The sequence below is a fragment of the Homo sapiens genome, chromosome 4, assembly GCF_000001405.40.
Source record: "Homo sapiens chromosome 4, GRCh38.p14 Primary Assembly".
Taxonomy (NCBI): Eukaryota; Metazoa; Chordata; class Mammalia; order Primates; family Hominidae; genus Homo; species Homo sapiens.
This window is the reverse complement of record NC_000004.12, coordinates 63677351-63749439: the sequence shown is the minus strand read 5'-3', so window position 1 is coordinate 63749439 and position 72089 is coordinate 63677351.

Below are 72089 nucleotides of genomic sequence, written 5' to 3'. Positions count from 1 at the left end.
ATAGCCGTGAACCCTTTTAAAAAAATATTTACTGTTATCCCAGCACTTTGGGAGGCCGAGGGGTGTGGATCATGAGGTCAGGAGATCGAGACCATCCTGGCTAACACGGTGAAACCCCGTCTCTACTAAAAATAGTGGCAGTTGCCTGTAGTCCCAGCTACTGGGGAGGCTGAGGCAGGAGAATGGCGTGAACCCGGGAGGCAGAGCTTGCAGTGAGCCGAGATCCGGCCACTGCACTCCAGCCTGGGCGACAGTGAGACTCCGTATCAAAAAAAAAAAAAAAAAAAAAAAATCTTTAGCATTTACTTACTGACTGGTACATGGTCAATGAATAAACTTTGAATTTAAGGTCATGAGGCACAGCTTATTGGAGAACAGAAATTAGAAATTAGAAATACAGTAATTTTCTATCTGTATGTTTAAAACCAGGAAGCACTTAAAACCTAAACAGCTTCTTCTGAAAACTATGTTCCTTGTACATACTTTTTTTTTTTTAACAAAATACTTCAATATGAGAGAATGGGGCTATTATGAAGCACTATGTAAAGAACTAGGCTTCTTTGGAAAGAAATACTCTTGGTGTCTGTATCTCATTTTATTCCAAAAATAATGAGTAAAATTTGGTGTGTGGGGAGACGAGTGGTTTTTTTTTAGTTGCTTTGACATTTTCCAACTTTATGATAAAAGAGTAACTTAAGTTGAGACATTATATCATTTTCTCAAATGACTATATATCTTTTAATGCCAAAATATTTAGAGTATAGAACTGTTTGACAATTAACATCAAAACAAATATTGTATCCATATCTCTCTTCAAATTATTATACTTTGCTAGATTTAAAATTAGATTTTTAGGCTAAACTAAAAGCCACAAAAAATTAGTTATTTAATTTTAATATGTACATTATCAAATTTTTAAGAAGCCTCCTCATAGTCTTTTTCAAATGTTATATATTCTAGAATTAGTTTCAAAAATTATTGTCTCTATTTAAGTAACAAACCATATTATATCATATTACATAGATATATCGAATCATATATATATATTTATATATAACTTTTTGTAAATGCTACTTTAACAAAATGCCTCTCACATCTAGACATGTAAGTAATTATTGATTTCATTGGAGAATGGTAAAAAACAATAATTCATTGACCTCTAACAAGCCCTTCATTTTTAAATCTGAGCGTATTGGGATGTGGAACTTTTCGGCCGGGTGTGGTGGCTCATGCCTGTAATCCCAGCACTTTACGAGGCCGAGGCGGATGGATCACCTGAGGTCAGGAGTTTGAGACCATCCTGGCCAACCTGGTGAAACCCGGTCTCTACTAAAAATATGAAAATTATCTGGGCATGGTGGTGGGCACCTGTAATCCCAGCTACTCGGGAGGATGAGGCAGGGAGAATCACTTGAACCCGGAAGGCAGAGGTCGCAGTGAGCCCAGATCGCGCCACTGCACTCCAGCCTGGGCGACAGAGAGAGCGAGACTCTGTCTCAAAACAGAAAACAAAACAAAACACAAAAACAACAACAACAAATAACTTTTCAATGGCTTTTCAAAACATTTTATAGCAGCTGCTGTCTGAGACTATCTTTTAAAATATATTTTATATAGCAAATAGCCATGGAAAATAAAGATTAAGATAGTACAGAGGCAAATTAGTTTTCTAACCAGGATGATAAAGTTAATGTCTCCCTGAGGGACAAGGTTTTGGCAGGTATGTTAGCAGATTCTTTATATGATCAGGGTTGCCTAAGCTTGGAGTTCCTCAGCTGTGACCCAAACTGTGTGTACAAATCCCCATGGACAAATCTGCATTTCCAACATGGAACTTAACGGGAGAAGGGGAACAACACAATCCTTTAACTCATGCTACTGCTGTATAATATGTAATAGAATCCTTAGTCTTTGACAGAAGTGTCCTGTGTATTCTTCCAGCACCTATAAAACTGTAGTAGGCTACCTTGCAAGTAGAATAAAGTTGCATATTCTTCAAATTTCTTGATACAGTATTGTTGTATTTTATGTAGAAATAATATTCACTATCTAATTTATGAGGCTGTTTTGTGATTTGATATTATGGTGGAATTAGAACAACTTTGTAAAGTACTCTATAAAACAGATTTATCATTTATAAAATGTTATAAAATGTAAATGATTAAATTTATTGAAATAATAAATTATGTTTATAATTTACATAAAAGATGATAATGGTATAATTTATTTATTATTTCTAGTTATTAAAGAGAGTATTCCCTAACTTTGGTATCAGATTAAAGTCATTTTTCTAATGTCTTCTCTTTTACAAAATTATTAGAACAGACTTTTGAAGGACACACATGTAACTTAGATCAAGGCAATAGTCTTATGTAACAATATAAATTTTGTTGCTACTGCTGCTCAAAGTTATCTAGCTTTACATTGTCACTTAGTCACAAAATTCAAACTGAAAGGATAGATATTACAATTTTTAGCCACAAACGAAAATGTTGAATATTTTAAAACATCCTTTAAAACAGAAAACAATATGTTCTAAAATTTATAATGTTTCTCTGTTGCACAAGATCTGCTATTTTGGAATAAAAATGTTTTCTACTTCCTCTATAGAAACATAGTATTTATCATATCCACAATTCTAGGAAAGATATTTAAATTGGTAATTGTATCTATCTCTTTTTTTCCTGCTCCCTAATCATATTATACAAACTGGAGCATAATTTCATTGTTTACAATATTTTTTATAAGAGGGCATTAAATATCATTTCCATAATATAAACAAGAGATATCACCAAAACTCTCATCTCTGAATGACATTATTTAAAATGTCATTTATGACAAACCATTTTACATATGAATAAAATACTTGTATATGAGTGTTGGTTATAATGCATGAAGACTACCATTATTTGAAATTCATACAATTATGAACTATCTGAGGTTTACAATTTATCTAACAATGTAAACAATTAAATGTGAATTAGTAACTTGCTGCTTGATAAATATAAGTCAATTTGACCTGCTAAAGGCTATAAACCTGGAGAGTAGTAGCGAAACAAGAACATTGGAGCTATTTGATTTAAATGCAATAAAGTCTTCTTTCTTTTAAACCTGCATTTATTCATAATAAGTTTTTATATGAAGAGAATAAAGAACATCAATGAAGTATTATTCTATTATTAAATGATTTTTTTGTTCCTTTGTCTTAACATCATGGAGACAGAGTGAAATAATGAGATGGTCTACATACAAAATTGTCTAGAAAAAGCCTATTATGTTTAGGTTTTTTTTTTTTTTTTTTTAGTCCTTTTTTATCTTTTTTTGTTTTTTAGAGATGGAGCCTGGCTCTGTTGCCCAGGCTGGAGTGCAGTGACGCAATCTCGGCTTACTGCAACCTTCACCTCCTGGGTTCAAGTGATTCTCATGCCTCAGCTTCCCGAGTAGCTGGGATTACAGGTGCATGCCACCACGCACAGCTAATTTTTGTATTTTTAGTAGAGACAGAGTTTCACCGTGTTGGCCAGGCTGGTCTCAAACTCCTGACCACAAATGATCAGCCTGCCATGGCCTCCCAAAGTGCTGGGATTACAGGCATGAGCCACCGCACCCAACCTTTTTTGTTCTTAATAGAATATGGCAGAATGCTGACATTGTCACATCAGTCTCAGGACCTTAGTCACAGAAAGATGGTCTTTGTTTTGAGTATTCTTTTGTAATTGTGTATTTTGCTGCTGATTTTATATATTTGTTTGAGATATGAGCTAGCCAAAGGACCATAATTTCTCTCATTTGGATCTTAAATAATTTTTACAGTATATATTTAAATTATACAATTAAATGACATTTTGTTTGTCTATCATTTGCTGTGGTGTTTGAGATTGTATATTTCCCACATTTTTCTCACTACCTTATTTTGGCACTTTAAATTGACTCTGTGAAAGTAAATCAAGTGGATTCTTACATTTTATAATATCTGTGAAGGGCAAAATATTGCTGTGTGATATTTAGATGTCAAATAATAATGATAATTGGCACTGTGTGTTTTTTGGAAATTATGAACTGTTTTAGTGAAAAGCAAAATTACTTCAGTATTACATCTCTTAAGTATTTAAGAAAATTTAGAATTTCTTTGTATCTCAACTTTCTTATTTAATTTGGGGGGATATAAGTTAGTTAAAATTGAGTAAATAAAAAAGTTTAAAAATTAAAACAACACTTTAATCTTTTATGATTTATAAATATACCAAGAAAACTTGACATGTAAGTAAATAAAATTAATCTAACACAGCAGACATTTGACCTAATGAAAACCTACATTCATCATACTCTATAGACAGAAACATATAGATACATAAATATAGATATTTAAATATATAATGTGTTTGCATGTGTGTGTGTGTATTACACACTATGTTCAACTGGGTGTGTTATAATGTGCAGGAAATTTGGTGCAGGTGCTAGTGCTTCAAATTGTTATTCCTTCAGTTTTTTTTAAATTAAATTAAATTTAATTTAATTTTACTTTAAGTTCTGGGATACATGTGCAGAATATGCACGTTTGTTACACAGGTGTACATGTACTATGGTGGTTTGTGCACCCATCAACTTGTCATCTAGGTTGTATGCCCACATGCATTAGGTATTTGTCCTAATGCTCTTCCTCCCCTTGCCTCCCACCCGCCCCTCCGCCAGCAGGCCCCAGTGTGTGTTGTTCCCTTCCCTGTGTCCATGTGTTCTTTTTGTTCAACTCCCACTTACGAGTGAGAACATGCAGGGTTTGGTTTTCTGTTCCTGTGTTAGTTTGCTGAGAATGCTGGGTCAAGAGGTATTCGTGGTTCTAGATCCTTGAGGAATGGCTGCACTGTCTTCCACAATGGTTGAACTAATTTACACCCCCCACCAACAGTGTAAACGCTTTCCTATTTCTCTACATCTTCGCCAGCATCTGTTGTTTCCTGACATTTTAATGATTGCCATTCTAACTGGCATGAGAGGGTATCTCATTTTGGTTTTGATTTGCATTCTCTATTGACCAATGAAGATGAGGTTTTTTTCATATGCTTGTTGGATGCATAAATGTCTTCTTTTGATAAGTGCCTTTTCATATCCTTTGCCCACTTTTTGATGGGGTTGTTTGTTTTTTTCTTGTAAATTTGATTAAGTTCTTTAGATTCTGGATATTAGACCTTTGTCAGATGGACAGATTGCAAAAATTTTCTCCCATTCCATAGGTTGCCTGTTCAGTCTGATGATAGTTTCTAATCCAGTGCAGAAGCCCTTTAGTTTAGTTAGATCTCATTGGTCAATTTTGGCTCTTATTGCAAATGCTTTTGGTGTTTTAGCCATGAAGTTTTGCCCGTGCCCATGTCCTGAATGGCATTGCCTAAGTTTTCTTGCAGTGTTTTTATGGTTTTAGGTTTTATGTTTAAGTCTTTAATACATCTTGAGTTAATTTTTATATAACATATAAGAAAGGGGTCCATTTTCAGTTTTCTGCTTATGGCTAGCCAGTTTTCTATAATATACTGTATAAATGTGTGTGGGGTGTTATAAATATGAAACAACAGGTAGGCAAATGAATGCAATATAGTGATGGAAATTATCTTATTATTCTAGATCGACAGGATGAAATATAAGGAATTATCTAAAGAAATGCTGTTCATTCCATGTTATTACATGAACTGGAAATGTAGATAAGAAAGCAGTCATGTTGGCCTTTAGATGCCTGCTAGAAAGTCAGGAAATTGTCTTCTAGGAGATAGGAATTTAGTGATTCATTTTATGTGTGAGCATAAAATGCTAGATTTTATATTTTAAAAAGATTAATATATTTGAAACAACATTTGAAGCAGAGAAACCAGTTTGAAGGCAACTGACAAGGTTTGAGTGAGAGATGGTATAGGCTAAGATAATAATGAGTATGGAGGTATCCTAAGGTATATGTAATTGAAACTGACAGACAAAAATAATGCAATTTCTCCAGCAACTAACTAGACAATGTTTTAGCTACAGAAAAGTTTCATATTTGTAACATTGCAAATGCATAACACTTTACGATACATTTGTAAGATTTTAAGTTCACAACACTTCAAAACCCAGATTTTAAGATTAGTATGCAATTACAATACAAAAATAAAGTATATATTTTTATATAACAGATAGGTTACAAACCTTATGCTTCAGATGTGCAAAATATATTTTTAAATGCATAACTTACAGAATTAATACTAGCATGTAATATCTGAGAGGAAATACAGGAATGATATGAAGCTCACTTATTTTTACCCAGAACAAGCATAAACTGCACTTGCCCTTTTATTGATGCAGACACTGATAAAGGCAAATCATATTAGCAGGACTAGTGATTTGGAGTGTCTGAAACTAACAGATGCAGAATGTACTGAGCAATTCTCCATGTGATGATTAAAAATTCAATAAAGTAATGTGTCTGTCACATTTAATGGAAGGCAGCATTTAAGATAAACAGATTTATATGCCTATCTGTAATATTTTTCTTCTCTTAAAGAAGGACTGGAGCCACAGAATCTTCACATTAAAGTAAATATGATTCAATGAAAGTTCACACTATGACCGTAAACCAAACTTTTGACCTACATGCCAATTTGCATAGCTTTTGGAAAGTCTATGATGCTTAAATTGGCAAAATATAGTTAGAATGCTGAAAAATATCCAATTTAATTAGTCAAAAATTTTGGAACTGCTAACTTCAATTTGGTTTTTCAATATATTTTTATCTGATATGAAAAGTTCTGGGAATCACACTTTAACCGGAATATAAAACAAAGTTTAAGTTTATCTAAACTGATGAAAATGCAGAATGTGGTCATATAATAAAGCTGAGAAAAACTTCACTATATTTTTTGCAAAGAAGAGATTTTGTAGTTGTTTTCAAATATACAAATATTTGCCACTTGGCTAAGATATTCAATTTGCTCTCTATCAACTTAAAGTACTGGTATTAACAAATGGAAACTTTCAGGATGACTTTTGTTAAAAATAGGCAAAAAGTTTCAAAATTTCAGTGAAATCCAAGTATGGAGATATTATCAGCAAGAGACTGAATTTCAACCACGTAATGATTATGACTATTAAAAGAATCAGTCTACTCTTTTTTAATCACTTCATTCAAATAAGTGGAAGCCCATGTGCCTGAAAACATAAGCTTGAATTTTTAATTACCCCTGGATAATACAGTTGTGAAAAATATGGGATATTTTTATCAGGTAAAAGGCTGAGTCTAGAAATTTCCTTGCTTTCAGGAATAATTATTTTGCTTTGGGTGTCTAGAAATCAATTTGTATTTGGGAATAGAACTACTAATCACTTCCCAGATTTCATGCAATATATTTCAAATAAAGGGCATAGAGGTACTTCTGGTTACCAAAGTTTTGACAATGAATGTAATGTTTATAAAAAGTATTAGAGAGATTATTCTCAAATAGAGGTAATCTAATTAGGAATCTAAAAATAAAATATGTTTTCCCTCTCTTAAGCACTTTTCATTGTTTAGAGGACTGAAGCTTATTTGTGAATGAGTTGAGGGCAGGGCTGGGCTAAAACTCCTCAATTATACTTTTCTTTATTTCATTTATACTGGCCAGAGGTTCTTAACATTAACTCTAATCGTGAACTTTTTTATGTCTTTGCATTTTAAGTAATATTATATTTCTTTTCTAGATAGAAAAACAAAACAAATATGTATACAAAGGCACACAGACATATATATATATATATTTTGCTGTAATTTGATACACTGAAATTTGTAAAATAAACTTTTTTGTTAACTGCATTCAATATTCCTGTTACAGGATGTGTGCCTAACAGACAATTATGGAATATATAAGTATTGTATAGTGCTCATTGTCTCATGGTAGTTTTTGTGAAAATTGTTGAATTTAATTTAAAAGTGTTAAAAAACTTACTGGAACCAATTCAATGTAGTCAAAAAATTATTAAACTCATAAAACATTTAAAAGCTTTAAAGATTAATAAAAATGAAATTCTATGATGTTAGATATTACTAAAAATGACTGTTTGAAAGATCATCAAATCTTTTCAAATTGTATTATTTTAATGTAATTATTATAAATGATAATATAAAATAAATCATAATATACAACCAAACTATGGTTTGGTTTCAGCTTTATAAATGTAGAAATTGGATTTTGTTTTTATAAAAGTCGACTCATTTGAACAGTTCACATAAATAAACATGTATTTATGCATGTGTATGTATATATAGTATTTGAACTGACCAAATGTGGGTACAACTAACACATTTATCAGCAACATATTTTAACAAACGAAATTTTGGGTCAAAGATTCACTGACATCACTTTGTGAAGGAAAATATTTCACTAATGAAAGATATTACTTACTGTAATCCTATTTAAGGGTCTTTTGAATCTCTTCACTATTAGGCAAAGAATAGTGAGAAAATACACACACATGAAATGCTTAAAGCAAAGCATGTCATGAGGTAGCCATCTACAAAATAAAGTCAATGTTTTTAAACATTTGCCTTTGTGTAATTTTAATAACATCATTTTTTCCTTGATTAAAAATATATTTTTAAATAGATTTTAATTTTTAGAGCAGTTTTAAGTTCATGTAAAAATTGAGTAGCTGACATCAAAGCCTGGCAGAGACACAACAAAAAAAGAGAATTTTAGACCAATATCCCTGATGAACATCGATGCAAAAATCTTCAATAAAATACTGGCAAACCAAATCCAGCAGCACATCAAAAAGAATATTCACCATGATCAAGTGGGCTTCATCCCTGGGATGCAAGGCTGGTTCAACGTATGCAAATCAATAAATGTAATCCAGCATATAAACAGAACCAAAGACAAAAACCACATGATTATCTCAATAGATGCAGAAAAGGCCTTCGACAAAATTCAACAGCCCTTCATGCTAAAAACTCTCTATAAATTAGGTATTGATGGGACGTATCTCAAAATAATAAGAGCTACTTATGACAAACCCACAGCCAATATCATACTGAATGCGTAAAAACTGGAAGCATTCCCTTTGAAAACTGGCACAAGATAGGGATGCCTTTATCACCACTCCTATTCAACATAGTGTTGGAAGTTCTGGCCAGGGCAATCAGGCAGGAGAAAGAAATAAAGGGTATTCAATTAAGAAAAGAGGAAGTCAAATTGTCCCTGTTTGCAGATGACATGATTGTATATTTAGGAAACACCATCATCTCAGCCCAAAATCTCCTTAAGCTAATAAGCAACTTCAGCAAAGTCTCAGGATACAAAATCAATGGGCAAAAATCACAAGCATTCTTATACATCAGTAACAGACAAACAGAGAGCCAAATCATTAGTGTACTCCCATTCACAATTGCTTCAAAGATAATAAAATACCTAGGAATCCAACATACAAGGAATGTGAAGGACCTCTTCAAAGAGAACTACAAACCACTGCTCAAGGAAATAAAAGAGGACACAAACAAATGGGAGAACATTTCATGCTCATGGATAGGAAGAATCAATATCGTGAAAATGGCCGTACTGCCCAAGGTAATTTATAGATTCAATGCCATCCCCATTAAGCTACCAATGACTTTCTTCACAGAATTGCAAGAAACTACTTTAAAGTTCATATGGAATGGAAAAAGAGCCCACATTGCCAAGACAATCCTAAGCCAAAAGAACAAAGCTGGAGGCATCATGCTACCTGACTTCAAACTATACTACAAGGCTACAGTAACCAAAACAGCATGGTGCTGGTACCAAAACAGAGATATAGACCAATGGAACAGAACAGAACCCTCAGAAATAATATCACACATCTACAACCATCTGCTCTTTGACAAACCTGACAAAAACAAGCAATGGGGAAAGGATTCCCTATTTAATAAATGGTGCTAGGAAAACTGGCTAGCCATATGTAGAAAGCTGAAACTGGATCCCTTCCTTACACCTTATACAAAAATTAATTCAAGATGGATTAAAGACTTAAATGTTAGAGCTAAAACCATAAAAACCCTAGAAGAAAACCTAGGCAATACCATTCAGGACATAGGCATGGGCAAGGACTTCTTGTCTAAAACACCAAAAGCAATGGTAACAAAAGCCAAAATTGACAAATGGGATCTAATTAAACTAAAGTTCTTCTGCACAGCAAAAGAAACTACCGTGAGAGTGAGCAGGCAACCTACAGAATGGGAGAAAATTTTTGCAATCTACTCATCTGTCAAAGGGCTAATATCCAGACTCTACAAAGAACTCAAACAAACTTTCAAGAAAAAAACAAACAACCCCATCAAAAAGTGGGCGAACAATATGAAAAGACCCTTCTCAAAAGAAGACATTTATGCAGCCAAAAGACACATGAAAAAATGCTCATCATCACTGGCCATCAGAGAAATGCAAATCTAAACCACAATGAGATACCATCTCACACCAGTTAGAATGGCAATCATTAAAAAGTCAGGAAACAACAGGTGCTGGAGAGGATGTGGAGAAATAGAAAAACTTTTACACTGTTGGTGGGATGGCAAACTAGTTCAACCATTGTGGAAGACAGTGTGGCGATTCCTCAAGGATACAGAACTAGAAATACCATTTGACCCAGCCATCCCATTACTGGGTATATACCCAAAGGATTATAAATCATGCTGCTATAAAGACACATGCACATGTATGTTTATTGCGGCACTATTCACAATAGCAAAGACATGGAACCAACCCAAATGTCCAACAACGATAGACTGGATTAAGAAAATGTGGCACATATACACCATGGAATACTATGCAGCCATAAAAAAGGATGAGTTCAAGTCCTTTGCGGGGACATGGATGAAGCTGGAAACCATCATTCTCAGCAAACTATCTGAAGGACAAAAAACCAAACACCGCATGTTCTTACTCATAGGTGGGAATTGAACAATGAGAACACTTGGACATGGGAAGGGGAACATCACACACTGGGGCCTGTCGTGGGGTGGGGGAAGTGGGGAGGGATAGTAGTAGGAGATATCCCTAATGTAAATGAGGAGTTAATGGGTGCAGCACACCAACATGGCACATGTATACATATGTAACAAACCTGCACGTTGTGCACATGTACCCTAGAACTTAAACTATAATTAAAAAAAATTGAGTAGAAGAAAGTATGGAATTCTCACATACCGCCTTCCTGCACATATGCACAGCTTTCTAATATCTTTCACCAAAATGATATTTGTTACAGTCAATGAGCCTACACTGACATGCCATTATCACTCAAATTACACTGTACACTAGGGTTCACTCATGGTGGAAAATATGCTGTGAGTTTTAAGAAAAATAGAAGGGAATATATCCACCATTATACTTTCATATGTAATAGATTAACTGCCCTAAAAATCCATTGTAATCTGCGTATTCATCTCTTCCTCCCTTCAATCCCTGGAAATCACTGATCTTTTTTATTGTCTCCATGATTTTACCTTATGCAAAGTATCATATAGTTGGAATCGTAGGTTACGTAGAGTTTCAAGATTGGCTTTTTTTCACTTAGTAATATGCACTTAAATTTCTTCTATGTATTTTCATTAATCTATAGCTAATATATTGTTATTGCTGAATAATATTCTGTTTTATGGTTATATATCAATTTGAACATTCACCTATTGAAAGACATTTTATTACTTTAAAGTTTTGGCAATTATGAATAAAGTTGCTATAAACATCTTTGTGTAGGTTTGTTGTGGCCATCAGTTTTAAATACCTTTGAGTAACTTCCAAGGTTCACAATTGGGGGATCATATGCTAAGAGTATGTTTAGATTGATAAGAAACTGCCAGTCTTTCTTTCAAACTGGCTGTATAGTTTTGCACTCTCACCAGCAGTGAATGAGAGTTCTTGTTACTCCATCTCTTTGCCAACATTTTTCCTTGTTATTATTACAGATTTTGGCCATTCTAATGTGTGTAGCGGTACCTCGTCATTGTTTTAATTTTCATTTCCCTGAGACTCTGATGTGGGACATCTTTTCATATGCTTATTTGGAATCTAAATGTTTTCTATGGTGAGATATCAATTAAGTTCATAGGCCCATTTTTTGAAAAAAAATCTGGCTCTTAAATTTTCCTATTATTTGGTTGTAAGAAATCTTTGCATATTTTAAATAATAGACTTTTATCAGATATGTGTTTTGCAAATATTTTCTTTCAGTCTGGCTTGTCTTCTCATACTTTTTATAGACTTAAGTTCTAAATCTTCTCTTTCTTAACTTGGAGAATTAATATGATTCAGTAATAATGTGTTACCCAGTGCACTGATTAATGTTTTTTTTTTTTTTCTTAGAAAGAGTTGAGGAAGACTAAATAAAAACAGGTAACAAACTAAGGGTCAAGATGTCTGTGTACTATACAGTTCAAAGGATAATATTTACATAACCTCTTATTTTAGAGGCCTGTGGTATACAACACAGGTCCCTGAACCTACCACATCAGTTTCACATAAATCAATCTTCCACCTGTTTCGTGAATTCTACTATAAAATATCTTGCCTAAATAATGTGACAGATTAAGTTTTCAATATAATAGCTACTGTAGTATATATGTGAACATATTTGATCTTAAATTTTAAAAGGAATTATGGAGGAAGTTAAAATTTAAACATTGTGGTAAATTCCATAATTAAATAAAAAAGCAGACAAATAGAGGAAAAAAATGTCTAGAATACCAAAAAAGTAAATAAAAATCCCGGGAGAAGCATACAAAGATGACATAAATAATGTACATATCACAAAGTACAGTACTGACGTGCAAAACATATTGATATATGAAGCCTGGAAAATGATTGTGAGCTTAAAACTTTGAAGACAATTATTTAGAATTTATAGCCCAGGCTTTAACAGTGATAGTGTCAAAATAAAACTTTGAAGTATCTTTTACGCTTGGTGAATATGATTAAAAAATGCCAATTTTGAAATAAATTTATGACTGCAGCATTTCTGATATATCTTCTCATTTAATGTTTCTTTGGATGCAATGTTATTTTGAAAACTCTCAACTAAAGGCCTATAAATTGATAAAAATGTCAAATAATGTTTCTCTGAACAAACATTTCTAAGAAGAAAATTTATATTTTAGATACAGTCATTTACTTTTCAAAGTTATATTTTTTTTACATAGTGTAAATCTCAATCCTATTGAGTATCTGTTGCCTTCCATGCTTATTTTGCTTTTAGTTATGCCTATTTCTAAAGTATATTATTATAAAATCAAGTTTATTGCTTGATTTTATAATAATCTAAATATTAAAATCTTTAGATTGACTTAATACAATGTATTTTTATTAGTACTTAACAAAGTGAAAATATTTTAAAATGAATTAAGCTGTTATTTAATAACTGTAAACCAAAAAAGAAAGTGGATTACTTAAATATATATTTTGTTCTTTTCCCAAAATCAGATCTACTTGTTGGAGTATTGTGATATGAGGACAATTTAGTTATCAAGGCAATATTGAAATTTGTTTCCTTTTTAATAATGTAAATTTTATGCAATTCTAAGTGAAACATTTCATCAAAACCTGGCTGATGATTTTTGGTAGAAGGTCTAAGAACAGGAATTAAGTTTCCTAAAGCAATGTGCATTTTAAAAGTTCTATGACCTTAAGCTATTATTCACAATATATTAAGAAACGCAAATTCTATGATATCATGTAATCTATTGAAATTATTTTTTATGTTTGACCAAGCTATCAAATTTTGAGTAGAATATAGGTACTAAGTGATCTATATATATATATATATTTTTTTTTTTATTTTTTTTTTTGAGGCGGAGTTTCGCTCTTGTTGCCTAGGCTGAATGGAGTGCAGTGGCACAATCTCGGCTCATTGCAACCTCCGCCCCCCGGGTTCAAATGATTCTCCTACCTCAGCCTCCTGAGTTGCTGAGATTACAGGCACCTGCCACCATGCATGGTTAATTTTTTGATTAGTAGAGATGGGGTTTCATCAGGTTGACCAGGCTGGTCTTGGACTCCTGACCTCAGGTTATCCCCCACCTCGGCCTCCCAAAGTGCTGGGATTACAGGCTTGAGCCGCCACACCTGGTCAGTGGTGAATTTTTAATTTGCTCTGTTATGTACTTCTTTCTAAGTAAAGTTTATGCCGGTATACTTAGAACGTGGGCAGTCAACTGGCATACACAGATATTAAAAAGTTAAACCTTACTGATAAAACAGTTTTGCTTCATTAAATATGAATGATAAAACTATTTTATTAATCATTTTATGGTTATAAGGTCTTAATGTCAGTGATAAGGTAGAGGTTTTTTACAAGGCTTCCTACTATTTCTCCAATATATTTATTTAATTTTCGCCTGCTAGGTGAAAAGAAAAAAAATTTGACTACAATGGATGTGTAGTAGAGGAAGATTCAAGGAAAGGGGGATTTCTTGTATAATGATATGGCTGTTCTTTCTTCATTTATTTGATTCTGAAGTAATAAGCTTTCCTTTATTGGTAATTCTTACATCTGTCTAAATACTGTGCCATTGTACTTTCCCCCTGCCCTTTGCTTGGTGGAACATTGTTAGATAATGGGCAAAATAACTTAGTGGTTTAGACTGAAATATGGACTCTAGATCCAGTGTCCTGAGTACACATACCAGCTCTGTGACTTGTGACTGTTCACTTTTGGGCAATGAACCACTTTGTGCCTCAGTTTCATCAGAATGATACATTTTTCATAAGACTCTTGTAAGGATTAAATGTGCCCATCCCAGCCAGAGTAGGTGTGATATTTTGTTTGCAATCATCATCACACCATCATCATGTCATCATCATCACCTTTATCATCATCACATTAATTTCATGTACCCTAAGATATTAAAAAAATGAAAAAAAATACTTGACAACAATCATACATACTGGGACGTAATTTGAGCAATGGTACTATGCCATGATTAGAATACATATGCTTAATAAAAGTTATGCAATCTTTCAAAACTTTTGTGAGGTAAATTTTATATGCCATAATGTCACACATCTTGAGTGATCAGTTTGATAAAGTTTGATGATGCATAAAGTTTTAAAACTACCATCACAATCGAGTTGCAGAACATCCCATTACGTTGAAGTGTTCCTTCATTTCCTTTGTGTCATTCTTCAACCAGCACAAGCAACAATTTTCGAGAAATAATTTCATATAAATTTGATTATAGTGTGTGTAATATTGTGTCATTCTTATTTTTCCTAGTATAATAATTTACAGATTCATATTTTTTGTTCAACAGCATATTCATTACGAGTACTAAAAAGTTTCCAATCATATGCATAAACCACTTTTTATTTACCATTCTTGAGTTGATCAACATTAGGCTTTCCAGTTTGGAGCTATTCTTTTCCTAGTATCTGTAAGGACATGTATTTATTTAATTGGGTGGATATATAGAAGTAAAATGTCCAGACTATATGGTAGGCTGTGTTTAACCTTGTAAATTTTTGACGAACTGTTTTCCACTGTGTCTCCAAAATTGTGCATTTATCCAGCAATGAATAATAGTGTTCAGTTGATTAAATCCTCACCAATCCTTTGAAATAGCAGTTCCATTTGAATTCTGATATATGTGTTTCAATGTATCATTGTGGATATACATAAATTCCATTTTCTATTGACCAGTAAGATCCAAATTTCAAGTACTTCTTTTCCTCTAGATATTCTCTTTAGTGAGGTTTTTGTTTAAATATTTTACTTGTTTTGTTTGCAGTTTGTGCTCTCTATCATTTTATACTTTCAATAATAATAATATTCTCAGTATGATAGCTTACAAAAGGTCTTAAGAACAGTAATGTCCTCCAATTTGTTCTTCAACATTTTCTTGTGTATTCTTTTCTCCTTATATTTCCATACAAATGTTAAAAATAGCTTGTTTATAACAAAAAACGCTGAGATTTTATTGCAGTGCATTGAATCTATTATCTTTTAAGAAAAAATTATCTGCTGTATAATACTGAGTGTTTCATAACATAAGCATATCAATACTTCCATTTGTTTTGTTCTATGTTGATTTAAATTAATAATGTATCTTTAGTTGTATAATAAAGCACACCAAAATGTACTGTCTTAAAAATGCCACAATTTATTTAGCCTATGTGTCAGAGATGTGTAGTCTTGACTGGATTTACTCAGGCATTTGGGGTCAGCTAGTAAAAGATTTATGGACCTGTTGGCCTAGAATGGCCTCACCCAGGATGTCATGTCTTTGATATACCTTTTCTTATATTCCAGCAGACTAACTCAAGCTTCTTCACGTGGCATTTTCAGTCCAAGAGATACAGCAGAGGTGTGCAAATTTATTGATCACTATCTTTAGAAGAAACACTGTCCTGGATGGTGCATTGAATTACCAAAATAAGGTCATTCCTGGTTGAAGAAGGAAGGAAGTAGATGCTACCTCTTGATGAAAGAAGATGTAAATTACATTGCAAAGGACATGGATTTAGAGAAGGAAATAGTTATGACTACTTTTCCAACTATATACTACACTTCATAATGTTAGAATTTTTAGCACTTTAAGTCCATCTTTCCTCTTTTCATCTTTCAGGTAATTGTCATCTATTTTATTTCTACATTTGCTTAACCCTAAAAGACTTTACAATAATTGTTTAGAATCATCAACATTCATGCAGTTCATAAAAGTTTTATTTTAGTTGCTCTGTATTTATTTCTATACTCTCTTTTGTTTTGTTTGCTTTCCATTATGTTTACAAATTTATTTTAGAATATTTTAGTGCAAATTTAAAATGAAAACCTCTCTCACTTACGTTAAGCCTAAGAAATATTTTATTTGTCTTCATTTTTAATGTTAGTTTAACAGGATAAAAGTTGCAATTATTTTCCCTTATAATTTAAAATTCTCAATATGTTTTTAAAAATTAATTTACTTCTGTCAACAAGTCAAATGCAATTATTTTTTTAAAAAATAATTTTTAAATAAAAACACAGTAATGTGTTGCTTAACAATGGGGACTTGTACTGAGAAACGTGTCCTTCAGTGATTGTGTGTTGTGGGAACATCATAGAGTGCACAAACCTAGATGGTAGAGCCTACTATACACCTAGGTTACATGGGATAGCCTCTTGTTCCTAGGCTACAAATCTGTACTACATGTTACTGCACTCAATACTGTAGGCAAATGTAACACAGCAGTAAATACTTAAATATCTAAACATAGAAAAGGCACCGTAAACATACAGTATTCTAATCTTATGGGACCACAGTTGTATATGTTGTCTGTTGCTAACTGAACATCCAGTGGTTCATGACTGTATTAAAAATTTGGATTAAATGGGATGTGGATAATTACAGTATTAAGAAATCAATCATTTATAAAGTCACTTATTCTGAGTTACCGTCAACGGAGAAATTTGTGTATTGACTATTTAATAATAAAAAATTATAACTATAAAAAATTCAAGTCAATTTTATTGAGGTATAATTTACATATTAGGGTGCACCATTTTACATGTACATTTGAAAACTTTTGACTTATTTACATCTTTATGCAATAGAATTGTGAGATTATCAATATAGGGAATATTTACATCATTCTAAAATGTTTCCTGTGTCCTTACTCTGAATTAATTTTCCATTCATCCCTGGTCCTAGACATCCATTGATGTGCTTTCTGTCACAATATATTTGTCTTTTACATATTTTAATATAAATGAAGTAATATATTGTGTACTCTTTTATGTCTAGTTTATTTCACACAACATAAGAATGCTGAGCTACATTTATGTGCTACCTGTTTCATAGGTTATTTATTATTGCTGAGTAGTATTCAATTTTATGGGTATACTACGATTTGTTTATTCATTCCCCTGCTAATGGTCATTTGAATTATTTTCAGATTTTGGTTAGTGTAAACAAAGCTACAGCACTAGGACCTTTTGCATACAAGTTTTTGTGTAGAAATATATTTTTATTTCTCTTACGTAATATTTAAGAGGGGCAGTGATGAGTCTTGCAGTACAGGTGTGTTTAACTTTATAAGACATTTGTGTTAAGTTGTGTCTTGTGTCAAATTATTTGTCTGCCTTTATGGAGAAAAACCATATGGGTTCTCTTCATAAGTCTGTTAATATAGTGAAATACAATAATTGAATATCAAATGATAAATATTCAACCACTTGGCCCATGGATGTATTGTCCTTTTAATACATTGCTGGGAAGGAGAGAAACTCTCTCCAATTGGTTAGAGGGTGGGGCAAAGAGGGAAATAAGTGTGAGTTTTTCCTGGGAACACAGGGAATTCTCCCTGATCACCCTCAAGTACATCAGGTCTGAGTATCTAAGAGTATTCAAAAGGGTCAGAGCATAATTGGATGTTAGGTGCCCTTAAGTGCTAAACTGGCTGTAATGATCACAGACAGGGAATGCAACAGTCAATTCCCTTTGAATTTTTTGAAAGCCCTTTGGAAAGGCTGGGTACAAACAAAGAGAGGCTGTGAAGATCAGAAAAAATAACTAATTCTTTATTTAGCAGACTTGTCAACAAACATCCATAATCATCAAGAACATTCAGGAAAATATGACCTCACCAAATAAGGACTAAATAAGGCACTAGTGAGTGACACTGGAGTGATGTAGATGTGTGACCTCTCCAGAAATCGAAAAAAAGAAATCTTGAAGGTAAAACATATAATTTATGAACTGAAAAATGCATCACAGTGTCTCAACTGCGTAATCAATCAAGAGAAAGAAAGAGTCAGTGAGCTTTAAGACAGGTTATTTTAAAATACACACTCAGAGGTGAGGGAAAAAAAAGAAAAGAATAGAAAATGAACAATGTTTGGGAGATTTAGAAAATAGAAGCAGATGGGCAAATATAAGTCATTGTTCTTAAAATGGGGGCAGAGAGATAGGAATAGAAAGTTTATTCAAAGAAACAATAACACTGACCTTTTTAATACTAGAGAAATCATTAATATCCAGGTACAGATAGTTCAAAAATCACCAAGCAAATTCAACTCAAATAAGACTACTCAAAGGCATATAATATATTAAACTTGCAAAGGCTGATGACAAAAAGAGTATTCTAAAAGCAGCATAGAAAAGAAGAAAAGAACATTTAAAGGAGCTCTGATACATCTGACAACAGACTTTGCAACAGAAACTTTACAGGCCAGAAGGGAATGGGATAACACATGCAAAGTGCTGATGAAAAAAAAAAAAAAAAAGAACAAGAAAAATAAAAACTTCCAAAAGCTTTACTGTATCAAGAAAAGCTATCTTTCAACATAAATAAAGACTTTCCCAAACAAACAAAAGCTGAGCAAATTTATCACCACCAGACTTCTCTTATAAGAAATGCTAAAGGGAGTTCTTCAGTCTGAAAAGATAAAAGATTCTTACATAAAGCAAGATATTATCATCATCATCATCTGTAAAACTCACTGGTAAGAGTAAGTACGCAAATTTAGAATACTCTGATACCGTAATGATAAACTACCATTACTTCAGTATGGTACTTTAGTATCTTTAGTATGAAGACTAAACGACAACACTATAAAAATTATAACTATAGCAATTTCTTAAGAGATAGATATAAAAAGATATAAATTGATACGCAAAAATTCAAAATACAAAGGAGATGGAATTAAAGTATAAAGTTTTATATTTTAATTCGTTCTTTCTTTGTTTCTCTTATTTGTGATCAAAATTAACTTGTCAGCAGTTTCCAATAACTTGTTATAACTACAAGATTTTAAACCTGATGGTAACCACAAAGCAAAAACTTAGACAACTCTTCTAATAAAATAATGAAAAGTATGCGATGTCAGCAGGGTGGCTGACTAAAGGGGTCTAGCACTTATCCCCCTCTTAAAAAGACCAAGGCAATGAGCAAACAACTAAAATTCAACTGAAATATGTGAGGCACAGCACTAGAGTGAAGCAGCAAAGTGACAAGTTTCTTGCAGAGCATGAAGACCCAGGATAACAATATAGAGATGAGAGCTAGGCATCCGGTCTCTGCTGCCTTGTCTCTCCCAATCTAATTATCTCAGAACCAAGATAATCTTCCTATTATAGGTAGAATATAAGCAGAAGACCCCATCAGTCACCACTGCAAATGCAGACATCTACAGTCCTTACTACAGGAAAGTACCACAGTATTCACAAAGTCCTGGCCTAGTTTAGGAAACTGTCTGGACTTCATGTGGCTGCATTGCCACATGATTAGGAGCAAAAGTTGTGCACTATCCACCCCCTTCATGATCCAAAATGCTGAAACATGATACCATCTTAAAACCAGAGCCACTGCTGGAATGTGCTCTGCTCGGGGGAAAAGTAGCTACTTTGCATCTTACCTTTGGGGCTCTTTCATTATTCCACTAAGCCAACACAAAGCCCTGCTGCTCAAAGCCTCAGCCCTGGGCCCTGGGTTATAACTTCAGCCTCATACATCAGGGAAGCAAATTACGGGCCAGCTAAACCAATGTGTACTCCTGACAAGAGAAGCCCTGAGCAAACCTGCCCCTTGAGCCAGGCAAGCAGCTGCATACTACTGCCACTGGTGAGAAACAACCCAGCACACCAGCCTCTGGTGGTCATTTCTTAGGGCCAGTCAAGCAGCTGTACTCCTGTGCCCCCACCAACACAGTCTGATGGATTTGCTCTGAAGAAAATTGCCTGTGATCCAGCCAAGCAGCAGAGGGTCCATATCTGGCCTGAGAATCAGCTCAGTGAATCTGCCTTCAGTAAACACCCCCAGAGATGTCTCAAGCAGCTGCTAGCCCAGCTTCCAGTCCGAGAAACAACCCAGCAGACACAGGAAACAAGAAAAAGAAAGGAAACATGATACCTCCAAAGGAACAAAGTAATTATCTGATAACAGGCCACCAAAAAAGAAAATATACAAAATGGCAGAAAATAAGTTTAGAATGATTTAGGAAAATACAGACAGGCAATTCAACTAAATCAGTAAAACAATTCATTATATGAATGACAAATTTAACAAAGAGATAGATATCCAAAAAAGAACCACATAGAAATCTTGGAGTTTAATAACTTAATGAATGAAGTTAAAAAAAATATCATTAAGAGTTTCAGCAACTACCTAGAGAAAGCAGAATAAATAATTTTTGAATTTGAAGACAGGTCTTTTGAAATAGTGCAGTCAGATAAAGAAAGCAAAACCAAAACAAAAGAATAAAAAAGAATGAAGGGCCGGGCGCGGTGGCTCACGCTTGTAATCCCAGCACTTTGGGAGGCCGAGGTGGGGGGATCACGAGGTCAGGAGATCGAGACCATCCTGGCTAACACGGTGAAACCCCGTCTCTACTAAAAATACAAAAAAAATTAGCCGGGCGTGATGGTGGGCGCCTGTAGTCCCAGCTACTCGGGAGGCTGAGGCAGGAGAATGGCGTGAACCCTGGAGGCGGAGCTTGCAGTGAGCCGAGATTGCGCCACTGCACTCCCGCCTGGGCCACAGAGCGAGACTCCGTCTCAAAAAAAAAAAAAAAAAAAAAAAGAATGAAGAAAGACTACAGAACTATGGAACACCACTAAGTAAAAAATGTTTGTATTTTGAGAGTTTCAGAAGGAAAACAGAACAAAACAAAAGAGTCAAATCACATGTGAGGAAATCCTTATTAGACTGATAGCAGATTTCTCAGCAGAAACCTTACAATTCAGGCGAGAATGGGACAATATATTCCAGTACTGAAAATAGAAAAAACAAAAAAGACAAACCAAAAAAAAAAAAAAAAAATTCTGCCCACAAAGAAGAGTATGCACAGAAAAGCTATTCAGAAATAAATGAATAAAACAAATTCTTTCCCAAAAAAACAAAGACTAAAATAATTCACCTGTAGACGGGCCTTAGAAGAAATGCCTAAGGGAGTCATACATCTGGAAGCAATAGATGATAACCACCACCATGAAAATATGATAAATTATAAAAATTCACTGGCAGAGCAGTTAGAAAGAGAAAGGAATCAAACTTTATCACTACAGAAAACCACAAAACAGCTAAAAGAAACAGTAAAAGAGGAAAAGAACAAAGGATGTAGAAAGCAGCCAAAAAGCAACTAATACAATGACAGGAGTAAGTCCTTACCTATCAATATTACTTTGAATATAAATAAGTAAAATTCCCCAGTTAAAATATATAAATCGACCAAATTGATAAAAATGCAGGACCCAACTTTATTTTGTCAGTGAGAAACTCACTTCACATAGAAAGGCACACATAAACTGAAAGTGAAGGGATGAAAATAAATATTCCATGCAAATGGAAACAAAAATGAGCAGGAATAACTATACTTACGTCAGATAAAACAAACTATATGATCATCTCAATATATTCAGAAACAACACTTGACAAAATTTAACATCACTTCACGATAAACAGTTTCAACAAATTAGATATAGCAGAAACACACCACAACACAATAATGGCCATATTTGACAAACCCACAGTTAACATCATACTGAACAGGAAAAAAAATAGAAAGTTTTACTATATGAACTGAAACAGGATAATAATACTCAGTTTCACCATTCCTACTCAACATAGTACTTGGAGTTCTAGCTAGAACAATTAGACAAGAGGAAGAAAAGAGCATTCAAGTAGAAACTAAGGAGGTCTATTTGTCTCTATTTGCAGACAACATGGTCGGATATGTAGAAAAACCTAAAGATGTCACCAAAAAACACTTAGAACTGATAAACAAATTCAATAAAGTTGCAGAATACAAACTAAAGATTTAAAAAATTGGTAGCATTTTTATACATTTACAATGAACTAGCTAAAACTGCTTCTAAAGATTGAGCACTATTGGTGGTAATATCAATTAATACAATCATTATGGAAAAAAGTATGAAATTTCCTCAAACAACTACAAAAAAATCCTACCATATGATCCAAAAATTCTACTACTGGGCATAAAATCAAAAAACAAAATGGAAATGAGTACAGTGAAAAAACACCTGCACCGCCATGCTTAATGTAGCAATATTGAAAATAGCCAATGTAAGGCTAAGTGTCCATCAACAGCTAAATGTATAAAGAAAATATGCCATATATAAAAACTGGAATATTATTTATCCATAAAAGTGAATGAAATCCTGTTATTCATGGCAACATGGACAAGCCTAGAGGACATTATGTTAAGCAAAATAAGTCAGAAACAAGACAAATAAATACCATATATTCTCACGAATATGGAAGCTGAAAACGTTGATCTCATAGAAGTAGAGAGTAAAATAGTCATTACTAGAGGTTTGGAAGGGTAGTAGTAAGGAGAGTTAGGGAGAAGTTGGTTAAAGAATACAATATTACAGGAGGAATCAATAATAGGAGGAATCACTTTTGGTGTTCTACAGTAATATAGGATGACTATAGTTAACAATAATTTATTACGTATTTTCAAATAGAACAGAAGATTGTAAATGTCCCCAAGACAAAGAAATAATAAATGCTTGAACATGTTAATTACTTAAATTTGACTACTTCACATTATATGTATAGAAATATTACTATGTACCTCACAAATATTTATAATTTTTCTATGCCAATTAAAATAATAATAATATTTTCTAAAAGATCTGCAAGACTATATAAGTCCTCAAGAAAAGGATAGAAACTGAGAAGGGGGCCAAGTACAATGTCTTGGTAGTTGAATGAAGAAAGTATTTCAAGAAGGAGGAAAATATCAACTGATCAAATATTACTGAAAGTTTAAATAGAGAAAAAGTTGACCATGGGATTTGGCAAAATAAAGACTGAGAGCAAACTCAAAGAAAAAGGAAAAATGAGAAATAGAAACACCTTTAACCAGCTACATTATTAAAATCTATTAAAATTGGCCATGGATTATGTACTTGTTTTAATGCATATATGATGCCTATGTTTAAAATTAGTTTTTCATATTGAAGTTTAATATACTCCTAATGATAAAAATAAATTTAATTAAACATAAGCCATAAGTAATTTGAAGGGCATAAGCTTTTCATATTTAAAACAAATCTGGAGTGGGTAATTAAATGTATCTGATAAAATGTTCGATTTGATTAAATCACCCATTCTCAATTTTACACATTTCTTTATAAAAGTTGATAGTTATTAGCGACTCTTGACATGCTGAGAAGATGTAGACTTTATTACAGTGGCAATCTTTCTAAGTTTCATGATCAAAGACTTTCTCCATTTTTTCTTTACTTTTTAAGAAGATAGACATAAGTTTTCATTCAAGTTGAAGTAATATGAATAAATCTTAAGATGCCATGTGGAACATTGTCTTAATCAAAGCAATAAAATGTTGCAAGTTATATTTATTTAAGATGCTTCCAATCTCTCAAAGACTAAAAAATATATATATACAAATCAACTGGAATGTATCAAGTGTTTAAATACTCTTTCCTCTACTAATTTCTCAAAATAATTTTTGGTACACATTCTCATTTCTTAACGTCTTCCCTTTTAAAGGACCATCCTTCAATTTTCTTGGAGAACTCATCCAATTTAAGAGTTTACATTTTCCCTTTCCATATATCAAAACATACGGCTTTTTGCTTCCCCTGGAGAAATTCTTCCTATCTGTACCCCAAAATTGGGAAAAAGTGAATGTATTTTGCAAGTGGGGTTGAAATAAATCTTGGAAGCCCAAGGAAGGAATGTGGTAGACAGAAGAATGCATTGTTAAAATGTTTATATCCTAGTCCTTGGAACCTGTGAAAATGTTAACTTACATGGCAAAGGAGATTTTGCACATGTGATCAAGTTAAACATCATGAAATATAAAATTTTCATGGATTATTTGGATGATACAATGTAATCATATGGGTCCTTATAAGAGGGAGCCTGGAGAATCAGAATCAAAAAAGGAGATATGGTGACAGAAGCAGAGATCAGACAGAAACTGAAATATGAAGATGTTATGTGCTGGTTTTGAAAATGTAAGAGGCCATAAGCCATGGAATACAGATTGCCTTTAGAAACTGAAAAAGGCAAAGAAATGGATTCTCTCTGCAACCTATTATCTTCGATTATCTCCAGAAGACTGTAACCCTGACAAAAAATTGACTTCAGGATTTGACCTCCAGAACTATAATATAATAATACTTTTGTATTGTCATAGCCATTAAGTTTGTGGTAATTTGTTATAGCAACATTATGAGACTATTACAGTGATATAAAATATGTAAGTTTATCATCATGTAATTATAAATTTCTTATTAAATAATTAAGTAAACCACTATTTAATTTGCTACTGCAACATATGCACATACTAACATCTTCCAAAAGCAAGTTAACTCTTTATCCATTAATTTATATAGTCATATATTAGTAAAAATTATTTAACAACAGACAATTTGCTTCAGTCTAATACACAATGGGAGATTAGCTTTTAACTGAATGTTGACTCTAGTAAAGCAGAAAAATCTTGCGTTAAACACATAACTTCCTTGGTTCACATGTAAACAAAAACACATTTTAGGAATCACTTGATGATAATTATATTTTTGTGCATTTAAAATTCTGTAGCACATATTGGTGAAATTTAATTTATTTGTATTAGGATATAAAAGTTATACCACAAATGTGACATTTTAATTGCGTATTTTTAAATAGCAGCTTTAGTATAAAACAAAAATTATATTTTAAACAAAGCAATATAAACATTTAGAAACAAAGAAAACCAAAGGTCAAGATGTATTCAAAAATTTTTTATTAACTTCTAAAATAAAATACCAACATTCACATCAGTTGACAAATTGACCAGAGTGTTTTAATAGCAATATCTAATGTTGAAAATGTTTGAGGAACATAGTTTCATTCCTTTACTCATATTTCTGTTTAAAATAGTTGATAAAGTTTTTCTAGAAAGCAATTTAAATATATTTTTAAGGACCTCTTAGTTTTTATTTTCAGTTTTAGTAAGTTATCTTAGCTGAATTATTTAAAATATCCAAAAATATTGACGTAAAACATGCTAATTATAATTTTATTAAAACAGAAATTGGAAGATAGTCAAAATAGCATTAGTTAAACTTGACGTGAAATATTCATAACGAGATATTTTTTACTTTTAAAAACTAAGTTCTTGAAAAATAAGTAATGATAGGGAAATAATATGTCATATAAATTTATAAAGTTTAAAATATGACTAATATGAAATATACTTTGAACTATTTAACATTTAATATCAATTAACATTAAACTAATATTAATAGCCAACTTTTATTATAATATTAAATTAACATTAATTATAGCTCACATTTAATATGAGGGGATTTCAAAAAGTCCATGGAAAATAAAATTAAAAGATAAAAATAAAAAATATAACCTTTATTTCTCAACATATGCTCCATCAAGTTTAAGACACTTTCATACCATAATGATAGCAGCCATTTAGTCTATCCCTAAATAATTGAGGTCTCAGGAATTTAAATGTGTCAATGCAATATTTTTTTACCTTATTAATTAAAGAAAAAGTGTTGCCTTTTACTGATATTTTTAAGATTATGAAAAAAAGAAGTTAGAAGGAGTCAAATTAGGACTGTAAGGTGTATGCATAATGGTCTCTCACCAAAACTCTCACAAAATTGCTCTCATTTGAAGAGAGGGATAAGCAGATGCACAGCTGTGGTGGAAAAGAACTCTCTAGTGAAGCTTTCCTGGGCAATTTTCTGTTAAAGCTTAGACTAACGCCTCAAAACACTCTCATAATAAGTAGCTGTTATTGTTATTTGGCCCTACAGAAAGTCAGCACGCAAAGAGCCTTAAACAATTCAAAAAACTGTTGTCATGATCTTACCTATTGACTTGTCATCTTTTGCTTTGACCTGATCACATCCACCCTGTTGATAGCCATTGCTTTCATTGGGCTTTGCCTTAACAATCATATTGGCAAAGCTATGTTCCAACTCTTGTTAAAATTATTCAAATGAATACTTCCGGATCTTGACCACATTTGTTTAAAATTTCCATTGAAAGTTCTTTTATCTGTGGCTGATCTGAGAACAGTTTTGGTACCCTTCAGCTGGAAGGTTTGGTCAACTTTAATTCTTCAGTCAGAATTCCGTAAGCTGGACAAATTGAGATGTTTACAGTTTTTGGCTATTGTTTCTGCTATTTATTATCAGTCCTCTCAAATTAGGGCACAAACAAGATACATTTATTTCCTTGCAAATTGATGCAGATGGTCTGCCACTGTGGGCTTCATCTTCAGCATCATCTTGTCCCTTCTTAAAATGAGTTATCCATTTGTAAACTAATAATTTCTTTGGGAGATTTCACTAATAAACTTTTTATAAAACATCAGTGGTTTTACTGTTATTCTACTCAATCTTCGTATAAATTTCATATTTGTTCTTGCTTTAATTTTAGCAGAATTCATGTTGACCTGACAGGAGTTTTTTTTCAAGCTGCTGTCTTATCATTCTTAGTGCTTCAATCTGGATTCAGTTCAGACATGTTTTAATAAATTAGTATGAGTTTGTTACAAGAAAATTTTGAAATCCATCGACAGATTTTTTTTCATAATAAGCATCTTACATGCACTTTTTGAATTTTCTTTGTATTATAAATTATTATTTAATTTACATAGATAAAATTAATGTAATAACTATACTGAACTAGAGCTGTAGTCTTAGACCTTAGGCCAACCTAATAATCACTTTTTAATACTCGCCAAGGGACCTTCTTGGAAACTCTATTTTAGTTTATTTTCAGTCAATGTCAATATACTCTCTCTTTTTTGAGACGAGTTTTAACAAGTTACCAAAAAGGAGCAACCTGTAGGACCATACAAGAAAGATGAACTCAAATGAGATTTATTATTCTTACTTAAGTGTTTAATTGCCATAGATCAAGAAATTTTTTTTTTCCACAGAAAGTTATGATGTAGTTTGGATGTTTGTCCCTACCAAATCTCATGTTAAAATATAATCCTCAATGTTGAAAGTGGTGCCTGGTGGAAGGTGATTAGTTCAGAGGGGCACATCCTTCACTAATGGCTTAGCACCATCCCCTTGGTGATAAGTGAGTTCTAACTCAATTAGTTCACAATAAATCTGGTTGTTTAAATGAGTCTGAGACATCCCCTTTCTCTCTCTTGCTCTCTCACTCACCGTCTGAGGTACTTGTTCACGCTTCACCTTCTGTCATGAGTAAAATTTCCCTGAGGTCTCAGCAGAAGCTGAGCAGATGCTGGCACTATGCTTCCTATATAGCCTGCAGAACCATAAGCCAATTAAACCTCTTTTCTTATAAATTATCCAGCCACAGGTATTTCTTTATCATAATGCAAAAATAGAGTAAGATATGCTTACTCTGTTGCCTTGCACTTTCTGATTGCATCACACAAAGTATATGTGATCACTCAGGAAACCAGATACATTCCTTCTCCATGTGGCATTTTTATCTCTGTGAAAGTGTGCATCCATGACAAAGAAGGCATATTGAAGATTTCTGTTTCTCTCATATTATATATTTAGCAATGATATGTGTATACATGTTTGAATTTATTAGCATCTATCTGCCCTTAAAAAACCTAAAGTTTCTCAATAGTTAGCATAACTCTTCTCACACAACAGTCATTGAATACACAATTTAGACATTCTTCTGAGTTTTGGACAGGAATTTTAAATTTAATATTTTTAGTATTGAATCTTCTTACCCGCAGCCTTGATACTGATCTAGAATTGTTTTTCTATGTTGAAAGCTCCAGTCTCCCAATTGATACAGATTCAAAAACAGAAGTCATTCTAGTAGCCTTTTCTCTTACTTCTATATCCACCTACTCATCGAGTCTTATTGATTTAATATTGTATAATCCATCTCTTTACTCCTACTACCAATACATTAAAATTTCATAACATTATATAAACCCTACTGGAAGTCTTTTAATTGGTATCAATCTCCAGACTTGTCTCCCTCAGGCCAACCTCAATACTGCTAATGTGTATTATTTATAAAAATGTAAGCATTTACTTATTTTAGTAATCTGTTTTATTAGTCCTTTCTCACACTTATATAAAGACACCAAAAAAATCATCCAAGAGTGGGTAATTTATAAAGAAATTAGGTTTAGCTGACACAGTTCCACAGGACTGGGAAGGCCTCAGGAAACTTGCAATCATGGTGAAAGGTGAAGAGGAACCAAAGACCTTTTTCACATGGCAGCAAGAGAGAGACGTGCAAGCAGGGAAAATACCAGACACTTATAAAACCATCAGATTTTGTGAGAATTCACTATCACGAGAACAGCATGGGGAAAACTGCTCCCATGATCTAATCACCTCACTCCCTGGACATGTGGGTGTTACAGGTCCCTCCCTTGACACCTGGGGATTACAATTTGAGATAAGATTTGGGTGGGGACACAGAGCCAAACCAGATTATCTGTGCTATCATCAGCATGTAAACCACTTCTCTTCATGGAATATGTAACGCTTTTTCTTAATTGTTTATCAGGTTCATCCTTTGTCCCTGGTGTTTTATCCTAAATTTATCAGTCCTGCCAAAATACCTGTAATTTCTTAAGTGAGCTATGGTGTCTTGTTCATAGCCTTTGTAAATGTTGTTATTGTACCAGCAATTCATTCTTCCACCAATTATTAAGAACTATTAGGTGTCTTGTATTTTGGTAGGCAATGAGAAGACTAACTCTTATCTATGTCAATAAAACTTTTTTATTCTTTCGAAATGTAGCTTGATTATTAACTCTACCAGAAAAATAATTTCTTCTACTACTATTCTTACCAATTTGTTTGTTTTGTTTCTCTGAACTCCCACATATCCATATCCTGGGAATATCTCTACCACAATAGTTATCATATTGTTTTGTAAATTTTTATTGTTTGTTCTTCTTCAATTTAAATAAATTATTACCATTGAATCTATTTCTCCACCCAGGTCTAATTCTTGAGCTTATTAAATAAAATGAATCTTGAGACGCATTCACACTATTAAGCAATCATAAAATCAAGGCATTAAAAACAAATAATGTAAATGCAGCATTTTGGAAGTGCATATTGATTACTTTTTTATGATCTTTTTACATTTTCAAAAAAATGTATCTCTACTTTTTTTGAATTAAATCACTACATATTACTCATGTACCCAGTCCTTTCATATAGGTACTCCCCCAGATTGAGGATGTAACTTGATAATTTGTTTTAAATTAAGATCTCAACTTCGCTTGCATGTTTGTTTGTTTTTGTGCCCATATATGGTATATTTAATTATTTCTGGCATGTCAATGTCACGGTCATGACTTTGGCCATGGAATTTCTCTATCATTAATTTAAAGCCATAATAAAATATTATAAATGAATTTTAGATAACTAATTTTAAAACCCTAATAATGTCATTTTTTTAAAATGTCATATGTATAATGCATGGTTTAATAGCTCTGTAGTGGACAAGGATATGGGAAAAAAATCTGTCTAGGGCTGTGCTGTTATCTATATTATATTATAAAAAGATCCTTTCCTGACTAATAAATGGAAAATTACATTTTAGTAGCAGTACATGCCAATCTAATGTACTTTCAAAGTATCCCTTCATGGGCACAAAACTGAGGAAAACAGCATATTTTAAAACTTGGCTCATGATGGCAGCTCTTCACTAAAAGCTAATTATTCTGGAATATTCTGGTACTAAAATGAATCACAACTGCTCCTCATCCACTGGAGTCTCATGAAACACTTTCGAGGCAGAAATGCAGTTTAGTTGAAATAACCAAAGGAATAAATGCTCCCCCTGAACCTAGTTTAACAAATATTGTGGTTGCCATAATGCTTATGATGTTGATTTGCTCTGCAAAGTTTCTCTTAAAATTTGCAGAGTGTTTGGAATCAAACATGGCTGGTTTTATTAAACTAGAAATGCAGAATTAAAGATTTCAAATGAATTTATACCAAAGCATTGGTTTTCAATTGTGCTCAAAAAAAAATTATCACGAATTATCAGGTCAACATTTATCATTTTTTATTTTTTATGTTTCATTTTTATCTTTTGTACTGCTTGAGAGTCATACTGAAGTGCCCATGTTGATTATACCATTGTTTAATTGTAATTAGACTTTGTTGCTTCCTAGAAGCTTTACAAATATTGTTTTTTCAGAATTATCAATTGGTAGGTATTACTTTTTATACAATTATATTTTTGATTTTAACATATTAAAAAATATTTAAGAGACAATAATGTCCCAAGTTTTCTTTCTTTTTTTAAAACATCATGTTTTGTGACACATTTTTTAGGGAAATTACGTGTTAGGAATATATACTGATGTATATCGACATCCTGTTTAGGTGCTCTATATGCATTATTCCAATCTACCCTTAAAATCGGTAAAGCAGATATTAGGTTGTAAGTTTGTATGAAAGACATGAGATTTAAAATCTTGACAACATTACACTATGATAGAAGAAAAAACAAGTAAAGATCTAAATCCAACTTTGGGTACTTGATCATCTCAATAAATGCATTTTGGAACATTTAGAATTGTTATTAGTGACTTTATTTTGAAAGTCTCCTTCTTAAGAATAGAAAGCAAAAGTTGTGTTCCCTAGACTGAATTTGACATTCATATTCTTTTTTTTTTTCCAGTAACTTCAAGTAGATGCCTTCATCGAAATAAGATGTCTCATTATGTTTTACATTTCAAGCTTCTCTTGAAAAGGTAATGTGCAGCAATACAAGGCAACAACAAACAGAGTCATTACCTCTGACAATATATATGGTTTGCAATTTCCCCATTCCAGCATGCACTTGTTCACCTTACTTATTTCCCTCCATGTTTCTGATAAGCATCTCCTTGTGTAAACATCCATTGCTTCTTCCAGAAATCATTCACCTTACATCCACCAGATGGCAGGTTATGCTTACTTCGCTGTGTAGAAAAAGGGAGAGAAATTGGATAAAGTTTATGACTTTAAAATTTAAATACAAAAAAACTGACTAACCCAATTTGGCAGCATTTTGGCATTATTCCCATATTCCGTGGTTTGGTATACAGTGTTGGAAGACAATTAATTCTAATTTTGTTTCCACTGTGGTCATAAACTTAAACTATTTGGAAAAAACAGAAATTAAAAAAAAAAGAAGAAAATAAAAGCATAAAAGAAACAGAGACAGAAGAGAAGCAAGAGAGAGAGAGAAAGAGACAGATATAGAGAGAAGATAGTATGCAAAGCCTTTTAAATTTATAGTTCTCTCAAAGGCTACAACACTACTTTTTCTGTTGCTTGATGATTTCGGACAATGAACCGCAAGTTAGGTTTTTTTTTTTATTATTAACAAATAAAAACATTGACAAGTATAGGAAAATATGGGGCTGGCATTCGTAGTGATTAGGGGTTCAAAGTTGAAGACTGTTTAAACTATAATGACCTAACCATTGCATCAGTATCGTGAGTTCAGTTAATCAATTTTATTTTATACACTAATACTATATTCAGTAACTGAAATGAAGTAGAGAATCATTGTCAACTATGAAGTAAAAGTCTGATTACTAAATAATACATTAATGAGCATAATGGTTAATTCTGATTACTATTTGTAAGGAACTTTTCTTGGTATGTTCTATATTTTGATTAATTGACTCTTTATAAAATTATGCATGATTAATTCTATTATTTTCTCCATTTTTCAGTTGAGAAAATTAAATACAAAGATGTTAAATAGAAACCAGGGTTAAGTCCACAGATTTCTAAGGTAGAAAGTAGAAGAGCTGGCTTAATACTGTGTAGCTCAAGAGCTCCTGATTCTAATTACAATTTTGCTACTTATCATGAATCACTTCATCTTCAAAATGAACTATATTTCTTAATGGAGAGAAATAAAGACTGAAATTAGTATCCACCAAAATCCTAATGTTGATACTCTGTGGTGTGTGGGACTATAAATTACTTTATTTGTGCCTGTGGGTGCCTGTTTCTGTGTATGTGTCTGCTTGAGATTTTCAAAATTTGTAGAATAAATTGTTATTTTGGGAATTAAAACATTGAGGCATAAGTTTTCAAAACATGTTTACTGAAAATGTTATTATAGTTATAACAGCTTATTATATCATGATATCTGTTAAATATAGACATGACTAAAAGAAATTATCAAATCTTTAAAATAGTCTTGTAGTATTCTGTATTTGGAAAGGAGGTAAGATTTTTGTTAATATTTACATGTCTCATAAATGTTTATTCAATATGTAAATAAGCAAATAATGATTAAATAATTAAAGGCAATTTAGTGTTTCATTATTATTTGTAAACACAAAGAGAAAAGAAACAGAAAGAAAACTTTGACATCACTAACAATTTAATTAATAATATAATATGTAGCACATACAATATAATTTGTATTTCCTATAATTTTAGATATTTTTTAAAAGCATAACTCTAGTTTTGATGACTGATAACATCAGATGTTGAGATAAACAAAAATAGCCTCTGCTCTTACTTATTTATCTGAAAGCCAGTATGTTTGATATAGATTGCATATTGTCCCTCCCCTAATCTTATGTCAAAATGTAATCTCCAGTGCTGCAGATGGGGCCTGGATGGGAGGTCATTGGATCATGGGGGAAGAGTTCTCATGAATGGTTTAGTATCATCCCCTTGGTACTGTCCTCATGATTGTGAGTTCTCTGAAATCCGGTCATTTTAAAGTGTGTCCCCACTCCCTATCACTCTCTTGCTTCTACTTTGGCCATGTGAAATGCCTGCTTTCCCTTCAGTCTTCTGTCATGATTGTAAGTTTCCCAAAGGCTTCTCCAAAAGCTAAGGAGACACAAGCATGATGCTCCCTTTACAGCCTGCAGAACTAGGAGCCAATTAAACCTCCTTTGTTTTTAATTACCCAGTCTCAGGTATGCCTTTTTAGCAATGCAAGAACAGCCTAACACAGAAAATTGGTACCATGGAGTGGGTCATTGCTATAAAGATACCTGAAAATGCGGAAGCAGCTTTGAAAGTCAGTAACAGGAACAGATTGGAAGAGTGTGAAGGGTGCAGATAAGACAAGAAGATGAGGTAAAGTTTGAAACTTCTTAGAGACTGGTTAAATGATTGCGACCAAAATGGTGATAATGATATGAACAGTAAAATCTAGTCCGATGAGGTCTCAGATGAAAATGAGGAATGTATTGGGAACTGGAACAAATGTCACATGTATAATGCCTTAGCCAAGAGCTTGGATGGACTGTGTCCATGCCGTAGGGCTATGTGGAAATTTGCACTTGAGAGTGATAATTTAGGGTATCTGGTAGAAGAAATTTCTAAGCCGCAAAACGTTCAAGACGTGGCCTGGCAGTTTCTGACAACCTACACATATAAAAGAGAAAATAACTTACTTAAAGCTGGAGTTTATATTTAAAAGGGAAGCAGAACATAAAAGTTTGAAAAATTTGCTGGCTGGTTATGTGGTTAAATAAAAAAAAGAATTCAACAAGGCTGCTGAACAACTTGCTAAAGAAATTCACATAAAAATAAGAAGACAAGTGCTAATAGCTGAGACAATGGGAAAACTGCCTTAAAGGTTGTTTTCAGAGATTTAAGAGGCAGCCCCTCTCTTCACAGGCCTTGAGGCCTATGAGGACACAATGGTCTCCTGGGCTAGGCCCAAGGTCCTGCTGCTCAGTGCAGTCTGGGATCATGGCTCCCTGCATCCCTATCTTCCAGCTTCAGCTGTGGCTCAAAGGGCCCAGGCACAGCTTGAGCCACAGCTCCAGAGGGTGCAAGCCGTAAGCCTTGGCAGCTTCTACAAGGTATGGTGTTAAGTCTGCATGTGCACAGAATGCAAGAGTGAATGAAGCTGGGAAGCCTATGTGTAGATTTGAGAGGATGCATCAAAAAGCCTGGGTGTCCAGGCAGAAACCTGTTTCAGGGGTAGAGTCCTCACAGAAAACCTCTGCTAGTGCAGTGTATAAAGAAAATATGGGGTTAGAGCCCCCATACAGAGTCTTCACTGGTGCACTGCCTAATGGAGCTGTGAGAAGAGGGCCACTGTCCTCCAGATTGGAAGTTTTTCTTTTCTCTTTTTTCTCTTTTTTTTTTTAACAGGCTCATAGGTGGAAGAGACATGTGATTTGGGAGGGGCCAGGGATGCAATGATATACTTAGGATATCATCCCTGCCCAAATCTCATGTCAAAATGTAATTCCCAACGTTAGAGTTAGGGTCTGGTGAGACATAATTAAATTATGAGGGCAGATTTCTCATGAATGGTTTAGTATCATCCTCTTGGTGCTGTCCTCATGATAGTGAATGTGTTCTCTGAGATTTGGTCAGTTTAATGTGTGTAGCACCTGTTACACCACTCTGTTGCTCCTGCTCTGACCATGTAAAGTGCCTGCTTCCCCTTTGCCCTTTGCAATGATTGTAAGTTTTCTGAGGCTTTTTCACTAGCCAAGCCCATGCCAGCATCACACTTCCTGTACAGCCTGCACAACCATGAGCCAATTAGCTTCTTTCCTTTTAAATTATCCAATCTCAGGTATTTCTTTATAGCAATGCAAGAATGGCCTAACATAATGTTGGAAAGAATATTGAACCAATAGTCTAAGGTCTATATTGATATTCAATTGTTCTGAAAATTTACTCTGATACTTCTAAATCTCGGTTTAATTATCTTCATTGTATTGCATTAAATGTGATACTGCTTGAAAGTCAAATCCCTCTCAAAGCTGTAGATTACAATTAAAGTATAAAATTACATTACTACTAGAATAAAACTGTGTTCATAAAAAGTTAAGTTGACTAGTCTTTCTTGCTCTTAAAGAGAGATGGAGATTAGGCATTATTGTGTCTTATACTGTTCTAGGCTAATTACATTTACTATTTTTCAAAGAGCAGATACTGTTCAACTGCTATTTTAGCTAAGTTTAATTTTTGCAATAAAATATATACATGTAAATGAAGGGACTAATTTTCTTCCTCCTACCTTGCTTGTCATTAAATCAGATTTATTACATTCAAATCTATAGTTTGCATAATTGATCCTCTTGTACTCCTACATTTAACAAAGAAAATATATCTTTCAGAGTTTTACAACTGTTAAAATGTTTATGAATACACTGCATTGTCTTAATTATACTTGATTATTTCAATCAGGCACATAATAGATTATGAAAATGTCTACTAAACAATCAAAGTAATTTAAATAAAACACTATTTTTACTCTAAAATATTGTTTAAATAAAATTGTTTTAAAATAGTCTCACAAATTTACTCTGGAATCAAGGCTTATGAGATAGAAACATATTGTTCAGTCAGTTATCTTTCCATTTAAAAATAACTGAGCTCTTTACATTTTATTTTTTCTGTTAATTATACATGTAATACGTAGATCATGCTTAAATGACAATAATAATTTTAATAATACTTAGAAACATAATTCATGCTACTAATCCTAGCTTTCATGCTATTTAAAACATTTAATTTACTTTTCTTCTTGGGAATACTTCTGCCAGGCTGAGTCCATTTATCTAAATTAAATTTTATACACTTGTAATATTCTCACCTTTAAAATTCATATTAGTATAATGTACTCAAATTTCTTCTACTTGGAGAAATTACAGATTTAATCTTGTAAATTTAAACTTGAAATTGATATCAAAGTGCCCAGTCATATTTGAGACAGCCCATTTGAGAAATGTAATAAATAATCTATAACTATTAATGTATCAGAAACATTGTGGTTCACTGAACAAAGTACAAAATTGGTGAAATGAAAAAGATCTATATCTTTATTATTTAAGTACATGATAAGCAACAGAAATGAATTTTCTGAAATATTTCAGTTTCTTTTTGTTCTTCTAGTGACAAGAACATTTTGTGAGATAGAGAGCTGGGTTACATTTACTATTTCAGAGTAAACTTCTCCAACTTTATTATTTAATCCACCATAGGTCATTAAATGGGCTCCAAATTATCAATGATTTCTTGAATTACTATAAAAGGCATATCTATCAAGGCCTCTTATTTAAATATAAATTTTATTTTAAAAAATTACCAAGAACTGTAATGGGATTTATTTGCCTGTTATTTTAAAATTAGAAACCTCACTATAGTGCAACCTTAAAAAGGTTTCATTACTAAATAGTTTTCCCTAATTTATTTATTACATCATAAAATAAATGCCAACATGTTTGTATGTCACTTAATGTAAAAGAGAGACATCTGAAGAAATGAAAGTGCCTTTTTTAAAAATAAAACTAAATTTTATTAACTGATTGTGTATCTTGGGGCTCTTTGAAGTTTTTTTCAAGGTTGTTCACTTCAGTTATAAAGTCATATGAGTCTCATAACTTTATGGAATAGTTACTGTTATTATGTTTATTTTACAGAAGATAAAACTGAGATTAGAAGCATTAGGTAAATTGCACAGCTAGTAATTATCAGGGCAGTAATACACACGAAAGCATTACAATTCCAGAATCTTTGGTTTTAGGTACAATGCTTCCTTGCAAAATCCCTTTAAATTATTGAAAACAAATACTCTGAATAATGTATAGGAATGATGTACTAAATCCCACTCCCAAGTACAAATCTCTGTAATCCTCCAATGCTGATGAAAAAATAAAAGAAAAAACACTTAAAGCATGGGATTGGGTAATAGAACAGTGGAAAGGAAAAGTTGTTAGGGCAATGGTGGACCTAAAAATTATATTTCAGACTCAGACTCACTCGGGCAAGGGACACATTCACAGTTTTTGACACTGAGATGGAATTCAGAATAAACCAACTGATGCAAACCAAAGTTATGAAAGCCTACTGTATTCGTTTCCTAGGGATATCATAAAAAGTACCACAAAGAGGGTTACTTAAAATGGTAGAAATTTATGATATCACACTTATGGACATTAGAAGTTCAAAATCAAGCTGAGATTAGGTCAATCCTCTTTCTGAAGGCTCTAAAGGTTTGTTTTTGCCTCCTCCTAGCTTGTGGTAGTTGCCAGTAGTCCTTATTGCTCCTTGGCATGTAGAAACATCACTCCAATCTCTGCCTCTATCGACACATGGCGTTCTCTGTGTATGTTGTTTCTCTATATTTCTTTCTAATGAGGACACCAGTCATTGGATTTAGGGGCTTACCCTAATCTAGTATGACCTCATTCTAGGGCCCTATTTTCCAACTAGGTCATAGTCACAAGTACTAGAAGTAAGGATTTATGTATATCTTCTTGGAAGATACAATTCAACACACAACACCTATGACTTTTCTATGATGCACAGTATATATGTGGAGAAAATTGGGTTTTTTATTAATGAGGAGTAAATGAATAAATATCACTGAAAATACTGAATATTTATAAGACCTATAGCTATAGTGAATATAAGACAAATATTATAGTTTAATTTTTTATTTGGAGAGTATAATTTAATTAAACTATAACAATATAGAAAATATTCATTAATAATATGTAAAGTATCTCAATGACAATCATAAATAAACTATTCCAACTTACTGCTCAGTAGGTGGGTTTTTCTAGAGAATAAATCATTCAATTTGGATAGCACTACAAATTCTTCATCAGCAATTGAAAGTAATTGTTAACAATGCTAGGAATATTAGTAAATTCAGCTAGTAAACACTAAAATAACTATTAACAAAGCTTGGGATATTAGCAAATTTATCAGGTAAATTCACTCTTATGTTAAATAAAGAATTATTTAATGTCTCATCCACTCTCTTTAAACATCCCCATCCCCGCCTTATATGAGATAATAATCTTCTTTAATAAATCATCATTATAGACTCTTTCTTCAAATACCTGGCAATCCTTGGTTGCCTAATCATACTTAAGAGTAAAGCACTGAAAAGCTGATTATAAATTCTAGGCTCTGAGAGGCACTTGGTTGTATGTTAGACTTTACTGTTTTTTGACAAGGTCTAGTCATTTCATTGGAGAAATTCTTACTGTTAGTATTTATAGGTCTTTATTTTGAGCTGGTTAGTTACTTCAGAAAAGAAGCTTTCAATCTCCAACCTGAGGAACATGAGGAAGCAGCAGCCATCAACATTCCAGGCAGCATTCTCAGTGTTAAATGTAGTCGGAGGACTCATTGTTAAATGTAGTTGGAGGACTCAAATTAACATTTAGTTAATTCTTCAGTTTTCAATATGGGACCCTAACCATCAGCTAGGCAGATATTGCCTGAATCTAAGAGGTCTCTTATGCACACTTGCAGACAATATATTTACTATCTTCTTCCAGGAGAAGGAAAGGATGTCAACTCCAGTTGTCATAATGGATCTAGATTTAAACTCTTCTTTTGTAAAGACTTTTAACAAATCCATGCCCAAACTCTCGTGTTCAGGAAGACCTAGTATTTTTAATCCTCAGCTCTCTGGCACAGACTGACTTGCTTCTTGGCTTTTAGATCTGCAGATTGTAAGCTTTCAGCTTATTCTTGTCACTATTTTGTGCCTCTATACACCATTCAGAGATCTTTCTTTCTGATATCTTTCCTTTTCTAATCTTTTTGTGTTTGCACATTCATGCTTTTTTTCTTTCTGCAATACCATTTCTTTGTTGTTCAGAATAGTCTGTTTGTGAACACAAATATTCATTCAAGTATTGTAAACAATTTTTGTGGATAATAAAGCAAACCATAAGGTAAAATACAAAATAGTGTTCATTGACAATCCAAATTTAGTTTAAATTAATTATAAAACCACCAATAATATAAATACATAGATTAGGTTTTGGAAGGCAATGGAAGATTTTTTTCTTTATCTCTAATACATAGAGTGTGACTAGGGAAACTTTCAAATTACAAAATGTTTTAATTTTTTAATTTTATGAGACTTAGTTTTTAAATTGTTAACTTTGTATACCAAGAGGCAAGTACCATTTAATTATCCAACAGTTTCAAATGGCACTGTGAAGAGAGATTTGGTCATGAAGTAAATTTGGTATTTAGCACATAAGAAATGTAAAATATAAAGGTAAATTACAATGATTTAGGATACTAAATATGTTTTAAAGTTAAAATAAGATTGGTATAGAAACTCAGGGACAAATAATAATGCATAGGTCTAGAACTGTTTGCAGTTATAGCACACAATTTATAATAGGGATAGTATCACTATTATAATAAATTTATGCATCAAATTTTAAATTTAAATGCATTAAATTAAAAAATAATCTAACATGTTACATAACAGGTGGTAGATTATTTTCACTATTGCTAGAAAACTGCTTAAAGCAATAGCCACATTGATTCATTGGGTGTAAGGTAATTTATTACATTTGAAAGACAAAACTTTATGCCTCAATTCTTTTCAGTATAGGCTTATCATACATAAAGAAATTCATTGAATCTTTAAATGTATAATCTAAATAGAGATATTATATTTTTTAAGTAATTAAAAAATAAAGTTATAGGCATTATATTTTTAGGTGTTCATCATGAATGAGTTTTGGGATAATAATAAATTATTTTTTCAATGAAGGTTTTTAATTTTGATGTCTGCTGTTCAATTCCCTGGAGAATTCCCCGTACACCTTAAATCAATTAAACCTGAGTGTGACTGACCTTTAGACCCAGATACTGCGTTCTGCTCTTATTCATTGTGAGAATTCTCCTTCATCTGTATATATGAAACTGCATATACTCTCTGACCTGGAACATGTGAAACTACACTTAGGCTCTGATCTCTGATAAACCTCAAGTACCCTATGACCTGATATAAGCCCTTCACCCCTGCAGGCAGCAGAGTAGTTCATTCCTGAAGCTACCTCCTTAGCTGAGTATGTTGTAAAGAAAAGTTTGAACACACGTTGCAGTCTCTTACTAAATGCTCCTTTCCAGAATATGGGGCTGTGACTTGGATTGAGCATTAGATTACCATCATGCCTAGATCAGGTTCCTCAGTGAAGTTAGAACATGCTAGAAGTTTCTTGCATTTTCCTTTCTTAAGGATCTAAGGCTAATTTACTACAAAATGCTTCTTAGATTTAATTACTTAGGCCTTAGATTGCTTCAATGAATTTGGCAGAGGTATTAGAATAATTCTTTATCCTGTGGAGTACAAAATAAGGCCATTTTTCTCCATTCCCTGTGCTAACATCTAAGTTTAAATTGACCCTAGAAAATCTCTATTTAAACTCCTTAAATTTGCTCTAAAACAATAAGAGAAAGAACTCAGTGCAGAGAAGTTTGATCTGAACATTTATAGGTCCTGTACTTGTAGTTAAGAAATCTCATGGCAAGGCTGTGATTTTGTTCAGGATACTGGACATGATTATTATACGTAATTTTCTGGTTGTTTCTAGTCTAAAGATTATTTTTGCCTGTATTCTTTCAGATGCTATTTATTGTACAGTGATAGAACCTTTTTCATCTTTATTTACTATAGCTGTACATTTTTTAAGTCCATATTTACTTTCTGTTTGCCTTCAGTTGAGAAAATCAGCAACATACTTGGACAGTCATGTCACAGGGATGGACCTTTATGCTTCTCTCAGTGTCTGTATAGACTATCTTTCATTTGAGGGACATACTATTCTTCTTCAAAATGTGGGTGATTAAGTACTTTGTTCATCTTCTAAGGAAGTTGTAGTAGAATAATCTCCTTATCTTCTTAAGAAACTTACTGAAGAGTCACTATATCTCAAAAGATAAATTGAAAATTTGCTAATTGCCCATATATCATCTGCTGCGTGACATCTGCAAAGCAGGTAGCTCTGAACTGACTGTTGATGGGTCACTGAGAACTTTTTCCAATCCGCCACTGAGAAAGAATTTAGGAAATTTTTTAAATTGTGAGATATAGTCATCAATTGGTAATCATTTTTCTGAACTAGCCTTTTCAAAGCTGAGGCTCTGGAAAGCCAGAACTCTACTCATAATGTACATTTCTTTGGCATCACTAAGTTTTCTCTTATTATTCATCGCTCTAGGGCTTTCTGGTGATCATACATCCTTTCCCTTATACATAAAAGATTTAAAAATGCTTCAGCATTACCCACTCAAAAACAAAACAATATAATAGATGCTAGCATACTACAGAGTAATTTGGGGTGCTATAGTTAGGGGGTATCTACTCTCTAGACATTTCCATACAGTTACTAGAAACTGGCCAATATTATTCTGGAAAATAAATTTGTTACTGCATTATGCTCTTCAAACCTTACTTATATAAGTGATAGTATATATAATTTGTTCTGCCCATTTATTATCCTCATATGATATGGAAGACACTGACCTTTTCATTCAACTCTACCCTGATGCAACAGCTTGATTTCTCCCACACTAATGCAAATTCCTCATGAAATAATATCAGGTAACTGTCAGTTGGCTGTTTGTGAAGTCATTTATCACAAATTGATATTTTATTTATTTATTTATTTATTTATTTTGAGACGGAGTCTCACCCTGTCACGCAGGCTAGAGTGCAATGGCGCGATCATGGCTCACAGCAACCTCTGCCTCCTGGGTTCAGGTGATTCTCTTGCCTCAGCCTCCCAAGTAGCTGGGATTACAGGTGTGCACCACCACACCTGGCAAATTTTTGTATTTTTAGGAGAGATCGGTTTTCACCATGTTGGCCAGGCTGGTCTTGAATCCCTGACTTCAGGTGATCCACTCTTCTCGGCCTTCCAAAGTGCCGGGATTACAGGCATGAGCCACCGCGCCCAGCCACAAATTGGTATTTTCAAAGCAACATTTGCCTTTCCCATTTTGATTCTCTTTATAGATGATTTCTACCTCAAACGGAGCAGGAAAAATATCAAGCTGGATATATTATTACTTAATTCCAATAGATTTAAAAATTAAATGGTCTTGTAGATATTAACACAAATGGTCCTACTAATAGCTCTTACTGGAACATGTCAAATCTTCAAAGAATCATATGGTCAACGTCTATAGTGAGCGTGAGTATGTGTTCATTATGGCACATGATTTTTGAGTTATAGAAGCAGAGAAGGTTTTTAACTACTAATGAAAGCCCGTATCCCCCCAGAAATGGAATTTAATAGAAATTACATCATACCATTACCATTTCTAATGGAAGAGTTGCGATTAAAATAAGTTTACATAGAAAGCAACAAGTCTTTAAAACCATCAGAAACAGTTTTAGCTGTCTAGCTGACTGCTATGCTAAATAAGCTGCAGTGAACCAAATCCTTCAATGCCCCATTAAAAAATTCAAACTCATTTGCCCATTGATTTTGTCCATGTTTTAATTAGCTTCAAGTAACAATCTTCAGAGATGGAATAAGTTCACTGGCAAAATTCAGAATGTTCTGAAAAATATGATCATCTCTTTGATGGTTAATACTGAGTGTCAACTTGATTGGATTGAAGAATGCAAAGTATTAATCCTGGGTGTGTCTGTGAGGATGTTGCCAAAGGAGATTAACATTTGAGTCAGTGGGCCAGGAAAGGCAGACCCACCTTTAATCTGGGTGGGCACCATCTAATCAGCTGCAATTGTGGCTAGAATATAAAGAAGTCAGAAAAAATGTGGAAAGGTTAGACTGGCTTAGCCTCTCAGTCTACATCTATCTCCTGTGCTGGGTGCTTCCTGCCCTTGAATATTGAACTTCAAGGACTTCAGTTTTGGGACTTGGACTGGCTTCCTTCCTACTCAGCTTGCAGATAGCCAATTGTGGAACCTTGTGATCATGTGAGTTTAATACTTAAACTTAATAAACTCCCAAACATATATATATATATATATACACACACACACACATGTGTATATATGTATACATATGTGTATGTGTGTGTATATGTGTGTGTATATATATGTGTGTGTGTGTGTATATATATATCCCATTGGTTCTGTCCCTCTAGAGAACCCTGACTAATACAGTCTCTTAAGACACCAGAACCACCAAAATCTGATTATCTCTGAAGACACTAAGTCATCTGGACAAGAATCTGGCAAAAATATTACATGCCATCAAAGCAAAGATTACTTACACCAAGTAAATATTCGAGGTATGGGAACATCAAGTGAATATTTGAGATTGTTTTTAGTACATTCCCTAAGGATCAAAAACATAATAATCAAAGAATCCTTTAAAGGTGGAGCAGAGACAGGAAACTGAGCTTCAAAAGCCTTTTGAGATTTTGCACGTGCATACCATTCAATTGCCTCCATCCCAGAGATTAAAATAGGTTCTAGTGATGGCAGGCTTATTACCTAAAGAAGAAGCTTATATTTGAATTCAGAGACTAAGTTGGTGCTTTTAACCCTTATGACTACTAATCCATTTGATTTTCTGTTTATGAGCTTGTCACAGAGAGACTCACGAGATTAGGAGCCAGTACTACAATTCTTGAATCTAACTTCTCCAAAAAGATATGGATAGATATTGCAGAGGATAGAGGATTTATGCAGTATACTCAACTTTGTAATCAATAGGTTAAAGTTGAAATTTAAAACAGTAAAAGCCTCTTGAACACCTTCAACATCCATTTACAGACATTTAGCCTAGAAACCTCATTTAATGGAAATATCACCAGAGAAAAACAAAAATCTATCATAGATGGAAGGAATTATACCAGCTACTGAAATTATTCTGTATGATACTACAGTGGTTACATGAAATTTTACATTTGTGAAAACCTATAGAATATACAATACCAAAAGTGAAGCCTAATGTAAATGAATACATTTGCATGATAATGATGTGTCAATGTGGGTTTATTAATGGTAATAAATGTACCACTGTGGTTTGGGATACCAATGTGCATTTATAATTGAGAAAGCTGTGTGTGTGGTGGGGCAGAGTACGTGTGGAAACTCTGTACTTCTTGCTCAACTTGACTGTGAATGCAAAACTACTCTAAAAAATAAACTTTATTAATTAAACAGACAAATAAATGAATCAAATATAAGCCTGTTTTATCTTAAGCCTCATAGACCAACTGCATCTTGTTTATATGTAATCTCAGAATTATCTCTATCTTTCTGCTTCTATATGGATCTAGCTAAACTGCATAGAAAAAGAATAAAACCAGAAAAATCAAGTCACTGTGAAACATCTCTTACCCTTCTATCAATTACTACATCCACTATCACCAAAGCTCCAAAGCTGCCAAAGCTGTCATTCAGCCAAGATAGTGTGTGTTTCAGTTGAGTAGAAAGTGTCTCAATACTTTTTAAACTTTATGATTATTACATGTCAATTAGAATTCAGAATTGTAAAATAATTTGGACAAAAATATCTGGCCCTTTAGTAAAGTGCATTGATGGTGGATATGCAATAACCATTTATTTTAATAATTTTTAGAAAACAGGTAAATTATAATTATTTTCATAAACTTGTTGGTCAATACCCCAAACTATTTTTTTAGTAGGCTATTATTATGCGTTGAATTATGTGCTCCTCAGAAAGATATGCTGGAGTCTTAATACCCATCACCATAGAATATGACCTTATTTGGAAATATGGGTCTTTAAAAAGTGATTGAGCTAAAATGAAGACATTAACGTGAGCTCTAGTCTAATATGTCTGATGTCTTTGAAAAAGGGGAGGGGGAAATTTGAACACTGATACAGAGATGCATAAGGGAAAGACAATGTTAATAAACATGGGGTGAAGACTGCCATCTAAAAGCCAAAGGGCATTCATTCAACAGTTCCTGCCCTAACAGGCCTCAGAAGGAACCAACCATAGGCACACTTTGACTTTCCACTTTTAGCCTCCAAAATTTTGAGACAATAAATTTTTGTTGCCCAAGCCACTCACTCTTTGGCACTTTGTTATGGAAGTGTTATCCAACTAACATAGCCATAGTTTATCTTTGTGCAGATTTTACCTATATTCATCATAGCATAATAATTAAATACTTTTATTAAGGAGTTAGCAAACCAAATGCTACACAGACCCATATATAAAACATCTGACATGTTTAAGTAGGAAGAAACAATTGAATATATATATAAACTTTCTTCCTTTTGTTTCAGAGCTATCACTCACCTATGGTTCTTCCATTACCTCATTGGCTGTTTCTTCTTGTTTTAATATATTTTTTCTCCTCCTCTCTCCAACCACTGAGTATTCTGGAGTTCAGCTGATATCTTTCCTTTCTCTGCTTAATAGTTAGAAAGTCTTATTCTTCAATGGGTATATATATACAACTTATATATTCATTTTCCCTTAGCGAATCTAATGTAATTTTCTTCACATCTCTTTAAGGGGCAGTTCTTATCATTCCAATTACTTATTTAAAAATCTTGCAGTTATCCTTAACATTCTCTCTCTCTCTCTCTCTCTTTTTTCTGACCTCACATCCTTTCTGTCAAAACATCCTTCAGGTTAAACCTTCAAACATATCCCTATTCTTACTTCCACTTACCACCTTCTCTTTTTTTAATGCTGATCCACATAATTGTCATGTTGTGCCAAAAAATTGCAGTGACTTACCATCTGGTTATTCTACTTCTACGATTATTCCTCAGGCATCTTTTCTGTCAAATAACCAGAAGAACTCATAAAATTTAAGACATATTATGTCCCATTTCTGTTTACAACTATATAATGTCTTTTATTATCAATGTATTAAAAAAGTCATAGGTCTTATTAGGACCTATGATGTTCTACACCATCTAAAGCTGCTGTAATTTGCTGATATAATTTTCTACAACCTGCTTTTTCATCTTTCTGGAACATATTTCCCCAGATGTTTATAAGATCTACTTTTTTAGTTCTTTCAGATTTCTAATTGAAGTCACCTAATGAGTGAGACCTTACCTGACCACCCACTATAAAATAGACACCTTCACCCAACAGAAACAAATCAACCTTATTTTCTGACATTTTACTTGTTCTTCAGGGTATACTGCCTATTTACATGTTCCTTGTTTATTTTCATCACTGATATGTAAACTTCATGAAATGGATGTTAGTTTTGTGTTGTTTTTCCTTGATGTAACCCCAGTAATTGGAGTATATTACACTGAAGTCTAATAATAATATAGTTAAAATTATAAAAATGCAATAAGTAAGTAATTACTTTGTTTAGTGTATTCATACCTGTTCAGTGATTTGCTTATGCAGTGGCCTAGTGGGAAGCACACAATTATTATTTCTATTCTTTTTAAATGGGGAAATTGATAATCAGAGAATTCACACAAATATAAAGTGGGAGAGCATGGATGCCCTCAGTAAATTTATATGGCTTCTGGGTTCCAGTTTTTTTCCAGTAGACTTTTGTTTTGAGTCATCATAATTCCCAATGAAAGAGAACTAGTCTAAACTACTAAAGGAGAACCAAAGTTCTCCACATGAAAATCCGCACTACTGCTGGACATGCCTGTGAGAATCTTTCAGAAACTAGATGAAGAGTTAGGATGTCAATTGATTGCGGAAGAATCACCCCCCTCCACCAAACACACAAAAATACACACAATCAGAAAATGAAATACATCAGGGTTGTTTTGTGCATTTAAGATGTGAGATGGTTTGTTCATACCAATAGTTAACTAAAATATTTGCAATGGTAAATGAAGTATAATTAAGACAGAGAAAATCATAATTATTACCAAATCACTAGATATGTCTCCAAGTACCTATCTCAGGTATTTAAATTCTTCATGATATCAATACATATAACATATTTTCACTGATTTCTCTCTTTTTTACCATTATAATAAAATTAATTTTCATAATTCTTATAGTACACCAAGTCTTAGCCACTCATGTGACTCAAAAATACTTCTGATAGGGGAAGGAGGCAGAGAAACTGTAGGCAGACAGGGGTGGGTCCATGGCAAAACCCCACCTTCAAGCTAAAAGCCTCAAACCCGTGGTCCAAAGTGAGTACTTCCATCCCTGTTTATCCATTCTCTCCCTATTGGTTCTTTCTGAATAATGTATTTTTACCAATCAAATGTTGCCTTTTCAAAAACTACCTATGGCTTGCCCTCCACCACCCCTCATTCTGTGCCTATCAAGACCCCAGACTCTTCCAGTAGAAGCGAAGAAGCAGCTGGATGTCAGTGAGAGGCAACTTGACTTTAGAAGAGAAAGGCAGAGAGGCAACTAGCCTTCAGGGGAGAGTGGCCTGCCTTTCCCATTCCCTTTCCCGCTCCACTCTACACTGAGAGCTCCTTTCATTACTCAGTAAAATTCTCCGCAATCACTGTGGGCGGTGGCTCACGTCTGTAATCCCAGCACTTTGGGAGGCCGAGGTGGGTGGACCACGAGGTCAGGATATCGACACCATCTGGCTAACATGGTGAAACCCCGTCTCTACTACAAATACAAAAAATTAGCCGGGCATGGTGACCTGTGCCTGTAATCCCAGCTACTCGTGAGACTGAGGCAGGAGAATCATGAACCCAGGAGGCAGAGATTGCAGTCAGCCGAGATCGTGACACTGCACTGCACTCCAACTTGGGTGACAAGAGCCAGACTCCGTCTCAAAAAAAAAAAAAAAAAAAAAAAAAAATTATCCGCATTCACCATCCCTCAATTCGTCCACGTGATCTCATTATTCTTGGGCACTGGACAAGGGTTCAGGACCTACCAAGTGTCACACTGGTCCTTTGTTCTCGCTGGCAGAAGGCAGCCACCCCACACAATGAGGCCAAGGGCTCACTGAGCTGACAACACACTGCTGTCCACAGCTTAGACACTGGACCTAAGAGAGCATTTAACTTGCCCTCTGGGACCTTGGGGTTGCAGGCATCCCCGACTGGATGCTGCTACAGGGCCTGCATGGAGTTTACTCCTACTGGCACGAAAGCCGCTGGCCAGGTCCGTCACTTGTTTGCTCACATGCTCCCTCCCTTGAGGGGTTAAGTGTAGTGGGCTGAGTATAGAGGCACTCATCGCTAGTTCAACAAAGAGGTCAAGGAAAAAATCCTGCATCATTTCTACATTAAATATCTGTTTAATCATTATATCCTCATCTTCACTATAATTTATTTGCCTTTATTTCAAACTTGATTTTCTGACTTTAGGTCTAAACTCAATTTTCTAAATCATTTTATTTTCAGCTCTACCCAGAAAGGTGAACCTTTATTGTAGTTAGAAGTTATAATTTTCAAGTGCTTTAATAAAAGCTTATAATATAACTTAAATAAGTCTATTCATCAAAGTGGGCTGTGCTAGACTAACAACATATTCTGCCTCAATCCAACCATCCTTGGCATATTAAATCATTGTAGGGTGGCTCTCTACCGTTAAAAAGGCTGATAGAAATGCAATCCTCTTTAATGTTTGGTTTCTATAGTTACCATGGAAATCTCCATCACAACCATGTGCAAGAAAAAAAAGTTTCTTAAAAGGTTTAGATAAGAAATAACACACACCGTTCCTGCCTATTTTTGTTCGTAAGAAGTAACTACTATTGCAAAGATACATCTTATTCTGATATGCTACAAAACCTGATTTGGCTGTGCCCAGAGAGATGTGGGCACCAATTTTTGGTAAACAGCTAAAAAAATCTGCTACCGTGATTTTAAGTAATGTTAAATGTATATTAAGCACAAATAAAACTCCTTGATTTCTACGTTCCAGGTGACAGCAATATAAAAAGTGTTGAAGGATTTTTGGTTATTGTTATTCAGGTAGTTATTTCACAGTATATACCTTCTAATATTTTTCTTAAATTTCCCATTTCACAATAGATATAAACCAATTACCTTTTCAATTTCTGCATTAGAAATTTCTTCAAGTCAATTACTATAATAATTTTCAAAGTTTTTTGTCAAAACCAAAAGGAATCTAAAGAGATGTGATGAGTAAATGTAATGTCACATCCTGAATGGGATCTGTAACAAACACAAAGGCATTAAGTAAAAAATAAAAAATATCGTTAAAAAGTATGAATTTTCATTAATAATAATGTATCAATATTTGTTCATTAATTGTGAGACATTGCCATGCAGAAGTAATACATTAGCAACAGGAGAAATTGGGTATTCATTATAGAAGATAAACTTTATTCGTTATATAAGATAATCTGTACTTTATGTATAATTTTTCAGTAAATCTAAAACTATGCTGAAATTAAAATTTGACCAAAAATGTAAAAAGAAAACCTGTATGGTCTTATGTAAAGAAATACTACATAAAATATATCAATACTCTTAATTATCTTGCAATGTATTCTAAACATAAATTCAATAATTTTATAAATATAAGAGAAAGCTGTTTAATAAGTGCTTTCATTCTATAAACATTATCAATTTAAGGAATTTATTATAATTCCAGGAAAATTACAAAAGACATTTATTTAGTTTGTATTCTTTATTTTCTAGATTTAAATGTGTAACTTGAAATTCTGTATTTTTTTGTTTTCTGTTTTCTCTAGAATATCTAATGGGAACTATTTCTGCATTGTGATTTTTTTACACAATATCTGTTTTTCCCTTTAGAAACTGTATTGTAAAAATTGCAATGGTTAACTGGAAGTATTAGTACAGAATCTTATTTTTTTACTATTGGCTTGTAGCTACTCGGGAGGCTAAGGCAGGAAAATGGCTTAAGTGTGAGAGGTCGAGGCTGCTGTGAGTCATATTTGTATCAATGCACTCTAGACTAGATGACAGAATAAGACCCTGTCTCAAAAAAAATCCATTTATATCTGAATTGTTATGATGTTCGTAATTTTCTACAAGTAATATTGTATTTTTAATTTTGTTTAAAAATTCTGCAATTTATAGAATTTAAATTAATCAATGGTCTCAAATAAATTTTATCCTACATTTAAATATTGATATTTTAATACAGGAAATTGCCTGCCAGGCGAGGTGTCAGAGCCCCAGCAATGGAAAGCAATTTGCTCGTGGGTAGTAAGAAGAATTTACCCACAGCTGTATAGTTATACAAAGGTATGTTTTATTTAGACATAAAGAACAGTGCAGAAGTGTGCAGTGGGGCACTTCAGCAAGAGAGGACTGTGCACAAAAGGATGGATTTTTCCTTAGGGATATTTATGGACCTTAAAATGGGAGCTTAAGGGTAATTTGGACCATATTAGTCAAGTAGATGATGATAAATGATTACATTTGTAGACATTTCGGTGTCTTGATGTCAGCAAAAGTTGCATAAGAATTTCGACATGCATGCATTCCAGAGATGTACAGAAATTCTAGTTACCTATTAGTATCTCTTAATTAATGTTTGGGAAAGAAGCCTGGTACTAGATGCCAGCTTTAGAGAATAGGAAAGTCTAATTGTTATAGGAAAGGGGTCCAGATCCAGACTCCAAGAGAAGGTTTTTGGATCTTGTGCAAGAAAGAATTCAGGGTGAGTCCACAGTGCAAAGTAAAAACAAGTTTATTAAGAAAGTAAAGTAGTGAAAGAACAGCTACTCCATAGACAGAGCAGGGCGTTCCTGAGAGTAAGCGGAGGAACACATCCGTCCGAGGAACACATCCGCCCTAGGTACAATGCTTGTATGTATGGGGAGATGTGCTTTGTTACAAGGGTTTGTGATAAAGGATTAATTTTATTATTTACTATATTTTTCAATAATCAATATTATTATCTTTAAAGCAATATTAGGAATGTCTTTGTTCTCCAGATATCAGGATATCTGGACACTCCCAAATCTGGGTTTGTTTAGTAAACATTATTAATTTTTTCCCTTAACCATAAACATCCAGAGGCTAGGAGTTCCTGACTTTCTGGGAATGCAGCCCAGCAAGTCCCAGCCTCATTTTCCTAGCCATCACTCAAGATGGAGTCAGTCTGGTCCGAACGCCTCTGACAATTTCTCAAATAAGGAGTGTTGCCTCTGGATGGTCTGCTTGATGGCCACCGGGTGCTTTGCTCTTCTCTTTGATTAAAAAAGGAAATATCAGAAATATACAGAGTGGCATGAATTATTTAAATGACCGTTAAAAACATTCTAGTAACAGAGGAAATCTAGAAGGGTTAATAAATTACCTTGCTCAGAACCCATTTATCCAGTAACCAACAAATTATTTTCATCGACTTTCTTAATAAGAAAAAGGCTATCAAAAGATTGAAAACAGTATCTAAATGTCAAGTTCTCTCACACAGTTTTTTCTTAATCTCTTACTGTGACAACCTCCTACATTGTTGAATTGTCTTCAGAAAAGAAAGGAAGAAAACCTTCATCAAAGTGGTTCACAATAATTAGAATTTGTTTTCATTTCAATAGAAGAGAAAGCTTACTATACTATTCCCAGATACTATTTTTCATAATATCTTTGTTTTTTCTTTCGTAGGAACAACTTTGTGTCCTTCTATCACTGCATATTTGCCAATAAGACAAAAAGGTTACTTTTACATCTCATGAAAGATATTTCTTGCACCTAATTGTTAAAAAACTTCTTTGCAAAGATAATATTTTCTTTTTTTATATAGAATTGGGTTAAATTTATATTCTTGTACAAGCTAATATATTATGATTCAATTTTCTTTGGCTGCTCAGAAAGTAATATTTTGTTAATTATTAAATCACTATGATTTTATGGCACAAATATATTTCCATTTTGGTTAATTGCTTTTTATTCTTATAGACTTTAACGCTTTGTAAGTTTTACCACTGTCGATTTGATACCTGGAATTGTGCATGCCACATAATAGGTGCTCAATAAATATTAGTTGTATTTATATAGTATGTAGAAAAATGAAATGTTTTATTCACTTTGCATTAGAATTCATTTTTGATTTTAATCTCCTAGGTAATTTGCATGAGGGAGGTAGTGGAGGGGTAGCTAGATGAGAAAAAATTGCAAGTATGAGGCATTCTTGAATAACAGTCGAATTGGTATTCAAATGCTATGCTTAGTCAACTGCAGGGCATTTGCTTTGAAGAAAGGGTAAGTTAAACTAAAACGCTGTGGTTAATTGAAAGAGGTCCATATCCTTTTAGGAGGAAAAGAAGCGGGGAAAAACAAGACAGGTAGCTGGCAAAACCTGAAGCTTTGAACAAGAGATTATAAAAAGCTTCTGTGTTGTCTGTGATGTGACTTTTCTTCCCCATCTCTCTTATAATCTTTATTAGAGGATCTGATGATGTCTTAAAAACTGAATCTGGCTTAAAAGTGAATACAGAGTAAGAATATTAGCTCAAGGAGAAAAAGAAATGGTTAATTATATTTGTCTTCATAATTTAATAACTAATAAGTTAGATTGCTAATAAGATTGAACATCCTTTAAAAATATAATGAGTTTAAATAATATATAATTTCAGTAAACCAATAATAATGACATGGGCTCTAATTAAGAAAAGTGCACAGCAGTAACCAAAGAATTACCTTCATGGGTTAACTCATTCTCCTTTCATTCCATATTGACATCGTAGAAACTGTCTGCTACAAAGATTCTAATGATTTTGCTTATAAGCCCTAACAGATAAAGATATATTAACAGATGATAAAAATCATGATGCCTCACAAATAATCGAACAAGTAATATCCATTCTATATATGCCAGATACCATAGGAATGTAAGGGCATTACTGGAAACTTTATCATCAGAGAAAGGCAGCTTTATCTTATACTTCGCATAAATACAATACATACTCAAAATTGTCATTTCATATGGCTCATATACCACAAATATCCTAATATATTTAAAACTAAATTTTAAAGTTTGAGTGCTATTGGAAGGGTCTTTCCAGAAGTGTTATAGATTTTTATTGAAACATATGCATTTATATTTAATTGAAAACTATATACGATAGTTTAAAACTATATACGATAGTTTAAAACTATATACGATAGTTTAAAACTAAATCTTATGTTTAGTTTAATGATCAAAGTTTTAATTTCTTTCAAATTTGCTACTTTTTTCATATTCATTGCCATTCATCATTTTGCTATTTAACATTTTTGAGCTTGTTCTTTTTATTTTCTGCTCTTTCAAAATAAAACTTTTTTTGTAGCTTATTGTTTTTAGTAGGTATGCAGTAATTTTCCATGGCGCTTACTTCTCTTCATAAGCTAAAGAAGAGTAAGCAACTTGGTATTTCCTTCATAGCAAAATTAAAAGTAGAATGATAAAAAACACATCATTCTTAGCTCATTTTGTTTTCTCCTTGATGTATATAAACAAATATTCAGTATAAAATAAGAACTCAGCCAACAAGCCAGAAAGAGATGAGTTGAGAAGTTATTTAGGGGAAAAAAATCTGTAAATTGTGTGTTAGAAAGGTGTGTTACACAGTTTTAGATGAATAAACTTTCCCATGTCACAGATTAGCTTCAGTAGAAATTGCATCCTCTGATTAGAAATATTTTTACTTCTGCAAAGAGTTAATTGACTTGATCAGAATGAAGAATAAACCTAATTACTGATAGTAAACCCAGGATCAATATCAGAATTGAGTATCAGCATACATACTGAATTTGATTTGAGTTTGAATTTCTCCTTGTACCTTTTTTCCTTTTATCTACCTTTACACATTTATATCCTTTTATACATTTGAATTTCTCCTTGTACCTTTTTTCCCTTTATCTACCTTCTTTTATATTAAATACAGAAGCACAACAATCTCATTCTCCCCTCTCCAAAATGAACTACGTATATGTGTTATAAATAACAAAATGTAAACACCTCCAAAGAATAATGTCAAACTAATATGTTGATCAAATAATGTGATTTCTCTTCTGATTATGCAGATGATTTATTTAATAAGACAAATTATGATTTCAAACAAATGAATTAAAAGCATGTCCACTTTTATTTGCAGTCTAGATTAAAACGCAAAACTATATGCTTTGCATTATATAAAAATAGTCATTTTATGAAAATACATTTAAAGATATTTAATATCTATTTAATTCTATCTTAGAGATAAAATTTTATTATCAATGTGTGTGCTTCTCCCTCTAGGGTAATAAAGGGATAATAATTAATTCAATAAGCAATATTTACAAAGTATGTATTATGTAACAGTGCCTGAGCCATGAGTCTGGTACTAGGCAAAGACTATGACAAAGTTTTCAAAGAGGAATAGTAAGAAATGAAAGTAAATTTGATGAAACTTTAAAACTAAAATACAGAAAAAATATACATCAAATATTCTTCAATGAGGAGAAGGAGAATTCAAAACTAATGTTAGCTTGAAGGAACTGACCTATATTATTAGCATCGAATAATCAATATTTTTACAGGGCAAAATGTGGGAAAGGTCTTTTTAGGTAGAAAGAGATTTAAGAGTAAATTTGCAAAACTATGAAATATAAGGGTATATTATGAATGATGTAAGAAATTAACAGTTGTTACTGACTTTTAGGGTTCTCAGAAGTCTCTTTGCTGACTGGTGATTTTTTGCTCATGCTCTATATTTTGGAATGCTGAAGGGTTGGTCTTGGAAAACCCTCTTGTAGCTTCTAAATATTTTTCCCTTTGGATCTCTCCTAATGTGTCTTGTACCATGAATTTAAATGTCATCTCTATATTAAGTTCAAATCTATAGCTTCACTTCATCCATCAACGAATAATCCTGTGAGGCCAATTGGTATTCCATTAGTTGTCTAAAAAGAATCTAAAACAGAATATATCTGAAATAAATTTTCTACTTCTTCCCCTGATTTCCAAGCCTCAGTTGATGACACTTCTATCTATCTAGTTGCTCAGTCAGTCTATGAAGCATTCTTGATTTTATTTTTTTATCATACATGTCTGCAATGATTAATTTTTTATGTCATCTTGACTAGGCTATGGGGAGCCCACATTAAACATTATTTCTGAGTATGTATTTGAGTGTGTTTCCAGATAAAGTTAGGATTTGACTCAGTGCACTTAATAAAGTAGATTGCCCTCCTCAATGTGGGTGTGCATCACCCAATTTTTGATGGCCTTAGTAGAACAAAAGGCAGAGGAAGGATGTATTGGTCTCTATTTTTCTGACTTACTATTTGAGCTGGAACAATGCATCCTATGTTCCTCTGTGATAGGCTTCCTGCTTCTCATGCCAAGTCTGGCTTTTCTGGGCCCCCAGCTTGCATACAGAAGGTGAAACAACTTCAAATTATTTTCTCTATATGTTCCCTGTGGATTCTGTTTCTCTGGAGAAACATGACTAATATCATGTCCAAGTAATCAAGTGATTTTCTATTTCGTAATGCCTGAGTTATGTCCTGTCATTCTATTACTTTTAAAATCTTGGCGCAAACAACTTTGATATCTCACAAGGACTATCAACTTCTTATCTATCTTCCTACTTCCAGTCTTGCCACTCTACAAGCCATTCTCTTCACGTTAGCCAGAGTGAAAATTTTAAACAGGAAAAATATTTTCTCTTCCCTCTTAATTCTTAGTAAATTGTGGCTTCTCACATTTTTCTTTAAGATGCCTAAAGAATTTTTATACTTTTTAAAATAAATGTGTCTTTTCAACAAATCTGGTTGAGGGGTTAATTTTTTTTCTTTCATCTTCCTGTTCTCAATTTTATTATTGTACTCTATTTCTTATCATTATTTCTTTTCTTCTATTTGCTTTAGGTTTAAAATGCATCCTTTCTCTACTTTCTTAAGGTACAAGCTTTTATTGATCTTGCAATTTTTTTCTAATATATCCATTTATCAATATTCATTTCCTACTACATATCATTTTCACTATATTGTGCACATTTTGATAAGTTTCATTTTTATTTTATTTACTCCAAAATACTGTTTTTTCCAGTTTCTATTGAGACATTTTCAGACTCATATGTTTTTGAAAAATACTTTACTCCCCAAATATTTGGAATTTTACACTTATCCATCTTTTATTAATTTGTACCTTAATTTTAATTTGGTCAGATTATACTTTGTAAGATTTACATAATTTTGAATTTATGTCTTAAGACACAGAATGTAGTCTATCTTGGTGAATGTTCCATTTAACGTTGAGATTGTATAGTCTGTTTTTGTTGAATGGAGTAGTCTAGAAATATAAACTAAACTCAGCTGCTAAATAGTACTGTTCAGGTCAACTACGTTGTTACTGATACTCTGCTTGCTTGCCCCTTTAGTTATTGAAAAAAAGTCTGCTGAAGTTTTCAACTGTAAAGTGAATTCATTTATTTTCTCTTACAGTTCTACCAGTTCAATATTCATGCACTGTTGCTTGGTTCATACATGTTTACGATCATTTTATCTTACAGGTAACTGACTGCTTTACTATTGTTTGATGCATCTCTTTATCCCTGATACTTTGCCTAGTTCTAAGTCTGCTGCATTTGAAATTACTATGACTACTCCAGATTTCTTGTATTAGTGGTAGTATATCCTTCTCCTTTCCATTATGTTAATTTCTCTAAATCTTTATACTTAACGTGTATTTCTCGTAGAAAACAAAGAGTTGGGTCTTCTTATATATAGTTTGGCAATCTCTGTTTTATATAATTGTGTAATTTGTCTATTTACATTTAAAATGTTTATAGACATAGTTGGATTAATATCTACCATGTTTTCTCTTTGTTGTATTTTTTCCTTTGTTTATTGATTTTCTGCCTCTTTTCTGTTTTAGTGATTTCCCTAGAGCTTACAATACACATTTATAATTATTCCAAGTCTATCTTTAAATATCCCTATGGCACTGCAAATATAGTGCCAATGCCTTATAACCAAAGGTTCCTAATTTCTCTCTCCTTACGCATATTCTATAATCAGCCCTGTACATTGGTATTATAATTAGTTTTTTAAACTTTTATTTTAGATTACAGATAAGAAATATAAATGATCCTATCTTCAATTATACCCTTACTGTTCTTTTCTAAGTAGATTTGTGTTTCTGACTTGTATTATTTTTTTTCTCCCTGAAGAACATCTTTTAGTATTTCCTGAAGGGCAGTTCTACAGTCAATGAATTCAGTTGGTTTTTGTTTGAGGAAGTCTTGTTTATCTTTTAAGTTTTGAAGGAAAATTTATCTCTCTATAAAATTTTAGATGATAATTTTGATTCCTCTTACCCTTAAATTATTTCACTTTTCTTTCTTCTAATTGGAATTATTTCAGATGATAAGACTGCTGTAATTTCTAACATTCTTATATGTAAAGAGCCCTACTGATATAGCTCGGCTGTGTCGCCACCCAAATCTCATCTTGACTTGTAACTCCCACCATTCCCATGTGTTGTGGGAGGGACCCAGTGGAGGGAGATTGTATTACGGCAACAGGTTTTTCCTGCGCTGTTCTTGTGATAGTGAATGAGTCTCATAAGATCTGATGGTTTTTATAACAGGAATTTCCCTGCACATGCTTTTTTTTTTCCTTGCTGCCATCCATGTAAGATGTGATGCTCTCCTCCTTGCCTTCCGCCATAATTGTGAGGTCTCCCCAGCCATGTAGAACTGTAAGTCCAATAAACCTCTTTCTTTTGTAAATTGCCCAGTCTTGAGTATGTCTTTATCAGCAGCATGAAAATGGACTAATATACCTAATTAAACTTAGTTTCTTTCATTTTTCCCTTTCTCTTTAGTTTTCTGTAGTTTTGGTATGACATGACTAGGGGAGATTTTAAGCTATTGATCACGCTTGGTATTCCCTGAGCTGCTAACTCTGGTTTGTTGTCTATCATTAATATTGAAAATTTCTAGTTTGTTATTGTTTAAAATACATTTTTATACTCTGTTCTCTCTTCTACTGGTATTTCAATTATGCATATTTTTCACATTTCGAAATTGTTCTTAAGTTCTTGGAGTATTGGTGTTCTGTTTTTATTGTTTGTTTTTCTTTTTGCATTTCAGTTTGGGAAATTTTTATTGACCAATCTTCAAGCTCACTGTTTTGTTTTGTTTTTTTCCCTCAGCTTTGTCATTATGAGCCCAATAAAGACACTCTGTCTTTCTGTTAAAGTGATTTGTTTTTGATTTCTAACATTTCCTTTTGTTCATTTCTTAGCATTTCCATCTGTTTGCTCACATTACACATCTGTTTTTTAAAGTTCTTTTACTTTTTCATTACCCCCATCATATTTATCGTAAGTATTTTAATTTCTTTGTCTGCAAATTCTGATATCAATGTCATGTCTAAATCCGGTTTTGATGCTTGCTTTGTCTCTTTAAACTGTGTTTTGTTTTTCTTGCCTTTTAGCATGCCTTATAATTCTTTGTGTAAACCCAGAAATTAGGTATTAGATATTAAACACTGAATTATAAAGGCCTTAGTGTGTGTGTGTGTGTGTGTGTGTGTGTGTGTGTGTGTGTGTCTTGTCAAACTGGCTAGGAGATAAATTGTAATTTATATCTAATTAGACAATGTGTTAGTTATAGTTGTAGGTGTCAGAGTCTTCAAATTCCCATAGTATCTGTATTAGTCCATTCTCACATTGCTAGAAAGAACTACATGAGACAGAGTAATTTATGAAAAGAGGTTTAATTAACTCACAGTTCCACAAGCTGTATAGGCAGCATGTGTGAAAGGCCTCAGGAAATTTACAATCACGGCAGAAGACAAAGGGGAAGCTAGCACCTCTTACCATGACAGAGCAGGAGAGGTTCAGAGAGACACTGAAGGGGGAAGTGCTACACACTTTTAAACAACCAGATCTCATGAGAACTCTTTCATGAGACAGCACTAGAGCAATGGTCCTAAACCAATAGAATCCACTCCCATGTTCCAGTCACCTTCCACTAGGCCCCACCTCCAAACTTGGGGGATTACAGCTCAATATGAAAATTGAGTGAGGACACAGAACCAAACCATATCATTCTACCCTGGCCACTTCCAAATTTCAGGTCCTTCTCACATTTCACAACACATTAATACCTTCCCAAGAGTTTCACTAAGTCCTAACTCATTTCAGCATTAACTCAAAAGTCCAAGTCTGAAGTATTATCTGAGACAAGGCAAGTCCCTTCTGCCTAAGAGCCTGTAAAAGAAAAAAAAAAGTTATTTACTTCCAAGATAAAATGGGGGGTACAGACATAGGGTAAATGTTTCTATTCCAAAAGAGAAAAGTTGGCCAAAACAAAGTGGATACAGGTCCCAGGCAAGTTGGCAAGTCTAAAATTCAGCAGGGCAGACATTACATCTTAGAACTTCAAAATAATCTTTCAGTCTGTGTCTGACATCCAGACCACACTGATGCAAGGTGTGGGCTCCCAAGGCCTTGGGAAGCTCCACCCTGTGGCTCTGCAGGGTACAGCCTGCTCAGCTGCTTTCACAAGCTCTTGTTGAGTAAAACAGCCTATGGTTTTTCCAGGTGCATGGTGCAAACTGTCAGTGGATCTACCGTTCTGGGATCTGGAGAATGGGTAGCCCTCTTCTCACAGCTCCACTAGGCAGTGCCCCTGTAAGGACTCTGTTTGGGGGCTCCAACCCCATGTTTCCCCTCCTCACTGCCCTTGTAGAGGTTCTCCATGAGGGCTCCCCCCCTGCAACAGACTTCTGCCTGGGCATCCAGGTGTTTTCATATGTCCTCTGAAATCTAGGCAGAGGAGCAAAGCCTCAACTCTTCTGTTCTGTGCATCAACAGGCCCAATATTGACAGGCTTGGGGCTTGCACTCTGTAGAGCAACAGCCCCAGCTGTACCTTGGCTCCTTTCAGCTATGGCTAAAGCTGGAGTGGATTGGACACAGAGTTCCATGTCCTGAGGCTGCAAAGAGCAGCAGGGCCCTGGGCATGGCCTACAAAACTATTTTTTCCTCCTAGGACCCCAGGTCTGTGATGGAGTGGCTGCTGCAAAGGTCTCTGAAATGCCTTCAGGGCACTTTTCCCATTCTCTTTGCTATTAACCTTCTGCTCCTTTTTACTTATGCAAATCTCTGCAATCAGCTTGAATTTCTCTCTTGAAAATGGGTTTTTCTTTTATATGATATGGTGAGGCTGCAAATTTTCCAAACATTTATGCTCTGCTTCCTTTTTAAATGTAAGTTCCAGTTTCAGATAATTTCTTTGTTGATGCAAATGAGCATAGGCTTTTAGAAGCAGCTAAGTCACATCTTGAACACTGTTGCTTAAGATTTCTTGCACCAGATACCTTAAATCATCTCTCTCAAGTTCAGAGTTCCACCGATCTCTAGCACAGGGGCATAATGCCACCAATCTCTTTGATAAAGCATAGTAAGAGTGACCTTCACCTCAGATCCCAATAAGTTCCTCATCTCCATCTGAGACCACCTCAGCCTGGGCTTCATTGTCCAAATTACATAAGCATTCTGGTCACAACCATTCAACAAGTCTTTAGGAAGTTCTAAAGTTTCCTTTATCTTTATGTTTTCTTTGAGCCCTCCAAACTGTTCTAACCTCTGCCGGTTACCCATTTCCAAAGCTGCTTCTGTATTTTGAGGTTACTTTATACAATGCCATACTTCTTTGGTACCAATTTTCTGTTTAGTCCATTTTCACCCTGCTATAAGGAACTACCTGATACTGGGTAATTTATGAAGAAAACAAGTTTAATTGACTCACAGTTCCACATAGTATAACTGGAAACATGTCTGGGAGTCCTCAGGAAACTTGCAATTACAGTGGAAGGCAAAGAGGAAGTAAGCACATCTTACTGAGAGAGAGAGAGAGAGAGAGAGAGAGAAAGGTGAAGTGGTACACACTTTGAAACAACTAGATCTCATAAGAACTCTATCATGAAACAGCACTAAGGGGATGGTGCTAAAGCATTAGAAACCACCCCCATGATCAAATCACCTCCCAGCAGGCCTCACTTCCAACACTGGGTGATTACAATTCAACATGAGATTTGGGTGGGGACACAGAGCCAAACCCTATCAGTCTCCTTATTTTTATCTCTCTTGTTGACACTAGGATTCTCAAAGTACTCTTTAGAGAATATATATTTGGAAGCTCTTTCTCTTGTTATGCATTTACTGTGCAAGAACCCTCTTGGTGGGGAGATAAAGGTGTGGGGGATGGAAAGCATTCTGTAATCTTGCAATTAAATCTGTCTTTGAGTGAGCCCTGTATCCCTGGGCTATGACCTTCAAAAGCGTTTCTTACTTTTCCATTTCCTTAGGTGAGTCAGGAAAGCTAGAGAGGGCTAGAGTAGGAGAGATGCCCATCCCTGAGGTAGAATAAAGCTCTGCCTAAGTCTCTCCCACTACTAGACTAGGCCTTTTTATGGAGAATACTCCGAGTGTATTTTACAAACGGTTACCCATCCCTTCCATTTATCAGAGCCACAAGAATATCTCTCTCGCTCTTCACTACTAGAACCTAGTAAGGGTCCTGGAAATAAAACCAAAAATAAAAAGCAAAGTTTGTGGATCCACTAAATTCACATGTCTGGGGAGTTTCTAAGTTTCACTCTAGTCTATACTCAGCCTCTAGTTAATTTGTCAAACTTTCCAGTTGAATGTTCCTACCAGTTTAGGGTTCTAGTAGCTCCTGCTCCAAGTAAGCAGATCTCAGATGTGATTCTCTAGGTTCTCCTAACTCTCCAAATTTTGAGGTAGAGCTTTGCCCTACAACCTCAGTTCTCTGATCAGTCTAAGTAAGGATTGATTATCAGTTTGTTCAGCTTTTACTTGTTGTGAGGATAAAAGTAACAACTTCCAACTTATTACGTGCCTAAGCTGACACATGAACTGTAGAATCTTTGTTGTTTTAATTTTCATATTTAGATCCATAATCCACCTGGATTTCTTTACTGTTTATGACACAACATATAATCAAGTTTATGTTTACATAAATACATCAAATACATCCCATTGACCTATTAATATTCTTCGTCACCATATAGGGTTTCTTTTGTCATAAATCAGAATTACTACATCTGTGCAAGTGTGTATTTGCTTCTGTTCCAATGGTCTAACCAGCATCCTGTTGTTTTAATTGATGTAGCTTTAAAAGTCTTTATGTGTGGGAATAGTCTTTCAGCTTGGTTCTTTCTCATCATTTTGGGTACACTGGTCATTTATATATTCAAATAAATATCACAATCCCCATGTCAATGATGGAATTGTGGTGCTAATTTTGTGGACACTTTAGAGTAATTTAACTGCCAATTCAATAAATCTTTAAAACATCATCTATTATTCTATCAGAGAGTCTACTTCAGCATGATGATGAACTTGCTACCACTGCTAATTCTGTGATCATAAGTCAATAGCTGCAGTTCATTTTTTGTAAAATAAGATTTTTTTTCAGAAGCAATGCTATATAGAATCTTGTCAGTGAGTAAGAAATGCTACAAGTCTACAGTTTGTACATATGGCTGAAATATTGAGGGAAAATAAAGGTACTTGCCATAGGGCCATTAAGATTTAAGTCTAACACATAATCAATTCAGAGTTTTTAAGTTTTTGTTTTTGTTTTGGAAATTTTAAAGATTTTATTTTGGAAATTATTTATAGTGCCTTTTTATTTTCCATTAAACTATTCAGAGAAGCAGCACTCATCCAGTTATATAGAATCAAAAATATACCAGAATTAGACATAATTCAATTTTGAGAATTGATGAAGAAGACTTTATTAACTTATTGCATATGCTTTGGTTGGTGGCCATGAAATCCCTATAGGTCAGTAGGATCAACAGTTTGGAAGAAAAGTTGGATTAGAGTCACATAGAGCAAGGGCAATATAGAACACATGAGAAAAAAAAATAGTTTACCCTTGTCTCTCATTGCCTCCAAAATCTACAATGAAGATTATCTGGAGGAGAAGCTAATACTTTTCATGCTTGTGGCAGCATACAAACATAGTCCTCTTCTACAGCAAGTAAAGCCAGTAGGTGAGTGATGTTGTTCCTAAGATGCAACAGAGCTTGCAGACCTACATCAATTTTCAGAGCATAATAACCGCAGCTTCACTTCTATCTCCAAAATGTTTCACAATCTCATCTTGTAGCTAACCTTAAACCAGAAACCTAAAGGTTATCCAGGGTAGAGTAGTTTTTACTTTACTATTTTGAAACAATATCACAAGCCTGTATATAAATTAATTTTTTACTAAATTATTTCTCAGTTTTTGGGTGCTATCGTAAATGGTATCCTTTATATATTTTGTTTTTACTATTTGATTGTTGATATATTGGAATACAACTAATTTTAGTAAAATGACTTTCATACAGAGACCTCACTATATCCACTTATTAACAGATTAAATTATCTATATGTTCTTAAATTTTATATGCATGCAATTATATATTTGCATTAGTCTGTTCTCATGCTGCTGATAAAGACATACCCGAGACTGGGTTATTTATAAAGAAAAAGAGGTTAAATGGACTCACTGTTCCATGTGCCTGGAGAAGCCTCACAATCATGGCAGAAGGCAAAAGGCACATCTTACATGGTGGCAAGCAAGAGAGAGAATGATATCCAAATGAATTGGAGTTGTTCCTTATAAAACCATCAGCTCTTGTGAAATGTTTTCAGTATGACAAGCACAGTATGGGGGAAATTGTCCCCATGATTCAATTATCTTCCACCAGGTCTCTCCTACAACACATGAGAATTATGGGAGATACAATTCAAGATGAGATTTGGGTGGGGACCCTGCCAAACCATATCAATATTCTGAAAATACTTGCAATTTAGCCTCTTACATTTTATATACCATAATTATTTTTTTCTTTTTGCCTTATTGAAAAATTCTGTATAATGGTAAATAGCAGTGTTAATAGAGGATATCTTCTTGGTACCAATATTTTAATAATTCTTAATTACATATTTGTATTTTATGTTTTTTTGAAGATATTTTTATCAGGATTAGTAAATTTTCTCATATTGCTAAGTATTTGCAACATAAATGAGAGCTGTATTTAATGAAATGGTATTATGGTATCTATTGAGATGATCATGTTACAATTCTCCTATATCATATTAATATAGCATATTAAGTTAATTGAATTTTGAATATTCAATTAGGCTTAAACTACAACAAATGTACCTTGTTTATAATGCATTATAATTTCATATGATCTCTAGATCATATTTGCTAATACTTGGTTTAGTATCTGCAATATACTCATTACACTGGAATTTTCATTTCTTGTAAATCCTTAGTGTATGTGAGTGTGTAATATATACATGTTTATATTTATACACATAAACACTATTTTATATACATGTATATAAATACATACACTATTGATACCAACTTGTCATAATGTTTTGTTTTTGTTTTTGTTTTTGTTTTTGAGACGGAGCCTCGCTCTGTCGCCTAGGCTGGAGTGCAGTGGCGCGATCTCAGCTCACTGCAAGCTCCGCCTCCCGAGTTCACGCCATTCTCCGGCCTCAGCCTCCGTAGTAGCTGGGACTGCAGGCGCCCGGGCGCCCGCCACCACGCCCGGCTAATCTTTTCCTATTTTTAGTAGAGACGGGGTTTCACCATGTTGGCCAGGATGGTCTCGATCTCCTGACCTCATGATTTGCCCACCTCGACCTCCCAAAGTGCTGGGATTACAGGTGTGAGCCACCGTACCCGGCCAACTTGTCATAATGTTTTATAAATTCTATTTTTTAGTAGATGTAAGTGTATTCAGCCTATATATATTTTTCTTGCTTTAATTTGGCTAGGTTAGCTTTTTATCTAAAATTTTAAGTTAATTAACAAAATGTTACATCCTCATTTTTCAATATGTATAAGATTTTCAGTTATGATCTTTCACACATATTGCTTAATTTTTTTTTTTGTGCTTATCTCAGGGTAATTTTGTGTGTGTGTGTGTGTGTGTGTATTCATTTGCAAGAAACTAATATTTGACTTTGTCAATTTATTATGAATCTTATAATGTCATTAAATTTTGTTCTTCCTTTCTTCTATTTCCTTTAGGTATGATTTACTTTTTCTTTTCTACATTCTTGAGATGAATACTTAAGCCGCTGTTTGTCACACTCTTTTTATAATATATTCATTTAAGTTACATAATTTCCTTCTAATGATTGCTATGGATATATCCAACAAATTTTTGAATTTCACATTTTCCTTGTACTTTAGTTTAAATTCCATTCTGTTTTTCTATTGTGATTTTCTACTTTACCAATTTTAATACTTAATTTTAAATCCCATTTTAAATTTTAACAATTTAGATGATGTTTCTATGTATTTTGGCATTGTATTATAACTAAACTCCATGAGAGAATTGTCTGTGCTCTATAACACATTATGATTAGTTATGTTAAATGTTTCAAGCGCACTTAAAATAGTGTATATTCTCTCATTGCATACAGTGTTTTATATTTGTCAATTACGTTAAACTGGTTAACAATATACTTAAGATCTATATTCTTGTTTATATTTTGGTTGCCTTTCCTATGATATTTTAGAATAAATGTGTTCATATTCTCCACTATGATTGTAGAAATATCTATATTACTTTGTAATTCTGTCATTTGCTCTATATACTTAAAGCTATCTTATTATGTGCATACAATTTAGAATTATTATATCATCCTAGGAAATAATCTATTTATTCTACATTCATTAGGCTGCTAGCAAGATGGCCGAATAGGAACAGTCCCGTCTGCAGCTCTCCAGCGAGAACAACTCAGGAGGTGGATGATTTCTGCATTTCCAACTAAGGTACCCTGTTAATCTCATTGGGACTGATTAGGCAGTGGGTGCAGTCCACAGAGGGTGAGCAGTAACAGGGTGGGGCATCGCCTCACCTGGGAAGTGCAAGGAGCGGAGGAGCCTCCCTTTCCCAGTCAAGGGAAGCCATGAGGGACTGTGCTATCCCGCCTGGATACTATGCTTTTCCCACGGTTTTTGCAACCCGCATACCAGGAGATTCCCTCGTGTGCCTATACCACCAGGGCCCTGGGTTTCAAGAACACACTATATTTTTCTTTAATTTTGTAAGGAGGAAACATTGAGATTTGTGTATGAGTCGGAATCTTTTTGAGATAAAACATTTATATCAATATGTTTAATTAAAGAAAGCATAATGTAGGACCATTGAAAGTGTCATGTGCAGCGTTTAGGAGGGCCAGCAGTGTGGATGATAAAATACCCAAAGAACTATGATATGGCTATCCAAAGGGGAAACTGTAAGAAAATTTTAACAGGATGAGTAAAATGTAGTTCTAAGAAAGGGCATACCGACAGTAGTGAAGCTATATGGTATAATAAGAAAACCGCATTTCAGTAACTTGGCAGGGGAGAGTGAGGAAAATAAATAGTGTCTTTTTTCCTTCACAATCCTCCAATTTCCTCCTAGTCTCTCCTATTGGCACAACCCAGCTAGAAGATACTAAGTAAGGGAATTTGTTGATTCAGTCCGTTGATACAGTGGGGAACATGGATAATATATTTAGACAGTAAAATTTAAAAAAAAAAAATCTAGTCCAATTATCTCTTAAATGTTATGCCGTAGTTGCTGAGCATCTAAAAGACGATGTGAATTTGAGTCATTTGTGTGTAGTACTTATAACGTTAGGTGTTACAGAAATAAATGATGAATTTTCTAGAATACACTGAAGAGTTGCTCCTTTTATGTGGTGGAGGGGCTGGTGTAAAGATTTCAATGTCTCTTGAATGTCCTATTCCAGTTAATGAAGTGAGCATAACAAAGAGTGGTGTTTTGTTATAACTAAACAGGAATGGGGTGGTTTGAAATAATAATACAAAGATTTTACTTCATGTAGTGGAAGGTCTTTTGTAGATTCCTACTCTTCATGGAACTTGTCCTTCCAAACTGAAGATTTCATGACACAGTAATTCTCCTTCTCACATGAAGAGATAAGAGAATTTCTCATTTTAAGGCGGGAGACAATCTGTAACAGAATATTAGTATGAATTTGTCTAAACAGTTTTAAGAGGACGTCATTATATGAAATCAGCATATCAAGCAGAAATCTTCCAAATCAAATTGGCAAAGCACTTATAAAGGTAGAAAAGTGAATGGACAGATGTCAGATAAAAATTAATGTATTATTTTTCTGCATAGAGAACAATATACTGAATATATAATTACTTGATGGCATGATGTCAGTCTTCATTCAGCTAATCATTAATATATCTTCTACTGGTAGTCTAACTCTTTGTATTCTTGAAAGAATACAGCATCTTTCTGTTTACTATACATCTTGCTAGGTTTTGCAGCAGTAAGAAAGACATCTAACATCTACAAATGTCATAGTTTAAAGACAGTACCCAGGGGTTGTCAAGGACTGATTGTCATAAATATATTTGTCATAGAAATTTCTCTATAAATTGATATTAAATGACTATAGAACATATGTTCTTCAAGGTTGCTGAGAATGTTAAATGACCACTATTTCCCTGTTGGTTTTGTCAAATTTGAAAGTACATGACATAGCAAGATAAAAAGAAAATCATGATCTTTTGACCTGGTGGAAAGTTTTAAAATGAGAAAGAAAAGCACGCAAAATAATTCCTCTCTTTTTCAGTTCAGGGGGAAAAATAAAACCCAAACAAACAAAAAAAATCATTATTACTGGGTATGCAGCAAAATGTACAAAAAATTTACTTCACACCTTTAATTTCTCAGTTATCTTGAAATAATTTTTAAGCTTAGACAATTGTGGTAACACAAGGATAGCCTGAAAAATGTCACTTAATTTCAAATAATATTTTTTGTGTTTCATTTTAATTCTATTTTTTCTTATATTCATTTCTGGCAGTTCAGAGTTTAGATAATACTACATTGTGATCTTATAGAAGCTACTCAAATTAAAATAATGACCTATAATGTAATATGACAGATAATTTGAGCCTCACATGTGAAATAAAGTTTGGAAACAATTAACCAAGTTCACAGAAGGAAAAATGAATCAATAATAAGCTTTATACCTTGATTCTGTAATCAAATATTATATGGATGTGCTTTGGGTTTTGTTTTGATAGCTGAACTTTGAGCCAATCAAGGTAGCACAAGCAGAGATGAATAATTACTCTCAAAGCTGCACTGTTAGATTTATGTCTAAAATATTGCCAGAAAAAAGAGGAAATCTCTCCCACTACCACTGTGCACTACGCTCTGCAATTTGTACTATTAGCATTTCTGTGTCAGGAACTTGAATTTGCTACATGCAGTAGTACCCCCTGCACCATATTACCTTTTGTTTGCAGGTATTACTTATGTATGTTTTCTTCATAGCTACTGTTATGACTCCAAGACATCAGTCAAACTCTGGTCAGGACTCTTTGAATTGATGTATCTTTGGCCACAGCCTTTGCCCTAGCTACGAAAAAGGTGGGAAAATAAGTATGTCAAAGAGAGGCAATATTTTCACAGACAAATGGGGGAAATCTCAAAATTTGGAGACCTCAAATACTGGAAGAAGAAAATGTAAATTTTCTTTGTTTTCTTTCTTGGTGTTTTGTTGGTATTGTTGTTTTGTGGTGTTAGTGGCAGTGGTGATGGTGATATTTATATTTATTTGATTGGTTTTGGTTATTTTCAATCAACTGAGGAAGGGTATAATTTTAAATTGCAATGTGAGGAATTTAGATGTATTATTAGGAAAATATTGAGTTGTAAATTGTTGAAATTTTTGAAATTGTTGAAAAACTGTCCTCCTAGTTATATGCCAATAGCTTCCATTCTACTTCTGCTAGAAATGAAGTCTTTTGCAACACAATATTTGTGTGATGTTTGTCCAGATTCTACTTCTTATTGAACACAAAGTTTTATTCTAAATCTAGTTACTAACTTACAAATACAGTATTTTCCCCTAAATCCCTCCCAATATTCTGTATAAGATTATTAATTTTGTGGCATGCCTTAGCGTCCAATCCTTGAAAAACACATGTAACTCTGTGCTTCCACAATCCTTAAAATTGTACAGTTTACCATAAGATCCTATAACCCTGTTTCCCATTTATCATTAAGTTAAATGTGTTTTCAAAAAGTACCCTGTAATAAAAAAGAACAATAATATACTCATGGGCTATGTTTTTATTCCCTTCAGCTGTTTCAAAATAAGAGCTCAATAAACAACTGTTGAATAAAATTTGTCATTTCAGAAAAGACTTAAACAAATATTTAGAATAGTTATTTAATTCCAAAACTACAGAGTACATTTCTATTACCACATTTTTTATTTAGAATAGAAGGAAGAGGTTTTTGCTATTTAAGAGGCATGCAATTGATAAAGCAGTATCAAGACTATGAAAATAATTATTATCTGCTGTTTCAGATTCCATACACAATTTGAGTTGGAATTATATAAAACATGCTTGATATATGTAAATGGAAAACAAAAATAGACTGTGCTTATCTCATTTGATTTTAAATAACAAGGTTTTGTAGCTGAAAATCTAGATATTAGTTATTCAGCTTATAGATCTATTGTGAGTATCAAATTAGATAATGCCTTTCCAAATACATTGTAAACTCTGAAACATTAAAATAAATATTTAGAGTTACTGTTTTCAAAGATTAAAGTAAATGAAGGAGAGCAAGCAAACTAAATCTAATTAAGAAAATATTTATGCCAACTTTAGAACAAAATAAGTGTCCTCATCAACTTGTTGCATTTTATCTTCACATATTGCTAATTATTTTATAAAATAAATATTGTAAACAGTATAGATTCTCTAGCTATTCTTAAGCAAATGCTACCAACTCAGGTTGATAAAAAGAGACCATAAAATTTACTAAAGCAAAGCAAAACAAAGAATTACTTTATGCCCACAACTTATAGGTTTTATATGAAATGTAACTATTTTATGTTAACCTTAATGTAAAGCGTAACACAGCAGTATTGCAAATGAAGTTCCATAAACCCTGAAATATATAGGCCTGGACATTCTTAACACAGAGTTAATTCTGAGAAACATATTATTTTAAATAGCCTGTCATCTTTGAATACCCCAACGGCAGCAAGGAGGAAGCATTGCCAATCAGCCACTTAATTATCTGCACTGTATATGCAAATACCAAGAGTTTGATGAGGTCTTTACATTTGGACTTTAAGTACCCTATTAGTAACCATAAATCCACTACTAATGTTTCTGTGGCACTTAGGCAACAGTGAAAAATTAAGCAGTAATGACTTCAAAGGTGGAAGAATCACACAATAATTCTGTACCTTTGAGGTCATTTTTACAATTTGAACACGAATTATATGAGCGTACTTCATTGCCTTCAGCATTTAAGAAGCATTGCTAATGAGCAGGGAGGTTATTTAGGAAATAGAGTGCAAGAGGTGGATATAGATAGAACACTGAAGCTTAACAGAATTGATTCCAAATATAAAAAGAAACACATTTATTGCTTTTAAATGGCCTAAAATGCAAAACCCACAGATGAAACAGACTTTCAGAAAATCCTGGGAATGCACCAAAGTTGTTCAATCAGCATGATCAGCTTCAGGTACTTGCTTTTCATGAATCTTCCTTGGGTCAATGTGGGCCCGTAAGTAATGAAGTATAAAAGTCTCTTTGCTTTATACAGCCATTGTTTTTGAAAATGCAGTCATATAAGATGAATTTTCCTCTCCTTAGACCTGCTTAAAAGCAATTTTCCTCTAGCTGACTAAATCATACCTAATTTCATCGTGTTAAAGAATGTTAAAAACAGCCTAGTAAAGCAAGGTTCAGCCTTAAATATAAAATATCAGAATAATATAAATGATAAGAGAAATATTAATTTGCAAATATCTAGTGTTTTAAAGCCCTGGAAACCATTATGCAAAATTAAATGTACTAAATACAAAACAATATATTTTGAAAATTTCTGAACCATTTATTTTAGTAGTCACCTGATGATCTGATACAGATTATCCTTTTGATAAGGTTCATCTTTATAGTTTGCCTCATTACCTACATTTGTATGGCATAAAAAAATTACATCAGCAAATAAACAGTGCCTAGTGACGAATTATTTTCAAATATTATAATCATATTTGATTCTTCAAAAATATCAGATGAAAGCTATAAAAAATGATTCATTTTTCACAATATATCTAACATGATTTCTACTCATCAGGGCAACACAATATAAATCAATTTAATATAATAAACTTAGATTTATATCAAGTTTAATATTCTTGACCGATGTTTTAATATGATTAATATGATGTATAAGCAAGTCTGCAAAGAAAGATTACCTAAAGCTAATGATACCCTGAAAATATGTACTGTAATCATTTTAAAAGTGTGTTTTACATACATGTATCTTTACAAAGTAGAGTATGTATTTAAAAGGGTAAATATACTAAAATTTATTCCATACTACAAATACAATTTTTTTGAAGTTGAAAATATTAAACATACAGAAATACCAAAAGAATTATATAATAAACTATTTTTATTGAGAAGTCCCTTTTGACATGATTCTTCATTAT